The sequence below is a fragment of the Pseudorca crassidens genome, unplaced genomic scaffold (assembly GCF_039906515.1).
Source record: "Pseudorca crassidens isolate mPseCra1 unplaced genomic scaffold, mPseCra1.hap1 Scaffold_115, whole genome shotgun sequence".
In the NCBI taxonomy this organism is placed as follows: Eukaryota; Metazoa; Chordata; class Mammalia; order Artiodactyla; family Delphinidae; genus Pseudorca; species Pseudorca crassidens.
In genome coordinates this window covers 74,214-146,302 of record NW_027136028.1, presented here as the reverse complement: position 1 = coordinate 146,302, position 72,089 = coordinate 74,214, and the positions used below count along the sequence as shown (strand labels likewise).

Here is a 72,089-nt window from a genome sequence, read left to right as displayed (position 1 = left end):
GCGGAAGATGAACAGGAATAGCGAGAACCAATGAGAGACTAGCTGGAGGTGTCTGGACGGGCAAATTTAACTCTCATTTCCCACCAGGAAGAGGAATTAACCAAAGGCTCAGCGTGCCGTGCCGGAACCAGATTAGGGCCTGAAGCCATCCTGCGGTGTTGCGGCCAGGTCACAAGAAAGCGAGTTGAAGAAAGGAGCTCAGGGGCACTGTAATTCACAAACCTGCAGAGTTATAAATGACAGCTATCGTCCAAAAATATACTGAAGTAAGGCTGCCAAGAGGACTTGAAAGCGGGGCAGAATTGCAGGAAACCGATTTCAGGAGGTAGACTGGAATTGCATTGAAAGCATAGGAAAAGAGGCAGAACGTCCACAATGATGCACTTGGCCAAAAAGGGCGTATGCGTTTTTTCCTGAATATATTCAGGAAAAAACGCATACGCCCTTTTTGGCCAACCAAGCAAGCTTGCAAAGGAAATCTGCACTACAATGAAGTCTCACTTCCCCCCGGTCAAAAGGGCCATCTGAAAAAAGTGTAAAATCCAGAAAGGCAGGACAGGCCATGGAGAACTGGGAGCCTTGTTATGCTGATGGGCGGGATGTAAATTGCCAACAGACACTCGGGAGAAGTGTATGGTGTTTCCTGAAACATCTAAAAAACAAAGCAACAGAGCCTAGGGCACTTCCACTTATGGTCCTATAGCTTAGGGAAATTAAAATCAAAAAGACACAGCCACCCCAAAGTTTGGGACGCCTCTGTTTACAAGAACCTCGTTTACCGTACAAGTTCAACATCGCAGAAAGTGAAAAATGGATAAAGAAGTTGTGGTATTTACTTACAAAGCAATATCACTCAGCAATGAAATCTATGTCATCAGGCCCTTAGCAGCACAATGAGTGGATTCAGGTATGATGATTCTAACTGAAATAAGTCACACAGAAAAAGAAACATCATAAGATATCAGTAATACACGGAATGTAAACTTGGCTACACCAGAACTGAATTACAGAACAGAACAGGGTCTCAAATTTAGAAAACCAACTTATGCTTGCTTAAGGGGAAAGGTGAGTTGGGGTGCTGCATAAAACCAGAGATTGAAATGAACACAGATAAAGTTCCTTAAGCCAAATATGGAATAGACAAGAGCTACTCCTTGCTCAACGAAATGGACTCAACACCGCATATTAAATGCCTAAGAATGTACCTGACTAGTAAGTATCTTAAAACCTATGGATTGCTATGTCTCCGAAAGAGAATCAAGCATGTGTACAGGGGCATAAACGCAGCAGTGATAGGATTGGAGAGGTTCGGTGAGCAAATGAAGACCCTTTGAAGTCATATTGCATGGTACCCATTCCACGGGTTTCAACTACCCAGGTTTAAGGTATTCTTCCTTCAGCTAAAACATGCATGTGGAACCTAGAGTATGATCAACCATGTGATCGGGAGACGTGTTCAAATATGTCTCAGTTTTCGTACCCTGGTACTCGGGTGCAACATTCCAGACGCTTTACTAACACCCTCCCGACTTGGAGAGTCAGTCCCTTTAACCTCCTGTTTGGCCCAGTTTGCAATTTCTGCGGAAGATGAACAGGAATAGCGAGAACCAATGAGAGACTAGCTGGAGGTGTCTGGACGGGCAAATTTAACTCTCATTTCCCACCAGGAAGAGGAATTAACCAAAGGCTCAGCGTGCCGTGCCGGAACCAGATTAGGGCCTGAAGCCATCCTGCGGTGTTGCGGCCAGCTCAAAAGAAAGCGAGTTGAAGAAAGGAGCTCAGGGGCACTGTAATTCACAAACCTGCAGAGTTATAAATGACAGCTATCGTCCAAAAATATACTGAAGTAAGGCTGCCAAGAGGACTTGAAAGCGGGGCAGAATTGTAGGAAACCGATTTCAGGAGGTAGACTGGAATTGCATTGAAAGCATAGGAAAAGAGGCAGAACGTCCACAATGATGCACTTGGCCAAAAAGGGCGTATGCGTTTTTTCCTGAATATATTCAGGAAAAAACGCATACGCCCTTTTTGGCCAACCAAGCAAGCTTGCAAAGGAAATCTGCACTACAATGAAGTCTCACTTCCCCCCGGTCAAAAGGGCCATCTGAAAAAAGTGTAAAATCCAGAAAGGCAGGACAGGCCATGGAGAACTGGGAGCCTTGTTATGCTGATGGGCGGGATGTAAATTGCCAACAGACACTCGGGAGAAGTGTATGGTGTTTCCTGAAACATCTAAAAAACAAAGCAACAGAGCCTAGGGCACTTCCACTTATGGTCCTATAGCTTAGGGAAATTAAAATCAAAAAGACACAGCCACCCCAAAGTTTGGGACGCCTCTGTTTACAAGAACCTCGTTTACAGTACAAGTTCAACATCGCAGAAAGTGAAAAATGGATAAAGAAGTTGTGGTATTTACTTACAAAGCAATATCACTCAGCAATGAAATCTATGTCATCAGGCCCTTAGCAGCACAATGAGTGGATTCAGGTATGATGATTCTAACTGAAATAAGTCACACAGAAAAAGAAACATCATAAGATATCAGTAATACACGGAATGTAAACTTGGCTACACAGGAACTGAATTACAGAACAGAACAGGGTCTCAAATTTAGAAAACCAACTTATGCTTTCTTAAGGGTAAAGGTGAGTTGGGGTGCTGCATAAAACCAGAGATTGAAATGAGCACAGATAAAGTTCCTTAAGCCAAATATGGAATAGACAAGAGCTACCTCTTGCTCAACGAAATGGACTCAACACCGCATATTAAATGCCTAAGAATGTACCTGACTAGTAAGTATCTTAAAACCTATGGATTGCTATGTCTCCGAAAGAGAATCAAGCATGTGTACAGGGGCATAAACGCAGCAGTGATAGGATTGGAGAGGTTCGGTGAGCAAATGAAGACCCTTTGAAGTCATATTGCATGGTACCCATTCCACGGGTTTCAACTACCCAGGTTTAAGGTATTCTTCCTTCAGCTAAAACATGCATGTGGAACCTAGAGTATGATCAACCATGTGATCGGGAGACGTGTTCAAATATATCTCAGTTTTCGTACCCTGGTACTCGGGTGCAACATTCCAGACGCTTTACTAACACCCTCCCGACTTGGAGAGTCAGTCCCTTTAACCTCCTGTTTGGCCCAGTTTGCAATTTCTGCGGAAGATGAACAGGAATAGCGAGAACCAATGAGAGACTAGCTGGAGGTGTCTGGACGGGCAAATTTAACTCTCATTTCCCACCAGGAAGAGGAATTAACCAAAGGCTCAGCGTGCCGTGCCGGAACCAGATTAGGGCCTGAAGCCATCCTGCGGTGTTGCGGCCAGCTCAAAAGAAAGCGAGTTGAAGAAAGGAGCTCAGGGGCACTGTAATTCACAAACCTGCAGAGTTATAAATGACAGCTATCGTACAAAAATATACTGAAGTAAGGCTGCCAAGAGGACTTGAAAGCGGGGCAGAATTGCAGGAAACCGATTTCAGGAGGCAGACTGGAATTGCATTGAAAGCATAGGAAAAGAGGCAGAACGTCCACAATGATGCACTTGGCCAAAAAGGGCGTATGCGTTTTTTCCTGAATATATTCAGGAAAAAACGCATACGCCCTTTTTGGCCAACCAAGCAAGCTTGCAAAGGAAATCTGCACTACAATGAAGTCTCACTTCCCCCCGGTCAAAAGGGCCATCTGAAAAAAGTGTAAAATCCAGAAAGGCAGGACAGGCCATGGAGAACTGGGAGCCTTGTTATGCTGATGGGCGGGATGTAAATTGCCAACAGACACTCGGGAGAAGTGTATGGTGTTTCCTGAAACATCTAAAAAACAAAGCAACAGAGCCTAGGGCACTTCCACTTATGGTCCTATAGCTTAGGGAAATTAAAATCAAAAAGACACAGCCACCCCAAAGTTTGGGACGCCTCTGTTTACAAGAACCTCGTTTACAGTACAAGTTCAACATCGCAGAAAGTGAAAAATGGATAAAGAAGTTGTGGTATTTACTTACAAAGCAATATCACTCAGCAATGAAATCTATGTCATCAGGCCCTTAGCAGCACAATGAGTGGATTCAGGTATGATGATTCTAACTGAAATAAGTCACACAGAAAAAGAAACACCATAAGATATCAGTAATACACGGAATGTAAACTTGGCTACACAGGAACTGAATTACAGAACAGAACAGGGTCTCAAATTTAGAAAACCAACTTATGCTTGCTTAAGGGTAAAGGTGAGTTGGGGTGCTGCATAAAACCAGAGATTGAAATGAACACAGATAAAGTTCCTTAAGCCAAATATGGAATAGACAAGAGCTACTCCTTGCTCAACGAAATGGACTCAACACCGCATATTAAATGCCTAAGAATGTACCTGACTAGTAAGTATCTTAAAACCTATGGATTGCTATGTCTCTGAAAGAGAATCAAGCATGTGTACAGGGGCATAAACGCAGCAGTGATAGGATTGGAGAGGTTCGGTGAGCAAATGAAGACCCTTTGAAGTCATATTGCATGGTACCCATTCCACGGGTTTCAACTACCCAGGTTTAAGGTATTCTTCCTTCAGCTAAAACATGCATGTGGAACCTAGAGTATGATCAACCATGTGATCGGGAGACGTGTTCAAATATGTCTCAGTTTTCGTACCCTGGTACTCGGGTGCAACATTCCAGACGCTTTACTAACACCCTCCCGACTTGGAGAGTCAGTCCCTTTAACCTCCTGTTTGGCCCAGTTTGCAATTTCTGCGGAAGATGAACAGGAATAGCGAGAACCAATGAGAGACTAGCTGGAGGTGTCTGGACGGGCAAATTTAACTCTCATTTCCCACCAGGAAGAGGAATTAACCAAAGGCTCAGCGTGCCGTGCCGGAACCAGATTAGGGCCTGAAGCCATCCTGCGGTGTTGCGGCCAGCTCAAAAGAAAGCGAGTTGAAGAAAGGAGCTCAGGGGCACTGTAATTCACAAACCTGCAGAGTTATAAATGACAGCTATCGTCCAAAAATATACTGAAGTAAGGCTGCCAAGAGGACTTGAAAGCGGGGCAGAATTGCAGGAAACCGATTTCAGGAGGTAGACTGGAATTGCATTGAAAGCATAGGAAAAGAGGCAGAACGTCCACAATGATGCACTTGGCCAAAAAGGGCGTATGCGTTTTTTCCTGAATATATTCAGGAAAAAACGCATACGCCCTTTTTGGCCAACCAAGCAAGCTTGCAAAGGAAATCTGCACTACAATGAAGTCTCACTTCCCCCCGGTCAAAAGGACCATCTGAAAAAAGTGTAAAATCCAGAAAGGCAGGACAGGCCATGGAGAACTGGGAGCCTTGTTATGCTGATGGGCGGGATGTAAATTGCCAACAGACACTCGGGAGAAGTGTATGGTGTTTCCTGAAACATCTAAAAAACAAAGCAACAGAGCCTAGGGCACTTCCACTTATGGTCCTATAGCTTAGGGAAATTAAAATCAAAAAGACACAGCCACCCCAAAGTTTGGGACACCTCTGTTTACAAGAACCTCGTTTACAGTACAAGTTCAACATCGCAGAAAGTGAAAAATGGATAAAGAAGTTGTGGTATTTACTTACAAAGCAATATCACTCAGCAATGAAATCTATGTCATCAGGCCCTTAGCAGCACAATGAGTGGATTCAGGTATGATGATTCTAACTGAAATAAGTCACACAGAAAAAGAAACACCATAAGATATCAGTAATACACGGAATGTAAACTTGGCTACACAGGAACTGAATTACAGAACAGAACAGGGTCTCAAATTTAGAAAACCAACTTATGCTTGCTTAAGGGTAAAGGTGAGTTGGGGTGCTGCATAAAACCAGAGATTGAAATGAACACAGATAAAGTTCCTTAAGCCAAATATGGAATAGACAAGAGCTACTCCTTGCTCAACGAAATGGACTCAACACCGCATATTAAATGCCTAAGAATGTACCTGACTAGTAAGTATCTTAAAACCTATGGATTGCTATGTCTCCGAAAGAGAATCAAGCATGTGTACAGGGGCATAAACGCAGCAGTGATAGGATTGGAGAGGTTCGGTGAGCAAATGAAGACCCTTTGAAGTCATATTGCATGGTACCCATTCCACAGGTTTCAACTACCCAGGTTTAAGGTATTCTTCCTTCAGCTAAAACATGCATGTGGAACCTAGAGTATGATCAACCATGTGATCGGGAGACGTGTTCAAATATGTCTCAGTTTTCGTACCCTGGTACTCGGGTGCAACATTCCAGACGCTTTACTAACACTCTCCCGACTTGGAGAGTCAGTCCCTTTAACCTCCTGTTTGGCCCAGTTTGCAATTTCTGCGGAAGATGAACAGGAATAGCGAGAACCAATGAGAGACTAGCTGGAGGTGTCTGGACGGGCAAATTTAACTCTCATTTCCCACCAGGAAGAGGAATTAACCAAAGGCTCAGCGTGCCGTGCCGGAACCAGATTAGGGCCTGAAGCCATCCTGCGGTGTTGCGGCCAGGTCACAAGAAAGCGAGTTGAAGAAAGGAGCTCAGGGGCACTGTAATTCACAAACCTGCAGACTTATAAATGACAGCTATCGTCCAAAAATATACTGAAGTAAGGCTGCCAAGAGGACTTGAAAGCGGGGCAGAATTGCAGGAAACCGATTTCAGGAGGTAGACTGGAATTGCATTGAAAGCATAGGAAAAGAGGCAGAACGTCCACAATGATGCACTTGGCCAAAAAGGGCGTATGCGTTTTTTCCTGAATATATTCAGGAAAAAACGCATACGCCCTTTTTGGCCAACCAAGCAAGCTTGCAAAGGAAATCTGCACTACAATGAAGTCTCACTTCCCCCCGGTCAAAAGGGCCATCTGAAAAAAGTGTAAAATCCAGAAAGGCGGGACAGCCCATGGAGAACTGGGAGCCTTGTTATGCTGATGGGCGGGATGTAAATTGCCAACAGACACTCGGGAGAAGTGTATGGTGTTTCCTGAAACATCTAAAAAACAAAGCAACAGAGCCTAGGGCACTTCCACTTATGGTCCTATAGCTTAGGGAAATTAAAATCAAAAAGACACAGCCACCCCAAAGTTTGGGACGCCTCTGTTTACAAGAACCTCGTTTACAGTACAAGTTCAACATCGCAGAAAGTGAAAAATGGATAAAGAAGTTGTGGTATTTACTTACAAAGCAATATCACTCAGCAATGAAATCTATGTCATCAGGCCCTTAGCAGCACAATGAGTGGATTCAGGTATGATGATTCTAACTGAAATAAGTCACACAGAAAAAGAAACATCATAAGATATCAGTAATACACGGAATGTAAACTTGGCTACACAGGAACTGAATTACAGAACAGAACACGGTCTCAAATTTAGAAAACCAACTTATGCTTGCTTAAGGGGAAAGGTGAGTTGGGGTGCTGCATAAAACCAGAGATTGAAATGAGCACAGATAAAGTTCCTTAAGCCAAATATGGAATAGACAAGAGCTACTCCTTGCTCAACGAAATGGACTCAACACCCCATATTAAGCGCCTAAGAATGTACCTGACTAGTAAGTATCTTAAAACCTATGGATTGCTATATCTCCAAAAGAGAATCAAGCGTGTGTCCAGGGGCATAAATGCAGCAGTGATAGGATTGGAGAGGTTCGGTGAGCAAACAAAGACCCTTTGAAGTCATATTGCATGGTACCCATTTCACGGGTCTCAACTCTCCAGGTTTCAGGGATTCTTCCTTCAGCTAAAACATGCATGTGGAACCTAGAGTATGATCAACCATGTGATCGGGAAACGTGTTCAAATATGTCTCAGTTTTCGTACCTGGTACTCGGGTGCAACATTCCAGACGCTTTACTAACACCCTCCCGACTTGGAGAGTCAGTCCCTTTAACCTCCTGTTTGGCCCAGTTTGCAATTTCTGCGGAAGATGAACAGGAATAGCGAGAACCAATGAGAGACTAGCTGGAGGTGTCTGGACGGGCAAATTTAACTCTCATTTCCCACCAGGAAGAGGAATTAACCAAAGGCTCAGCGTGCCCTGCCGGAACCAGATTAGGGCCTGAAGCCATCCTGCGGTGTTGCGGCCAGCTCAAAAGAAAGCGAGTTGAAGAAAGGAGCTCAGGGGCACTGTAATTCACAAACCTGCAGACTTATAAATGACAGCTATCGTCCAAAAATATACTGAAGTAAGGCTGCCAAGAGGACTTGAAAGCGGGGCAGAATTGCAGGAAACCGATTTCAGGAGGTAGACTGGAATTGCATTGAAAGCATAGGAAAAGAGGCAGAACGTCCACAATGATGCACTTGGCCAAAAAGGGCGTATGCGTTTTTTCCTGAATATATTCAGGAAAAAACGCATACGCCCTTTTTGGCCAACCAAGCAAGCTTGCAAAGGAAATCTGCACTACAATGAAGTCTCACTTCCCCCCGGTCAAAAGGGCCATCTGAAAAAAGTGTAAAATCCAGAAAGGCGGGACATCCCATGGAGAACTGGGAGCCTTGTTATGCTGATGGGCGGGATGTAAATTGCCAACAGACACTCGGGAGAAGTGTATGGTGTTTCCTGAAACATCTAAAAAACAAAGCAACAGAGCCTAGGGCACTTCCACTTATGGTCCTATAGCTTAGGGAAATTAAAATCAAAAAGACACAGCCACCCCAAAGTTTGGGACGCCTCTGTTTACAAGAACCTCGTTTACAGTACAAGTTCAACATCGCAGAAAGTGAAAAATGGATAAAGAAGTTGTGGTATTTACTTACAAAGCAATATCACTCAGCAATGAAATCTATGTCATCAGGCCCTTAGCAGCACAATGAGTGGATTCAGGTATGATGATTCTAACTGAAATAAGTCACACAGAAAAAGAAACATCATAAGATATCAGTAATACACGGAATGTAAACTTGGCTACACAGGAACTGAATTACAGAACAGAACACGGTCTCAAATTTAGAAAACCAACTTATGCTTGCTTAAGGGGAAAGGTGAGTTGGGGTGCTGCATAAAACCAGAGATTGAAATGAGCACAGATAAAGTTCCTTAAGCCAAATATGGAATAGACAAGAGCTACTCCTTGCTCAACGAAATGGACTCAACACCCCATATTAAGCGCCTAAGAATGTACCTGACTAGTAAGTATCTTAAAACCTATGGATTGCTATATCTCCAAAAGAGAATCAAGCGTGTGTCCAGGGGCATAAATGCAGCAGTGATAGGATTGGAGAGGTTCGGTGAGCAAACAAAGACCCTTTGAAGTCATATTGCATGGTACCCATTTCACGGGTCTCAACTCTCCAGGTTTCAGGGATTCTTCCTTCAGCTAAAACATGCATGTGGAACCTAGAGTATGATCAACCATGTGATCGGGAAACGTGTTCAAATATGTCTCAGTTTTCGTACCTGGTACTCGGGTGCAACATTCCAGACGCTTTACTAACACCCTCCCGACTTGGAGAGTCAGTCCCTTTAACCTCCTGTTTGGCCCAGTTTGCAATTTCTGCGGAAGATGAACAGGAATAGCGAGAACCAATGAGAGACTAGCTGGAGGTGTCTGGACGGGCAAATTTAACTCTCATTTCCCACCAGGAAGAGGAATTAACCAAAGGCTCAGCGTGCCCTGCCGGAACCAGATTAGGGCCTGAAGCCATCCTGCGGTGTTGCGGCCAGCTCAAAAGAAAGCGAGTTGAAGAAAGGAGCTCAGGGGCACTGTAATTCACAAACCTGCAGACTTATAAATGACAGCTATCGTCCAAAAATATACTGAAGTAAGGCTGCCAAGAGGACTTGAAAGCGGGGCAGAATTGCAGGAAACCGATTTCAGGAGGTAGACTGGAATTGCATTGAAAGCATAGGAAAAGAGGCAGAACGTCCACAATGATGCACTTGGCCAAAAAGGGCGTATGCGTTTTTTCCTGAATATATTCAGGAAAAAACGCATACGCCCTTTTTGGCCAACCAAGCAAGCTTGCAAAGGAAATCTGCACTACAATGAAGTCTCACTTCCCCCCGGTCAAAAGGGCCATCTGAAAAAAGTGTAAAATCCAGAAAGGCAGGACAGGCCATGGAGAACTGGGAGCCTTGTTATGCTGATGGGCGGGATGAAAATTGCCAGCAGACACTCGGGAGAAGTGTATGGTGTTTCCTGAAACATCTAAAAAACAAAGCAACAGAGCCTAGGGCACTTCCACTTATGGTCCTATAGCTTAGGGAAATTAAAATCAAAAAGACACAGCCACCCCAAACATTGGGATGCCTCTGTTTACAAGAACCTCGTTTACAGTACAAGTTCAACATCGCAGAAAGTGAAAAATGGATAAAGAAGTTGTGGTATTTACTTACAAAGCAATATCACTCAGCAATGAAATCTATGTCATCAGGCCCTTAGCAGCACAATGAGTGGATTCAGGTATGATGATTCTAACTGAAATAAGTCACACAGAAAAAGAAACATCATAAGATATCAGTAATACACGGAATGTAAACTTGGCTACACAGGAACTGAATTACAGAACAGAACAGGGTCTCAAATTTAGAAAACCAACTTATGCTTGCTTAAGGGGAAAGGTGAGTTGGGGTGCTGCATAAAACCAGAGATTGAAATGAGCACAGATAAAGTTCCTTAAGCCAAATATGGAATAGACAAGAGCTACTCCTTGCTCAACGAAATGGACTCAACACCGCATATTAAACGCCTAAGAATGTACCTGACTAGTAAGTATCTTAAAACCTATGGATTACTATGTCTCCGAAAGAGAATCAAGCATGTGTACAGGGGCATAAACGCAGCAGTGATAGGATTGGAGAGGTTCGGTGAGCAAATGAAGACCCTCTGAAGTCATATTGCATGGTACCCATTCCACGGGTTTCAACTACCCAGGTTTAAGGTATTCTTCCTTCAGCTAAAACATGCATGTGGAACCTAGAGTATGATCAACCATGTGATCGGGAGACGTGTTCAAATATGTCTCAGTTTTCGTACCCTGGTACTCGGGTGCAACATTCCAGACGCTTTACTAACACCCTCCCGACTTGGAGAGTCAGTCCCTTTAACCTCCTGTTTGGCCCAGTTTGCAATTTCTGCGGAAGATGAACAGGAATAGCGAGAACCAATGAGAGACTAGCTGGAGGTGTCTGGACGGGCAAATTTAACTCTCATTTCCCACCAGGAAGAGGAATTAACCAAAGGCTCAGCGTGCCCTGCCGGAACCAGATTAGGGCCTGAAGACATCCTGCGGTGTTGCGGCAAGCTCAAAAGAAAGCGAGTTGAAGAAAGGAGCTCAGGGGCACTGTAATTCACAAAACTGCAGAGTTATAAATGACAGCTATCGTCCAAAAATATACTGAAGTAAGGCTGCCAAGAGGACTTGAAAGCGGGGCAGAATTGCAGGAAACCGATTTCAGGAGGTAGACTGGAATTGCATTGAAAGCATAGGAAAAGAGGCAGAACGTCCACAATGATGCACTTGGCCAAAAAGGGCGTATGTGTTTTTTCCTGAATATATTCTGGGAAAAACGCATACGCCCTTTTTGGCCAACCAAGCAAGCTTGCAAAGGAAATCTGCACTACAATGAAGTCTCACTTCCCCCCGGTCAAAAGGGCCATCTGAAAAAAGTGTAAAATCCAGAAAGGCAGGACAGGCCATGGAGAACTGGGAGCCTTGTTATGCTGACGGGCGGGATGTAAATAGCCAACAGACACTCGGGAGAAGTGTATGGTGTTTCCTGAAACATCTAAAAAACAAAGCAACAGAGCCTAGGGCACTTCCACTTATGGTCCTATAGCTTAGGGAAATTAAAATCAAAAGACACAGCCACCCCAAAGTTTGGAACGCCTCTGTTTACAAGAACCTCGTTTACAGTACAAGTTCAACATCGCAGAAAGTGAAAAATGGATAAAGAAGTTGTGGTATTTACTTACAAAGCAATATCACTCAGCAATGAAATCTATGTCATCAGGCCCTTAGCAGCACAATGAGTGGATTCAGGTATGATGATTCTAACTGAAATAAGTCACACAGAAAAAGAAACATCATAAGATATCAGTAATACACGGAATGTAAACTTGGCTACACAGGAACTGAATTACAGAACAGAACAGGGTCTCAAATTTAGAAAACCAACTTATGCTTGCTTAAGGGTAAAGGTGAGTTGGGGTGCTGCATAAAACCAGAGATTGAAATGAGCACAGATAAAGTTCCTTAAGCCAAATATGGAATAGACAAGAGCTACTCCTTGCTCAACGAAATGGACTCAACACCCCATATTAAGCGCCTAAGAATGTACCTGACTAGTAAGTATCTTAAAACCTATGGATTGCTATATCTCCAAAAGAGAATCAAGCGTGTGTCCAGGGGCATAAATGCAGCAGTGATAGGATTGGAGAGGTTCGGTGAGCAAACAAAGACCCTTTGAAGTCATATTGCATGGTACCCATTCCACGGGTCTCAACTCTCCAGGTTTCAGGGATTCTTCCTTCAGCTAAAACATGCATGTGGAACCTAGAGTATGATCAACCATGTGATCGGGAAACGTGTTCAAATATGTCTCAGTTCTCGTACCCTGGTACTGGGGTGCAACATTCCAGACGCTTTACTAACACCCTCCCGACTTGGAGAGTCAGTCCCTTTAACCTCCTGTTTGGCCCAGTTTGCAATTTCTGCGGAAGATGAACAGGAATAGCGAGAACCAATGAGAGACTAGCTGGAGGTGTCTGGACGGGCAAATTTAACTCTCATTTCCCACCAGGAAGAGGAATTAACCAAAGGCTCAGCGTGCCGTGCCGGAACCAGATTAGGGCCTGAAGCCATCCTGCGGTGTTGCGGCCAGCTCAAAAGAAAGCGAGTTGAAGAAAGGAGCTCAGGGGCACTGTAATTCACAAACCTGCAGACTTATAAATGACAGCTATCGTCCAAAAATATACTGAAGTAAGGCTGCCAAGAGGACTTGAAAGCGGGGCAGAATTGCAGGAAACCGATTTCAGGAGGTAGACTGGAATTGCATTGAAAGCATAGGAAAAGAGGCAGAACGTCCACAATGATGCACTTGGCCAAAAAGGGCGTATGCGTTTTTTCCTGAATATATTCAGGAAAAAACGCATACGCCCTTTTTGGCCAACCAAGCAAGCTTGCAAAGGAAATCTGCACTACAATGAAGTCTCACATCCCCCCGGTCAAAAGGGCCATCTGAAAAAAGTGTAAAATCCAGAAAGGCAGGACAGGCCATGGAGAACTGGGAGCCTTGTTATGCTGATGGGCGGGATGTAAATTGCCAGCAGACACTCGGGAGAAGTGTATGGTGTTTCCTGAAACATCTAAAAAACAAAGCAACAGAGCCTAGGGCACTTCCACTTATGGTCCTATAGCTTAGGGAAATTAAAATCAAAAAGACACAGCCACCCCAAACATTGGGACGCCTCTGTTTACAAGAACCTCGTTTACAGTACAAGTTCAACATCGCAGAAAGTGAAAAATGGATAAAGAAGTTGTGGTATTTACTTACAAAGCAATATCACTCAGCAATGAAATCTATGTCATCAGGCCCTTAGCAGCACAATGAGTGGATTCAGGTATGATGATTCTAACTGAAATAAGTCACACAGAAAAAGAAACATCATAAGATATCAGTAATACACGGAATGTAAACTTGGCTACACAGGAACTGAATTACAGAACAGAACAGGGTCTCAAATTTAGAAAACCAACTTATGCTTGCTTAAGGGGAAAGGTGAGTTGGTGTGCTGCATAAAACCAGAGATTGAAATGAGCACAGATAAAGTTCCTTAAGTCAAATATGGAATAGACAAGAGCTACTTCTTGCTCAACGAAATGGACTCAACACCCCATATTAAATGCCTAAGAATGTACCTGACTAGTAAGTATCTTAAAACCTATGGATTGCTACGTCTCCGAAAGGGAATCAAGCCTGTGTACAGGGGCATAAACGCAGCAGTGATAGGATTGGAGAGGTTCGGTAAGCAAATGAAGACACTTTGAAGTCATATTGCATGGTACCCATTCCACGGGTCTCAACTCTCCAGGTTTCAGGGATTCTTCCTTCAGCTAAAACATGCATGTGGAACCCAGAGTATGATCAACCATGTGATCGGGAGACTTGTTCCAAAATGTCTCAGTTCTCGTCCCCTGGTACTCAGGTGCAACATTCCAGACGCTTTACTAACACTCTCCCGACTTGGAGAGTCAGTGCCTTTAACCTCCTGTTTGGCCCAGTTTGCAATTTCTGCGGAAGATGAACAGGAATAGGGAGAACCAATGAGAGACTAGCTGGAGGTGTCTGGACGGGCAAATTTAACTCTCATTTCCCACCAGGAAGAGGAATTAACCAAAGGCTCAGCATGTCGTGCCGGGACCAGATTAGGGCCTGAAGCCATCCTGCGGTGTTGTGGCCAGCTCACAAGAAAGCGAGTTGAAGAAAGGAGCTCAGGGGCACTGTAATTCACAAACCTGCAGACTTATAAATGACAGCTATCGTCCAAAAATATACTGAAGTAAGGTTGCCAAGAGGACTTGAAAGCGGGGAAGAATTGCAGGAAACCGATTTCAGGAGGTAGACTGGAATTGCATTGAAAGCATAGGAAAGCAGGGAGAACGACCACAATGATGCACTTCGCCAAAAAGGGCGTATGCGTTTTTTCCTGACATACGCCCTTTTTGGCCAACCAAGCAAGCTTGCAAAGGAAATTTGCACTACAATGAAGTCTCACTTCCCCCCGGTCAAAAGGGCCATCTGAGAAAAGTGTAAAATCCAGAAAGGCAGGACAGGCCATGGAGAACTGGGAGCCTTGTTATGCTGATGGGCGGGATGTAAATTGCCACAGCCACTCGGGAGAAGTGTATGGTGTTTCCTGAAACATCTAAAAAACAAAGCAACAGAGCCTAGGGCACTTCCACTTATGGTCCTATAGCTTAGGGAAATTAAAATCAAAAAGACACAGCCACCCCACAGTTTGGGACAGCTCTGTTTACAAGAACCTCGTTTACGGTACAAGTTCAGTATCGCAGAAAGTGAAAAATGGATAAAGAAGTTGTGGTACTTATGTACAATGCAAAATCACTCAGCCATGAAATCTATGTCATCAGGCCCGTAGCAGCATAATGAGTGGATTCAGGTATGATGATTCTAACTGAAATATGTCACACAGAAAAAGAAACATCATAAGATATCACTAATACACGGAATGTGAACTTGGCTACACATGAACTGAATTACAAAACAGAACAGGGTCTCAAGTTTAGAAAACCAACTTATGCTTCCTTAAGGGGGAAAGTGAGTTGGGGTGCTGCATAAAACCAGAGTTTGAAATTAGCACAGATACCATTCAATAAGCCAAATATGTAATAGACAAGACCTACCCCTTGCTCAACAAAATGGACTCAACAATGAGGTATCACCTCACACCTGATAGAATGGGCATCATGAGAAAATCTACAAACAAAAATGCTGGAAAGGGTGTGGAGAAAAGGAACCCTCTTCCACTATTGTTGGGAATATAAATTGATACAGTCACTACGGAGAACAATATGGAGTTTCTTAAGAAACTAACAATAGAATTACCATATGATACAGCAATCCCAGTACTGGACATATACCCAGACAAAACCATAAATCAAAACGAGACATTCACCGCAATGTTCATTGCATCACTATTTACAATATCGAGGTAATGGAAGCAACCTAAATGCCCACAGACAGACGAATGCATAAAGCTGTGGTACATATATAAAATGGAATATTACTAAGCCATGAAAAGGAATGAAATTGGGTCATTTGTAGAGACGTCGATGGATCTAGAGACTGTCATACAGAGTGAAGTAAGTCAGAAAGAGAAAAACAAATCTTGTATATTCATGCATATATGTGGAACCTAGAAAAACTGTACAGATTAACCATTTTGCAAGGCATAAATAGAGCAACAGATGTAGACAACAAATGTATGGACAACAAGGGGGGAAAGCTGTTGGGGGGGTGGTGGTGGGAGGAGTTGAGAGACTGGGATTGGCATGTATACATTTATATGTATAAAATAGATAACCAATAAGAACCTGCTGTATAAAAATATAAAATAAAATTCAAAATTAAAAAGAAATAAAATTTAAAAAATAAAACAGAAAAAACAATTATTCCCTTCACATACATGTATTTATATGAATAAATTATTTCCATGCTTATATCTGTAAATACAAAAAAGAGGAATAAAATCTACCTTGAACCAAAAACGAAAAAGAGAAAAAAAAAACACAGAACCCACCAGTTCCACAGAGGAAAACCGTATCAGGGCACTTGCTCCAGTTGTAAACAATTCTGAAGTTGGCCAGTGGTGGGGAATCGTCTCCCATTCAGCCAGCAGCCCCCACGCAACAAGCGTCCTCATTGCAAAGCTGGGGCACCGTGCCGAGGCATCTGTGAGTAAACGGGAGGTGAGCCCCAGGCCAGTTGCTGCTGAACTATTCCCACCCGTCCCAGGTAAAACACCTGAATATATACAAGGACTTGAAAGCCTAGAGGAAGGGCCATAGAGCCACACGAGTGACAGCATGCCGGCCGACTTGGTGCCTGCAGGCCAGCCAGGATGGTCCTGGCCCTGGGTGCTCTTCTGGAAGATTTCCATTTCCCTGACTGAGATACCCGTCCTGTCCCTGCCCCCACTGCTTTTTTCCTTCCTCACCTCTGCCCAGGGAGAAATTCCAGCAGCAGGTATGGGTGACACATCCTCTTCTTTAGCAGGTGGCAGCCTGGCAACTGCTGCAGAAAGTCCAGCAGAGCCCCACTCACACTGGGCCACCCACAAAGCCGTGGCCTCTCACTCCCTCCCACCAGCCCAGCCCCGAGACTGCTGACAGGGCAGAGAAAATGGCGTCAGGCACGGCTGCAGGGGCTCTTGCTGCCTGGAGTGGTATTTATATTGATCTCAACCCAGGCACACCTGGGGAGGGCTGGCCCGCACGGTAAGGCTGCCCAGGTCAGCCAATCATCACCCCTCAGGGGCTCACAGTTGCAGAAAATGGAACTTGCTGAACCGGCCAGGTCCAAGGAACAGGTGTGGGCTCCTGAGAGTCAGGATAGACAAGGGGCTGCAGCTTTGGCTTGTTTTCTAATCATTTTATCTGGCCCATGAGTGGGAGACAACTTCAAGAAAACCCTCTCCTTATGAGAGGAACCCAGGAGTCAGGGAGAGGAGGGGTGGGTGGTGGTTGGAGACAGAGGCCTGGTGCCCCGGGTGCAGTGGAAGTCTCTGGAAGACCAGGTGGAGGGAGGCCGCACAGAGTGATGCCCAGGGTCACAGACCTGTCGCAGCTGCTGTTTGTTAGTTCAAGTCCTGCTCTGAGGTGCTCTGTGCCAGCTCTGAGCGACAGGTGAGCTGGGGGTGCTCTGCAATGAGGGCTATGTGCACGGTTCCTGTGTGCCCAGCCCTGCCATGGTACCTGCAAGGGTAGCTCTGTATCCTGGGAAGGGCCTGACCACGAGAGCCCCGTGGGCTGGGGTGGGGGTGGGGTACCTGCCCAGGTGAGCTCCATATTCTGGGATTGGTCTGACCACGAGAGCCCCATGGGCTGCTGGGGACCTGGTAAAGGATGTCAGGACAGTCAGTGAAGCCACCGAGGATATACCTCCAGTTGCTCCTAATTCCTACACCCTGCTGGTCATTCTACCAACCACCAGGACATGGTATTCTGTATTAGTCTTCAATGATGCCTTCTTTTGTATTCCATTAGTCCCAGAGTCACAAGAAATTTTGGCTTGTGAGTGGCAGGACTCAACATACAACTAAAACAATACTTCCGGGCCGTCTTGCCCCAAGGGTGCAAAAATTCCCACACCATCTTTGGGGAAAGCTTAGCTAAAGACCTAAAAGTTCTACCTCTGGAAAAGGAAACCCTCCTTCAGTACGCAGACGACATTCTGATCGCCAGCCCTACTAAGGAGGCCTCTGAACTACCAAGCCAATAAAGGATAGAAGTTGTCCAAGAAAAAGCTCAAATATCACAGACTGCGGTGACCTGCCTGGGCTTCATTCTCACAGAAGGTCGGAGAAGCCCATCTCAGGAAAGGGAAGAAACCATTTGCAGCCTTACCCCTTTCTAAAACTAGAAGACAGCTTAGGGGTTCCTGGGGAGGCCAGGGTTTGCTGCTTCTGGATCCCTAACTACAGTCTACTAGCTGGGCCTCTATATGAAACACTGAAAGGAAAAGATGATGATCCTTTTGAATAGAATCCAGAAGTGGCCTTTCAAGAATGGAAAGAGCAGTCAATTCAGACCCTTGCCCTGGAACTCCCTAATTTAGCTAAACCCTTTGACCTTTACATTCCCGGTGAAAGGTGAATCGCCATTGGAGAATTAGTGCAAAAACTGGGACCACTTGAAATGGAACAATGCAAGAATGCCATCCAGGTAGGATAAACTACGGTCACCAAGGGGCTTGGCCCACTGCCGCATCTGGCCAAGATACTGGCGGTATCTAAAAACCTGGAAATCAGCAGCCCAAAAGGCCACCTCCTTCCTAAGGGAAAAGGACCCCACGTGGTGATCCTAACCACCAACGATGCCCTGAAGTTGCAGGGTTCGCTCCGTGGGCACACCGACCTCGAGTGAGGAGGCCCTCCAACTCCAACATCCAGAGAGATAACCGGGGGCAACAGGGCACCATGACGACTCGTGTGAACATCACTTGACCTGGAGTTTCTCTCATAAAACAATAAGAGTGTGTCCCAAAAGAGTAGACTACTGCTTGCAGGACTTACTGCACCCAGAGGGGAGCTAATAATCTTGGTGGGGGAACCGTATATCACACTGTCACCATAGAAAAGCCTACAGACACCGTGATGATGGTGGCCAATAAGACTGGCTGGACTCCTGTTTACTTCAAAAGGCTGTTGACTCAGTGGTCATCATGGTCCTTGATCACCACTGACCCTGGACTGTCTGGGAGTTGAGCGGGCAGGGCTCTGACACCTGGTGCTGTTTGTACGTTAATTCAGGGGCCTAATTGAAGAAAGCGCAGACTACTGGTCAGAGCATCTAGGCTGGCAGAAATGGTCAGCCTAAGGTGGCCGAACAAATGTGGGGCGGGGTGAAACCGGCCCCCACAGCGTCTCTGCACATCTCTTTCCTGGACCCTTAAAGGTCATTAGAATCTATAACACTTCCAATGCTGGTGCTCAGGTGGACGAGCAGGGAGGCAGGGGGCCTGGGGACAATCAACGTCACCTGGAGGCTGCTGGGGAGAAGTTCTGACCCTCGCCCCCGGGTATTAGGGCTCCCAACTCAGCACTCAGCAGTTACAGAAGAAGTGTCTGCACCCTCAGCACTCCAAGAATGAGGAACGGGACAAAAGGCAGAGGAGGGGTTTGTCCCCAGCAAAGCCCATTAAAAATCCCTGGGAGATAAAAGTAGAATCTGGGCAATAAAGTCAAGTCTAACCTTTTTTATCCTTTGTGCTTTGTCTAATTTCACGTGCTCCTAGGGTCCCGCATGCAGAGGTTCCACACCCGGCACTTCAGACCAGATTTCCTAGTGCAGAATGGCTGGGTCGACACCTCAGCTCCTGGGGCCCAGTGCAGACTCCGCGATATAGAGCCTGAGCTGCAGCCAACCTGGCCCTCGAGAGCTCCGCCCCCTCCCTCCCACTGACTCTGACAGGATCTCTACACAGCAGCCCAGCCCACAGCCCACGGGGTAGTGCATGCTCTCACCTCTCCATTCTCTGATCAAAATATAAAGTTTCCTTTGCTTGTGAACCAAACTCAGTCTCGATCTGTTGGCCCCAATGACACTGGGCAGGGGGACACTTGTTGGGGTCCACTCTGGAGGATCAGTAACAGAAATTGAGACTATTGTAACCTCAATGAACAGATGTGTGAGCCAAACTGTAGTTAACATAGAACAGTGTATAAGGCTCGGGTAAAATAAAATGTTTCTAACACTTCCATTTGATATTTCCATCACTTTATTATAAGCAAGTTCAGTGAAAAGGTTTGTCTTATTTGTCAGGTCAATATTAGAGAAACGAAGTGATTTCTTTCCAAGGATGTACATCTAATAATCTTGGTTAAAGCTTCAATCTTGTTTTAAATGCTTTTCCATTGAAAATGATACCTCTCTTTCAGCTCCCCCATTTCTGAGAAGTATAAAATCTTATAATTTATTATTACCAAAGGGGAAAGGTGGGAGGAGGGATAAATTAACAGTTTGGGATTAACACATACACACTGCTATGTATAAAATAGATCATCAACAAGGAACTACTGTATAGCACAGGGAACTACACTCAACATTTTGCAATAACCTATAAGGGGAAATAATCTGAAAAAGAATAGATATTTTTATTGACATCATCTATCAATGACAGTTAAAGTGTAACCTAAGGGAAGCTGGTGGTGAGTGCTTCTGACCCTGAAGACTTCAATCATCTAAAGTTTGGACTCTGCCTACTTCCCAAGGCCCTTAATGAACATATGTGTAGCCGTAGCTTAAAAAATTCCCCAGTTTGGGTTTCGGGGAGACACTGATTTTGAAAAAGCCCTGGTGTTCTCCTTACATGAATGGGACTCTTCCTACTGCTAAAACATGTCTGTCACACCCAGAGGATGGTATACCGTCTGATCGGGAAGAGTTTGGAAAAGGCATCTCCTCTCCTCATCTCCTGGTGCTCGGGTTCACCCCTCCAGCGTCTTTACTAACAGTCTCCCCACTTGGAGATGTCAGCACTGTCAACATCCTGTTGCGTACAGTTTGGAATTTGTCCAGAGGATGAAGCGGAAGGATGAGGAACAATGAGAGACAAGTCCTAGGTGTTCAGACAGGCACATGTCACTCTAATTTCCAATCAGGAAGACGAATTGACCAAAGGCTAGGGTTGCCCATGGAAACAGTATAGGGCTTGAGGAAATCCCGCTGCTTTGTGGCCAGTTCCCATAAACACAAGTTGAACAATGGAACTCAGGGGCAGTAAAATTCACAAAACTGCAGAGTTGAAAATATCCATCACTGAAAAATGTCTTGAGGAAAGTCAGAGAAAAGGACTTGTAAGCAAGGGAGAATGGCAGGAAAGGGATTTGAGGAGGTAGAAAGGACTCGCCATTAAGCACAAGAAAAGGAGCTGAACATTGCCAACATTGCAGTTGGCCAAAAAGGGTGTATGCGTTTTTTTCTGTATATATTCAAGAAAAGGGCATACACTTTTTTAGCCAACCAAACAGGTGGGCACTGGAAGTCAATACTACAAAAGATATCACTTCGCATCAGTCAGAAGAGCCATCCTCATAAAGCGTAAACAACAGAAATGCAGGACAGGGCAAGGAGAAGAGGGAGCCCTGTGAGACTTATAGTGGAAATGTATATTGCCAACGGCCATTCTGGAGAAGTGTATTGTGTTTACTAAAGCATCTAAAAAATGAGCTACAGAGCATAGGGCACTTGCACTCATGGGCGTATATCTTGAGAAAAACAAAAATCGAGAGGACACAGGCACCCCAATGTTTACCCCCTCTCTGTTTAAAAGATCCTCAACTAGGATATAACTTAAATGTCTCTGGAGGGAAAAAATGGGTAGAGATGTGGTACTTAGGTAGAGTGGAATATTATTCAGCCTGGAAATCAATGAAATATGGCCAGTTGTAACAACTCCGGAGGAGTTACGTATGATCTTTCTAAGTGACATAATTCAAAAAGAAAAAGACACATATCATAAGATATCACTTAAAGGTGGAATCCAAAATGGCTACACATGAAATAAATTACAAAACAAAAACATAGTCAAATATGTAGAAAACACGCATAAGGCTGCTAAACGGGAAAGGTGGGGAGGGGTGAGGCATCACCCAGGAGGTTGAAATTAGCAAAGATACCATTCCAAATACCAAACTGATAATCAACAAGGCCTACACGGTAGCTAAAAGAACTGCACTCAGCACACTCAAGTCACCGGAAAAGAATATATACGACTGGTAAGAATCTGAAAAAGAATTTACTGATGTCTCTCTGTACGTGAATCAAGTGGATGTACAGCAGCAAGAAACAGAGCTTTGAAAATCAGCTGTAACCAATATAGTAATAAATTGAAAAAAATAAACGACAGAGAGACAGAGAAAACCTCTTACAACTTTTCCTCAGGGCCGGTGATGCAACATGGATTGAACACATCTAGACCCACAGCAGGATGAGACATAAGGCTGGAAACTGTTTGCGCTAAGAGAAATGTGAGGTTGGGTGAGGAAATGCACACCCTTTAAAGTAATACTACCTGGTACCCATTCAATGGGTCCCAAATATGCAGGTTCAAGGGATCTTCCTACAGCTAAAACATGCATGGAAAACCCAGAGGACTGTACACCATGTGATCGGGAGATGTGTCTAAAATGCAGCTCATTTATCCTCTCCTGGTGCTCCTGTTCACCATTCCAGCCACGTTACTTAGAATCTCCCCACTTGGAGAATCAGCACATTTCAACTTCTGTTTCACACATTTTGCAAATTGTGAGGAGGATGAACGGGGAACCAATGAGAGAATAGTTGTAGGGGTTTGGACGGGCACATATCACTCTAATTTCCCATTAAGAATAAGAATTGAAAAAAGGCTCAGCCCGCCTCGCCCGAGCCAAAATAGGGCCTGAAGCAATCCTGCGGGTTTGAGGCCAGCTCACAAAAGAGCAACTTAAAAAATGGAGCTCAGGGTCACTGCAATTCACAAACCTGCAGAGTTATAAATGAAAACTAACGTCCAAAAATATGTTGAGGTAAGGCAAAGAAGAGGATCTGAATGCAAGACAGAATTGCAAGAAACAGATTTCAAGAGATAGATTGGACTCGTCTTTAAAGCACATGAAAAGCGGCAGAATTTCGACAATGATGCAGTTGGCCCAAAAGGGCGTATGCGTTTTTTCCTGATTATATCCAGGAAAAAACGCATACGCACTTTATGGGCAACGAAGCAAGCAAGCAATGCAAATGTGCACAACAAAGAAGTCTCATTTCCCACTGGTCAAAAGGGCCATCCTAAAAAATTGTAAAAACCAGAAATGCAGGACAGGCCATGGAGAACAGGGAGCCTTTATACGCTGATGGGCAGTGTGTGAACTGCCGAGAGCCACTCTGGAGAAGTGTATGGTGGTTCCTAAATCATCTAAAAAACAGAGCTACAGAGCATAGGACACTTCCAATCATGGGAGTATATCTAGGGAAATCTAAAAATTAACAAGACACAAGCACACCACAGTTTAGGGCTACTCTGTTTACAAGAACCTCAACTTCAGTATACCTTAAATATCCCAGGAAAGAGAACAATGGATAAAGAAGATGTGGTACTTATGTACAATGGAATATCTCTTCACCATGAAATCAATGTAATAAGGCTAGTAGAAGGATAAAGAGTGGATTTAGGTCCGATAATACTACTTGAAATAAGTCAAACAGAAAAAGAAACATATCATAAGATATCACTTATAGAGGGAGGGTAAATATGGCTGCACAAGAAATGAATTACAGAACAGAACAGTGTCTCACATTTAGAAAACACACTTATTTCAGCTTAAGGGGAAAGGAGAGGTGGGGTGATGCATAAAACCAGAGTTTGAAATTAGCACAGATACCGTTCAATAAACCAAATAGATATTAGACAAGATCTACACCTTGCTCAATGAACTGGCCTCAACACACCCTATACACCGCAGAGAAATATATCTGAGTAATAAGAATCTTAAAACCCATGTATTGATATATCTCCATAAGGGAATCAAGTGTGTGCAGAGTGGCACAAACACAGCAGTGAAAATGAGCTAAACCCCATTATAGAAATAAATTTTAAAAACAAAACGCAGAAACAATGAAAGAGAGAAAAATTCTTACAAAATTCGCTCAGGGGCTGTGATGCAACCTGGATTGACCACATATAAACCCACAGCTGGATAAGACATAAGGCTGGACACTTGGGGCTGAGAGGATTGATGAGCTTTGGTGAGCAACTGCCAAAAGTTTAATGCAATACTTCATGCTACTCATTCCAAGGGTCCCAACACTCCAGGTTGAAGGGAATCTTCCTACAGCTAAACCATGCTTGGGAAACCCAGCGACTGGTATACCATATGATCGGGAAAGGTTTCTAAAACGCACCTCATTTTTCCTCTCCTGGGGCTCCGGATCGACATTCCAGCCGCTTTACCAAAAATATCCCCACATGGAGAGTCAATGCCTTTAAGTTCTGGTATCGCACAGTCTGCAGTTAGTGCGGAGGATGAATGGGAATAGGGGGAACCAGTGAGAAACTAGCTGTAGCGGTTTCAATGGGCACATGTCACTCTAAATTCACATCAGTAAGAAGAATAAACCAAAGGCACAGCAAGGTGCCCCAGAAGAAGAATAGGGCCTGAAGGAATCCTGTGGTTATGAGGCAAGATCACAAAAATAAGAGCTGAAAAATGGAGCTAAGGGCCACTGCAATTCAAAAACCTGCAGAGTTATAAAGGCCAACTATTTTCAAAAAATATATTGAGGTAAGGCTATGAAGAGGCACTGAAAGCAAGGCAGAATTGCAGGAAAACGATTTCAGGAGGTAGACAGGAATTGCATTTAAAGCATAGGAAAAGAGGCAGAACGTCCACAATGATGCACTTGGCCAAAAAGGGCGTATGCGTTTTTTCCTGAATATATTCAGGAAAAAACGCATACGCCCTTTTTGGCCAACCAAGCAAGCTTGCAAAGGAAATCTGCACTACAATGAAGTCTCACTTCTCCCCGGTCAAAAGGGCCATCTGAAAAAAGTGTAAAATCCAGAAAGGCAGGACAGGCCATGGAGAACTGGGAGCCTTGTTATGCTGATGGGCGGGATGTGTATGGTGTTTCCTGAAACATCTAAAAAACAAAGCAACAGAGCCTAGGGCACTTCCACTTATGGTCCTATAGCTTAGGGAAATTAAAATCAAAAAGACACAGCCACCCCAAAATTTGGGACGCCTCTGTTTACAAGAACCTCGTTAACCGTACAAGTTCAATATCACAGAAAGTGAAAAATGGATAAAGAACTTGTGGTACTTACGTACAATGCAGTATCACTCAGCAATGAAATCTATGTCATCAGGCCCGCAGCAGCATAATGAGTGGATACAGGTACGATGATTCTAACTGAAATAAGACACACAGAAAAAGAAACATCATAAGATATCAGTAATACACGGAATGTAAACTTGGCTACACAGGAACTGAATTACAGAACAGAACAGGGTCTCAAATTTAGAAAACCAACTTATGCTTGCTTAAGGGGAAAGGTGAGTTGGGGTGCTGCATAAAACCAGAGATTGAAATGAGCACAGATAAAGTTCCTTAAGCCAAATATGGAATAGACAAGAGCTACTCCTTGCTCAACGAAATGGACTCAACACCGCATATTAAACGCCTAAGAATGTACCTGACTAGTAAGTATCTTAAAACCTATGGATTGCTATGTCTCCGAAAGAGAATCAAGCATGTGTACAGGGGCATAAACGCAGCAGTGATAGGATTGGAGAGGTTCGGTGAGCAAATGAAGACCCTTTGAAGTCATATTGCATGGTACCCATTCCACGGGTTTCAACTACCCAGGTTTAAGGTATTCTTCCTTCAGCTAAAACATGCATGTGGAACCTAGAGTATGATCAACCATGTGATCGGGAGACGTGTTCAAATATGTCTCAGTTTTCGTACCCTGGTACTCGGGTGCAACATTCCAGACGCTTTACTAACACCCTCCCGACTTGGAGAGTCAGTCCCTTTAACCTCCTGTTTGGCCCAGTTTGCAATTTCTGCGGAAGATGAACAGGAATAGCGAGAACCAATGAGAGACTAGCTGGAGGTGTCTGGACGGGCAAATTTAACTCTCATTTCCCACCAGGAAGAGGAATTAACCAAAGGCTCAGCGTGCCGTGCCGGAACCAGATTAGGGCCTGAAGCCATCCTGCGGTGTTGCGGCCAGCTCAAAAGAAAGCGAGTTGAAGAAAGGAGCTCAGGGGCACTGTAATTCACAAACCTGCAGAGTTATAAATGACAGCTATCGTCCAAAAATATACTGAAGTAAGGCTGCCAAGAGGACTTGAAAGCGGGGCAGAATTGCAGGAAACCGATTTCAGGAGGTAGACTGGAATTGCAGTGAAAGCATAGGAAAAGAGGCAGAACGTCCACAATGATGCACTTGGCCAAAAAGGGCGTATGCGTTTTTTCCTGAATATATTCAGGAAAAAACGCATACGCCCTTTTTGGCCAACCAAGCAAGCTTGCAAAGGAAATCTGCACTACAATGAAGTCTCACTTCCCCCCGGTCAAAAGGGCCATCTGAAAAAAGTGTAAAATCCAGAAAGGCAGGACAGGCCATGGAGAACTGGGAGCCTTGTTATGCTGATGGGCGGGATGTAAATTGCCAACAGACACTCGGGAGAAGTGTATGGTGTTTCCTGAAACATCTAAAAAACAAAGCAACAGAGCCTAGGGCACTTCCACTTATGGTCCTATAGCTTAGGGAAATTAAAATCAAAAAGACACAGCCACCCCAAAGTTTGGGACGCCTCTGTTTACAAGAACCTCGTTTACCGTACAAGTTCAACATCGCAGAAAGTGAAAAATGGATAAAGAAGTTGTGGTATTTACTTACAAAGCAATATCACTCAGCAATGAAATCTATGTCATCAGGCCCTTAGCAGCACAATGAGTGGATTTAGGTATGATGATTCTAACTGAAATAAGTCACACAGAAAAAGAAACATCATAAGATATCAGTAATACACGGAATGTAAACTTGGCTACACAAGAACTGAATTACAGAACAGAACAGGGTCTCAAATTTAGAAAACCAACTTATGCTTGCTTAAGGAGAAAGGTGAGTTGGGGTGCTGCATAAAACCAGAGATTGAAATGAGCACAGATAAAGTTCCTTAAGCCAAATATGGAATAGACAAGAGCTACTCCTTGCTCAACGAAATGGACTCAACACCGCATATTAAATGCCTAAGAATGTACCTGACTAGTAAGTATCTTAAAACCTATGGATTGCTATGTCTCCGAAAGAGAATCAAGCATGTGTACAGGGGCATAAACGCAGCAGTGATAGGATTGGAGAGGTTCGGTGAGCAAATGAAGACCCTTTGAAGTCATATTGCATGGTACCCATTCCACGGGTTTCAACTACCCAGGTTTAAGGTATTCTTCCTTCAGCTAAAACATGCATGTGGAACCTAGAGTATGATCAACCATGTGATCGGGAGACGTGTTCAAATATGTCTCAGTTTTCGTACCCTGGTACTCGGGTGCAACATTCCAGACGTTTTACTAACACCCTCCCGACTTGGAGAGTCAGTCCCTTTAACCTCCTGTTTGGCCCAGTTTGCAATTTCTGCGGAAGATGAACAGGAATAGCGAGAACCAATGAGAGACTAGCTGGAAGGTGTCTGGACGGGCAAATTTAACTCTCATTTCCCACCAGGAAGAGGAATTAACCAAAGGCTCAGCGTGCCGTGCCGGAACCAGATTAGGGCCTGAAGCCATCCTGCGGTGTTGCGGCCAGCTCAAAAGAAAGCGAGTTGAAGAAAGGAGCTCAGGGGCACTGTAATTCACAAACCTGCAGAGTTATAAATGACAGCTATCGTCCAAAAATATACTGAAGTAAGGCTGCCAAGAGGACTTGAAAGCGGGGCAGAATTGCAGGAAACCGATTTCAGGAGGCAGACTGGAATTGCATTGAAAGCATAGGAAAAGAGGCAGAACGTCCACCATGATGCACTTGGCCAAAAAGGGCGTATGCGTTTTTTCCTGAATATATTCAGGAAAAAACGCATACGCCCTTTTTGGCCAACCAAGCAAGCTTGCAAAGGAAATCTGCACTACAATGAAGTCTCACTTCCCCCCGGTCAAAAGGGCCATCTGAAAAAAGTGTAAAATCCAGAAAGGCAGGACAGGCCATGGAGAACTGGGAGCCTTGTTATGCTGATGGGCGGGATGTAAATTGCCAACAGACACTCGGGAGAAGTGTATGGTGTTTCCTGAAACATCTAAAAAACAAAGCAACAGAGCCTAGGGCACTTCCACTTATGGTCCTATAGCTTAGGGAAATTAAAATCAAAAAGACACAGCCACCCCAAAGTTTGGGACGCCTCTGTTTACAAGAACCTCGTTTACCGTACAAGTTCAACATCGCAGAAAGTGAAAAATGGATAAAGAAGTTGTGGTATTTACTTACAAAGCAATATCACTCAGCAATGAAATCTATGTCATCAGGCCCTTAGCAGCACAATGAGTGGATTCAGGTATGATGATTCTAACTGAAATAAGTCACACAGAAAAAGAAACATCATAAGATATCAGTAATACACGGAATGTAAACTTGGCTACACAGGAACTGAATTACAGAACAGAACAGGGTCTCAAATTTAGAAAACCAACTTATGCTTGCTTAAGGGGAAAGGTGAGTTGGGGTGCTGCATAAAACCAGAGATTGAAATGAGCACAGATAAAGTTCCTTAAGCCAAATATGGAATAGACAAGAGCTACTCCTTGCTCAACGAAATGGACTCAACACCGCATATTAAACGCCTAAGAATGTACCTGACTAGTAAGTATCTTAAAACCTATGGATTGCTATGTCTCCGAAAGAGAATCAAGCATGTGTACAGGGGCATAAACGCAGCAGTGATAGGATTGGAGAGGTTCGGTGAGCAAATGAAGACCCTTTGAAGTCATATTGCATGGTACCCATTCCACGGGTTTCAACTACCCAGGTTTAAGGTATTCTTCCTTCAGGTAAAACATGCATGTGGAACCTAGAGTATGATCAACCATGTGATCGGGAGACGTGTTCAAATATGTCTCAGTTTTCGTACCCTGGTACTCGGGTGCAACATTCCAGACGCTTTACTAACACCCTCCCGACTTGGAGAGTCAGTCCCTTTAATCTCCTGTTTGGCCCAGTTTGCAATTTCTGCGGAAGATGAACAGGAATAGCGAGAACCAATGAGAGACTAGCTGGAGGTGTCTGGACGGGCAAATTTAACTCTCATTTCCCACCAGGAAGAGGAATTAACCAAAGGCTCAGCGTGCCGTGCCGGAACCAGATTAGGGCCTGAAGCCATCCTGCGGTGTTGCGGCCAGCTCAAAAGAAAGCGAGTTGAAGAAAGGAGCTCAGGGGCACTGTAATTCACAAACCTGCAGAGTTATAAATGACAGCTATCGTCCAAAAATATACTGAAGTAAGGCTGCCAAGAGGACTTGAAAGCGGGGCAGAATTGCAGGAAACCGATTTCAGGAGGTAGACTGGAATTGCAGTGAAAGCATAGGAAAAGAGGCAGAACGTCCACAATGATGCACTTGGCCAAAAAGGGCGTATGCGTTTTTTCCTGAATATATTCAGGAAAAAACGCATACGCCCTTTTTGGGCAACCAAGCAAGCTTGCAAAGGAAATCTGCACTACAATGAAGTCTCACTTCCCCCCGGTCAAAAGGGCCATCTGAAAAAAGTGTAAAATCCAGAAAGGCAGGACAGGCCATGGAGAACTGGGAGCCTTGTTATGCTGATGGGCGGGATGTAAATTGCCAACAGACACTCGGGAGAAGTGTATGGTGTTTCCTGAAACATCTAAAAAACAAAGCAACAGAGCCTAGGGCACTTCCACTTATGGTCCTATAGCTTAGGGAAATTAAAATCAAAAAGACACAGCCACCCCAAAGTTTGGGACGCCTCTGTTTACAAGAACCTCGTTTACCGTACAAGTTCAACATCGCAGAAAGTGAAAAATGGATAAAGAAGTTGTGGTATTTACTTACAAAGCAATATCACTCAGCAATGAAATCTATGTCATCAGGCCCTTAGCAGCACAATGAGTGGATTTAGGTATGATGATTCTAACTGAAATAAGTCACACAGAAAAAGAAACATCATAAGATATCAGTAATACACGGAATGTAAACTTGGCTACACAAGAACTGAATTACAGAACAGAACAGGGTCTCAAATTTAGAAAACCAACTTATGCTTGCTTAAGGGGAAAGGTGAGTTGGGGTGCTGCATAAAACCAGAGATTGAAATGAGCACAGATAAAGTTCCTTAAGCCAAATATGGAATAGACAAGAGCTACTCCTTGCTCAACGAAATGGACTCAACACCGCATATTAAATGCCTAAGAATGTACCTGACTAGTAAGTATCTTAAAACCTATGGATTGCTATGTCTCCGAAAGAGAATCAAGCATGTGTACAGGGGCATAAACGCAGCAGTGATAGGATTGGAGAGGTTCGGTGAGCAAATGAAGACCCTTTGAAGTCATATTGCATGGTACCCATTCCACGGGTTTCAACTACCCAGGTTTAAGGTATTCTTCCTTCAGCTAAAACATGCATGTGGAACCTAGAGTATGATCAACCATGTGATCGGGAGACGTGTTCAAATATGTCTCAGTTTTCGTACCCTGGTACTCGGGTGCAACATTCCAGACGTTTTACTAACACCCTCCCGACTTGGAGAGTCAGTCCCTTTAACCTCCTGTTTGGCCCAGTTTGCAATTTCTGCGGAAGATGAACAGGAATAGCGAGAACCAATGAGAGACTAGCTGGAAGGTGTCTGGACGGGCAAATTTAACTCTCATTTCCCACCAGGAAGAGGAATTAACCAAAGGCTCAGCGTGCCGTGCCGGAACCAGATTAGGGCCTGAAGCCATCCTGCGGTGTTGCGGCCAGCTCAAAAGAAAGCGAGTTGAAGAAAGGAGCTCAGGGGCACTGTAATTCACAAACCTGCAGAGTTATAAATGACAGCTATCGTCCAAAAATATACTGAAGTAAGGCTGCCAAGAGGACTTGAAAGTGGGGCAGAATTGCAGGAAACCGATTTCAGGAGGCAGACTGGAATTGCATTGAAAGCATAGGAAAAGAGGCAGAACGTCCACCATGATGCACTTGGCCAAAAAGGGCGTATGCGTTTTTTCCTGAATATATTCAGGAAAAAACGCATACGCCCTTTTTGGCCAACCAAGCAAGCTTGCAAAGGAAATCTGCACTACAATGAAGTCTCACTTCCCCCCGGTCAAAAGGGCCATCTGAAAAAAGTGTAAAATCCAGAAAGGCAGGACAGGCCATGGAGAACTGGGAGCCTTGTTATGCTGATGGGCGGGATGTAAATTGCCAACAGACACTCGGGAGAAGTGTATGGTGTTTCCTGAAACATCTAAAAAACAAAGCAACAGAGCCTAGGGCACTTCCACTTATGGTCCTATAGCTTAGGGAAATTAAAATCAAAAAGACACAGCCACCCCAAAGTTTGGGACGCCTCTGTTTACAAGAACCTCGTTTAGCGTACAAGTTCAACATCGCAGAAAGTGAAAAATGGATAAAGAAGTTGTGGTATTTACTTACAAAGCAATATCACTCAGCAATGAAATCTATGTCATCAGGCCCTTAGCAGCACAATGAGTGGATTCAGGTATGATGATTCTAACTGAAATAAGTCACACAGAAAAAGAAACATCATAAGATATCAGTAATACACGGAATGTAAACTTGGCTACACAAGAACTGAATTACAGAACAGAACAGGGTCTCAAATTTAGAAAACCAACTTATGCTTGCTTAAGGGGAAAGGTGAGTTGGGGTGCTGCATAAAACCAGAGATTGAAATGAGCACAGATAAAGTTCCTTAAGCCAAATATGGAATAGACAAGAGCTACTCCTTGCTCAACGAAATGGACTCAACACCGCATATTAAATGCCTAAGAATGTACCTGACTAGTAAGTATCTTAAAACCTATGGATTGCTATGTCTCCGAAAGAGAATCAAGCATGTGTACAGGGGCATAAACGCAGCAGTGATAGGATTGGAGAGGTTCGGTGAGCAAATGAAGACCCTTTGAAGTCATATTGCATGGTACCCATTCCACGGGTTTCAACTACCCAGGTTTAAGGTATTCTTCCTTCAGCTAAAACATGCATGTGGAACCTAGAGTATGATCAACCATGTGATCGGGAGACGTGTTCAAATATGTCTCAGTTTTCGTACCCTGGTACTCGGGTGCAACATTCCAGACGCTTTACTAACACCCTCCCGACTTGGAGAGTCAGTCCCTTTAACCTCCTGTTTGGCCCAGTTTGCAATTTCTGCGGAAGATGAACAGGAATAGCGAGAACCAATGAGAGACTAGCTGGAGGTGTCTGGACGGGCAAATTTAACTCTCATTTCCCACCAGGAAGAGGAATTAACCAAAGGCTCAGCGTGCCGTGCCGGAACCAGATTAGGGCCTGAAGCCATCCTGCGGTGTTGCGGCCAGCTCAAAAGAAAGCGAGTTGAAGAAAGGAGCTCAGGGGCACTGTAATTCACAAACCTGCAGAGTTATAAATGACAGCTATCGTCCAAAAATATACTGAAGTAAGGCTGCCAAGAGGACTTGAAAGCGGGGCAGAATTGCAGGAAACCGATTTCAGGAGGTAGACTGGAATTGCATTGAAAGCATAGGAAAAGAGGCAGAACGTCCACAATGATGCACTTGGCCAAAAAGGGCGTATGCGTTTTTTCCTGAATATATTCAGGAAAAAACGCATACGCCCTTTTTGGCCAACCAAGCAAGCTTGCAAAGGAAATCTGCACTACAATGAAGTCTCACTTCCCCCCGGTCAAAAGGGCCATCTGAAAAAAGTGTAAAATCCAGAAAGGCAGGACAGGCCATGGAGAACTGGGAGCCTTGTTATGCTGATGGGCGGGATGTAAATTGCCAACAGACACTCGGGAGAAGTGTATGGTGTTTCCTGAAACATCTAAAAAACAAAGCAACAGAGCCTAGGGCACTTCCACTTATGGTCCTATAGCTTAGGGAAATTAAAATCAAAAAGACACAGCCACCCCAAAGTTTGGGACGCCTCTGTTTACAAGAACCTCGTTTACAGTACAAGTTCAACATCGCAGAAAGTGAAAAATGGATAAAGAAGTTGTGGTATTTACTTACAAAGCAATATCACTCAGCAATGACATCTATGTCATCAGGCCCTTAGCAGCACAATGAGTGGATTCAGGTATGATGATTCTAACTGAAATAAGTCACACAGAAAAAGAAACATCATAAGATATCAGTAATACACGGAATGTAAACTTGGCTACACAGGAACTGAATTACAGAACAGAACAGGGTCTCAAATTTAGAAAACCAACTTATGCTTGCTTAAGGGTAAAGGTGAGTTGGGGTGCTGCATAAAACCAGAGATTGAAATGAGCACAGATAAAGTTCCTTAAGCCAAATATGGAATAGACAAGAGCTACTCCTTGCTCAACGAAATGGACTCAACACCGCATATTAAATGCCTAAGAATGTACCTGACTAGTAAGTATCTTAAAACCTATGGATTGCTATGTCTCCGAAAGAGAATCAAGCATGTGTACAGGGGCATAAACGCAGCAGTGATAGGATTGGAGAGGTTCGGTGAGCAAATGAAGACCCTTTGAAGTCATATTGCATGGTACCCATTCCACGGGTTTCAACTACCCAGGTTTAAGGTATTCTTCCTTCAGCTAAAACATGCATGTGGAACCTAGAGTATGATCAACCATGTGATCGGGAGACGTGTTCAAATATGTCTCAGTTTTCGTACCCTGGTACTCGGGTGCAACATTCCAGACGTTTTACTAACACCCTCCCGACTTGGAGAGTCAGTCCCTTTAACCTCCTGTTTGGCCCAGTTTGCAATTTCTGCGGAAGATGAACAGGAATAGCGAGAACCAATGAGAGACTAGCTGGAAGGTGTCTGGACGGGCAAATTTAACTCTCATTTCCCACCAGGAAGAGGAATTAACCAAAGGCTCAGCGTGCCGTGCCGGAACCAGATTAGGGCCTGAAGCCATCCTGCGGTGTTGCGGCCAGCTCAAAAGAAAGCGAGTTGAAGAAAGGAGCTCAGGGGCACTGTAATTCACAAACCTGCAGAGTTATAAATGACAGCTATCGTCCAAAAATATACTGAAGTAAGGCTGCCAAGAGGACTTGAAAGTGGGGCAGAATTGCAGGAAACCGATTTCAGGAGGCAGACTGGAATTGCATTGAAAGCATAGGAAAAGAGGCAGAACGTCCACCATGATGCACTTGGCCAAAAAGGGCGTATGCGTTTTTTCCTGAATATATTCAGGAAAAAACGCATACGCCCTTTTTGGCCAACCAAGCAAGCTTGCAAAGGAAATCTGCACTACAATGAAGTCTCACTTCCCCCCGGTCAAAAGGGCCATCTGAAAAAAGTGTAAAATCCAGAAAGGCAGGACAGGCCATGGAGAACTGGGAGCCTTGTTATGCTGATGGGCGGGATGTAAATTGCCAACAGACACTCGGGAGAAGTGTATGGTGTTTCCTGAAACATCTAAAAAACAAAGCAACAGAGCCTAGGGCACTTCCACTTATGGTCCTATAGCTTAGGGAAATTAAAATCAAAAAGACACAGCCACCCCAAAGTTTGGGACGCCTCTGTTTACAAGAACCTCGTTTAGCGTACAAGTTCAACATCGCAGAAAGTGAAAAATGGATAAAGAAGTTGTGGTATTTACTTACAAAGCAATATCACTCAGCAATGAAATCTATGTCATCAGGCCCTTAGCAGCACAATGAGTGGATTCAGGTATGATGATTCTAACTGAAATAAGTCACACAGAAAAAGAAACATCATAAGATATCAGTAATACACGGAATGTAAACTTGGCTACACAAGAACTGAATTACAGAACAGAACAGGGTCTCAAATTTAGAAAACCAACTTATGCTTGCTTAAGGGGAAAGGTGAGTTGGGGTGCTGCATAAAACCAGAGATTGAAATGAGCACAGATAAAGTTCCTTAAGCCAAATATGGAATAGACAAGAGCTACTCCTTGCTCAACGAAATGGACTCAACACCGCATATTAAATGCCTAAGAATGTACCTGACTAGTAAGTATCTTAAAACCTATGGATTGCTATGTCTCCGAAAGAGAATCAAGCATGTGTACAGGGGCATAAACGCAGCAGTGATAGGATTGGAGAGGTTCGGTGAGCAAATGAAGACCCTTTGAAGTCATATTGCATGGTACCCATTCCACGGGTTTCAACTACCCAGGTTTAAGGTATTCTTCCTTCAGCTAAAACATGCATGTGGAACCTAGAGTATGATCAACCATGTGATCGGGAGACGTGTTCAAATATGTCTCAGTTTTCGTACCCTGGTACTCGGGTGCAACATTCCAGACGCTTTACTAACACCCTCCCGACTTGGAGAGTCAGTCCCTTTAACCTCCTGTTTGGCCCAGTTTGCAATTTCTGCGGAAGATGAACAGGAATAGCGAGAACCAATGAGAGACTAGCTGGAGGTGTCTGGACGGGCAAATTTAACTCTCATTTCCCACCAGGAAGAGGAATTAACCAAAGGCTCAGCGTGCCGTGCCGGAACCAGATTAGGGCCTGAAGCCATCCTGCGGTGTTGCGGCCAGCTCAAAAGAAAGCGAGTTGAAGAAAGGAGCTCAGGGGCACTGTAATTCACAAACCTGCAGAGTTATAAATGACAGCTATCGTCCAAAAATATACTGAAGTAAGGCTGCCAAGAGGACTTGAAAGCGGGGCAGAATTGCAGGAAACCGATTTCAGGAGGTAGACTGGAATTGCATTGAAAGCATAGGAAAAGAGGCAGAACGTCCACAATGATGCACTTGGCCAAAAAGGGCGTATGCGTTTTTTCCTGAATATATTCAGGAAAAAACGCATACGCCCTTTTTGGCCAACCAAGCAAGCTTGCAAAGGAAATCTGCACTACAATGAAGTCTCACTTCCCCCCGGTCAAAAGGGCCATCTGAAAAAAGTGTAAAATCCAGAAAGGCAGGACAGGCCATGGAGAACTGGGAGCCTTGTTATGCTGATGGGCGGGATGTAAATTGCCAACAGACACTCGGGAGAAGTGTATGGTGTTTCCTGAAACATCTAAAAAACAAAGCAACAGAGCCTAGGGCACTTCCACTTATGGTCCTATAGCTTAGGGAAATTAAAATCAAAAAGACACAGCCACCCCAAAGTTTGGGACGCCTCTGTTTACAAGAACCTCGTTTACAGTACAAGTTCAACATCGCAGAAAGTGAAAAATGGATAAAGAAGTTGTGGTATTTACTTACAAAGCAATATCACTCAGCAATGACATCTATGTCATCAGGCCCTTAGCAGCACAATGAGTGGATTCAGGTATGATGATTCTAACTGAAATAAGTCACACAGAAAAAGAAACATCATAAGATATCAGTAATACACGGAATGTAAACTTGGCTACACAGGAACTGAATTACAGAACAGAACAGGGTCTCAAATTTAGAAAACCAACTTATGCTTGCTTAAGGGTAAAGGTGAGTTGGGGTGCTGCATAAAACCAGAGATTGAAATGAGCACAGATAAAGTTCCTTAAGCCAAATATGGAATAGACAAGAGCTACTCCTTGCTCAACGAAATGGACTCAACACCGCATATTAAACGCCTAAGAATGTACCTGACTAGTAAGTATCTTAAAACCTATGGATTGCTATGTCTCCGAAAGAGAATCAAGCATGTGTACAGGGGCATAAACGCAGCAGTGATAGGATTGGAGAGGTTCGGTGAGCAAATGAAGACCCTTTGAAGTCATATTGCATGGTACCCATTCCACGGGTTTCAACTACCCAGGTTTAAGGTATTCTTCCTTCAGGTAAAACATGCATGTGGAACCTAGAGTATGATCAACCATGTGATCGGGAGACGTGTTCAAATATGTCTCAGTTTTCGTACCCTGGTACTCGGGTGCAACATTCCAGACGCTTTACTAACACCCTCCCGACTTGGAGAGTCAGTCCCTTTAACCTCCTGTTTGGCCCAGTTTGCAATTTCTGCGGAAGATGAACAGGAATAGCGAGAACCAATGAGAGACTAGCTGGAGGTGTCTGGACGGGCAAATTTAACTCTCATTTCCCACCAGGAAGAGGAATTAACCAAAGGCTCAGCGTGCCGTGCCGGAACCAGATTAGGGCCTGAAGCCATCCTGCGGTGTTGCGGCCAGCTCAAAAGAAAGCGAGTTGAAGAAAGGAGCTCAGGGGCACTGTAATTCACAAACCTGCAGAGTTATAAATGACAGCTATCGTCCAAAAATATACTGAAGTAAGGCTGCCAAGAGGACTTGAAAGCGGGGCAGAATTGCAGGAAACCGATTTCAGGAGGTAGACTGGAATTGCAGTGAAAGCATAGGAAAAGAGGCAGAACGTCCACAATGATGCACTTGGCCAAAAAGGGCGTATGCGTTTTTTCCTGAATATATTCAGGAAAAAACGCATACGCCCTTTTTGGCCAACCAAGCAAGCTTGCAAAGGAAATCTGCACTACAATGAAGTCTCACTTCCCCCCGGTCAAAAGGGCCATCTGAAAAAAGTGTAAAATCCAGAAAGGCAGGACAGGCCATGGAGAACTGGGAGCCTTGTTATGCTGATGGGCGGGATGTAAATTGCCAACAGACACTCGGGAGAAGTGTATGGTGTTTCCTGAAACATCTAAAAAACAAAGCAACAGAGCCTAGGGCACTTCCACTTATGGTCCTATAGCTTAGGGAAATTAAAATCAAAAAGACACAGCCACCCCAAAGTTTGGGACGCCTCTGTTTACAAGAACCTCGTTTACCGTACAAGTTCAACATCGCAGAAAGTGAAAAATGGATAAAGAAGTTGTGGTATTTACTTACAAAGCAATATCACTCAGCAATGAAATCTATGTCATCAGGCCCTTAGCAGCACAATGAGTGGATTCAGGTATGATGATTCTAACTGAAATAAGTCACACAGAAAAAGAAACATCATAAGATATCAGTAATACACGGAATGTAAACTTGGCTACACAAGAACTGAATTACAGAACAGAACAGGGTCTCAAATTTAGAAAACCAACTTATGCTTGCTTAAGGGGAAAGGTGAGTTGGGGTGCTGCATAAAACCAGAGATTGAAATGAGCACAGATAAAGTTCCTTAAGCCAAATATGGAATAGACAAGAGCTACTCCTTGCTCAACGAAATGGACTCAACACCGCATATTAAATGCCTAAGAATGTACCTGACTAGTAAGTATCTTAAAACCTATGGATTGCTATGTCTCCGAAAGAGAATCAAGCATGTGTACAGGGGCATAAACGCAGCAGTGATAGGATTGGAGAGGTTCGGTGAGCAAATGAAGACCCTTTGAAGTCATATTGCATGGTACCCATTCCACGGGTTTCAACTACCCAGGTTTAAGGTATTCTTCCTTCAGCTAAAACATGCATGTGGAACCTAGAGTATGATCAACCATGTGATCGGGAGATGTGTTCAAATATGTCTCAGTTTTCGTACCCTGGTACTCGGGTGCAACATTCCAGACGTTTTACTAACACCCTCCCGACTTGGAGAGTCAGTCCCTTTAACCTCCTGTTTGGCCCAGTTTGCAATTTCTGCGGAAGATGAACAGGAATAGCGAGAACCAATGAGAGACTAGCTGGAAGGTGTCTGGACGGGCAAATTTAACTCTCATTTCCCACCAGGAAGAGGAATTAACCAAAGGCTCAGCGTGCCGTGCCGGAACCAGATTAGGGCCTGAAGCCATCCTGCGGTGTTGCGGCCAGCTCAAAAGAAAGCGAGTTGAAGAAAGGAGCTCAGGGGCACTGTAATTCACAAACCTGCAGAGTTATAAATGACAGCTATCGTCCAAAAATATACTGAAGTAAGGCTGCCAAGAGGACTTGAAAGCGGGGCAGAATTGCAGGAAACCGATTTCAGGAGGCAGACTGGAATTGCATTGAAAGCATAGGAAAAGAGGCAGAACGTCCACCATGATGCACTTGGCCAAAAAGGGCGTATGCGTTTTTTCCTGAATATATTCAGGAAAAAACGCATACGCCCTTTTTGGCCAACCAAGCAAGCTTGCAAAGGAAATCTGCACTACAATGAAGTCTCACTTCCCCCCGGTCAAAAGGGCCATCTGAAAAAAGTGTAAAATCCAGAAAGGCAGGACAGGCCATGGAGAACTGGGAGCCTTGTTATGCTGATGGGCGGGATGTAAATTGCCAACAGACACTCGGGAGAAGTGTATGGTGTTTCCTGAAACATCTAAAAAACAAAGCAACAGAGCCTAGGGCACTTCCACTTATGGTCCTATAGCTTAGGGAAATTAAAATCAAAAAGACACAGCCACCCCAAAGTTTGGGACGCCTCTGTTTACAAGAACCTCGTTTACCGTACAAGTTCAACATCGCAGAAAGTGAAAAATGGATAAAGAAGTTGTGGTATTTACTTACAAAGCAATATCACTCAGCAATGAAATCTATGTCATCAGGCCCATAGCAGCACAATGAGTGGATTCAGGTATGATGATTCTAACTGAAATAAGTCACACAGAAAAAGAAACATCATAAGATATCAGTAATACATGGAATGTAAACTTGGCTACACAGGAACTGAATTACAGAACAGAACAGGGTCTCAAATTTAGAAAACCAACTTATGCTTGCTTAAGGGGAAAGGTGAGTTGGGGTGCTGCATAAAACCAGAGATTGAAATGAGCACAGATAAAGTTCCTTAAGCCAAATATGGAATAGACAAGAGCTACTCCTTGCTCAACGAAATGGACTCAACACCGCATATTAAATGCCTAAGAATGTACCTGACTAGTAAGTATCTTAAAACCTATGGATTGCTATGTCTCCGAAAGAGAATCAAGCATGTGTACAGGGGCATAAACGCAGCAGTGATAGGATTGGAGAGGTTCGGTGAGCAAATGAAGACCCTTTGAAGTCATATTGCATGGTACCCATTCCACGGGTTTCAACTACCCAGGTTTAAGGTATTCTTCCTTCAGCTAAAACATGCATGTGGAACCTAGAGTATGATCAACCATGTGATCGGGAGACGTGTTCAAATATGTCTCAGTTTTCGTACCCTGGTACTCGGGTGCAACATTCCAGACGCTTTACTAACATCCTCCCGACTTGGAGAGTCAGTCCCTTTAACCTCCTGTTTGGCCCAGTTTGCAATTTCTGCGGAAGATGAACAGGAATAGCGAGAACCAATGAGAGACTAGCTGGAAGGTGTCTGGACGGGCAAATTTAACTCTCATTTCCCACCAGGAAGAGGAATTAACCAAAGGCTCAGCGTGCCGTGCCGGAACCAGATTAGGGCCTGAAGCCATCCTGCGGTGTTGCGGCCAGCTCAAAAGAAAGCGAGTTGAAGAAAGGAGCTCAGGGGCACTGTAATTCACAAACCTGCAGAGTTATAAATGACAGCTATCGTCCAAAAATATACTGAAGTAAGGCTGCCAAGAGGACTTGAAAGCGGGGCAGAATTGCAGGAAACCGATTTCAGGAGGTAGACTGGAATTGCAGTGAAAGCATAGGAAAAGAGGCAGAACGTCCACAATGATGCACTTGGCCAAAAAGGGCGTATGCGTTTTTTCCTGAATATATTCAGGAAAAAACGCATACGCCCTTTTTGGCCAACCAAGCAAGCTTGCAAAGGAAATCTGCACTACAATGAAGTCTCACTTCCCCCCGGTCAAAAGGGCCATCTGAAAAAAGTGTAAAATCCAGAAAGGCAGGACAGGCCATGGAGAACTGGGAGCCTTGTTATGCTGATGGGCGGGATGTAAATTGCCAACAGACACTCGGGAGAAGTGTATGGTGTTTCCTGAAACATCTAAAAAACAAAGCAACAGAGCCTAGGGCACTTCCACTTATGGTCCTATAGCTTAGGGAAATTAAAATCAAAAAGACACAGCCACCCCAAAGTTTGGGACGCCTCTGTTTACAAGAACCTCGTTTACCGTACAAGTTCAACATCGCAGAAAGTGAAAAATGGATAAAGAAGTTGTGGTATTTACTTACAAAGCAATATCACTCAGCAATGAAATCTATGTCATCAGGCCCTTAGCAGCACAATGAGTGGATTCAGGTATGATGATTCTAACTGAAATAAGTCACACAGAAAAAGAAACATCATAAGATATCAGTAATACACGGAATGTAAACTTGGCTACACAAGAACTGAATTACAGAACAGAACAGGGTCTCAAATTTAGAAAACCAACTTATGCTTGCTTAAGGGGAAAGGTGAGTTGGGGTGCTGCATAAAACCAGAGATTGAAATGAGCACAGATAAAGTTCCTTAAGCCAAATATGGAATAGACAAGAGCTACTCCTTGCTCAACGAAATGGACTCAACACCGCATATTAAATGCCTAAGAATGTACCTGACTAGTAAGTATCTTAAAACCTATGGATTGCTATGTCTCCGAAAGAGAATCAAGCATGTGTACAGGGGCATAAACGCAGCAGTGATAGGATTGGAGAGGTTCGGTGAGCAAATGAAGACCCTTTGAAGTCATATTGCATGGTACCCATTCCACGGGTTTCAACTACCCAGGTTTAAGGTATTCTTCCTTCAGCTAAAACATGCATGTGGAACCTAGAGTATGATCAACCATGTGATCGGGAGATGTGTTCAAATATGTCTCAGTTTTCGTACCCTGGTACTCGGGTGCAACATTCCAGACGTTTTACTAACACCCTCCCGACTTGGAGAGTCAGTCCCTTTAACCTCCTGTTTGGCCCAGTTTGCAATTTCTGCGGAAGATGAACAGGAATAGCGAGAACCAATGAGAGACTAGCTGGAAGGTGTCTGGACGGGCAAATTTAACTCTCATTTCCCACCAGGAAGAGGAATTAACCAAAGGCTCAGCGTGCCGTGCCGGAACCAGATTAGGGCCTGAAGCCATCCTGCGGTGTTGCGGCCAGCTCAAAAGAAAGCGAGTTGAAGAAAGGAGCTCAGGGGCACTGTAATTCACAAACCTGCAGAGTTATAAATGACAGCTATCGTCCAAAAATATACTGAAGTAAGGCTGCCAAGAGGACTTGAAAGCGGGGCAGAATTGCAGGAAACCGATTTCAGGAGGCAGACTGGAATTGCATTGAAAGCATAGGAAAAGAGGCAGAACGTCCACCATGATGCACTTGGCCAAAAAGGGCGTATGCGTTTTTTCCTGAATATATTCAGGAAAAAACGCATACGCCCTTTTTGGCCAACCAAGCAAGCTTGCAAAGGAAATCTGCACTACAATGAAGTCTCACTTCCCCCCGGTCAAAAGGGCCATCTGAAAAAAGTGTAAAATCCAGAAAGGCAGGACAGGCCATGGAGAACTGGGAGCCTTGTTATGCTGATGGGCGGGATGTAAATTGCCAACAGACACTCGGGAGAAGTGTATGGTGTTTCCTGAAACATCTAAAAAACAAAGCAACAGAGCCTAGGGCACTTCCACTTATGGTCCTATAGCTTAGGGAAATTAAAATCAAAAAGACACAGCCACCCCAAAGTTTGGGACGCCTCTGTTTACAAGAACCTCGTTTACCGTACAAGTTCAACATCGCAGAAAGTGAAAAATGGATAAAGAAGTTGTGGTATTTACTTACAAAGCAATATCACTCAGCAATGAAATCTATGTCATCAGGCCCATAGCAGCACAATGAGTGGATTCAGGTATGATGATTCTAACTGAAATAAGTCACACAGAAAAAGAAACATCATAAGATATCAGTAATACATGGAATGTAAACTTGGCTACACAGGAACTGAATTACAGAACAGAACAGGGTCTCAAATTTAGAAAACCAACTTATGCTTGCTTAAGGGGAAAGGTGAGTTGGGGTGCTGCATAAAACCAGAGATTGAAATGAGCACAGATAAAGTTCCTTAAGCCAAATATGGAATAGACAAGAGCTACTCCTTGCTCAACGAAATGGACTCAACACCGCATATTAAATGCCTAAAAATGTACCTGACTAGTAAGTATCTTAAAACCTATGGATTGCTATGTCTCCGAAAGAGAATCAAGCATGTGTACAGGGGCATAAACGCAGCAGTGATAGGATTGGAGAGGTTCGGTGAGCAAATGAAGACCCTTTGAAGTCATATTGCATGGTACCCATTCCACGGGTTTCAACTACCCAGGTTTAAGGTATTCTTCCTTCAGCTAAAACATGCATGTGGAACCTAGAGTATGATCAACCATGTGATCGGGAGACGTGTTCAAATATGTCTCAGTTTTCGTACCCTGGTACTCGGGTGCAACATTCCAGACGCTTTACTAACATCCTCCCGACTTGGAGAGTCAGTCCCTTTAACCTCCTGTTTGGCCCAGTTTGCAATTTCTGCGGAAGATGAACAGGAATAGCGAGAACCAATGAGAGACTAGCTGGAAGGTGTCTGGACGGGCAAATTTAACTCTCATTTCCCACCAGGAAGAGGAATTAACCAAAGGCTCAGCGTGCCGTGCCGGAACCAGATTAGGGCCTGAAGCCATCCTGCGGTGTTGCGGCCAGCTCAAAAGAAAGCGAGTTGAAGAAAGGAGCTCAGGGGCACTGTAATTCACAAACCTGCAGAGTTATAAATGACAGCTATCGTCCAAAAATATACTGAAGTAAGGCTGCCAAGAGGACTTGAAAGCGGGGCAGAATTGCAGGAAACCGATTTCAGGAGGCAGACTGGAATTGCATTGAAAGCATAGGAAAAGAGGCAGAACGTCCACCATGATGCACTTGGCCAAAAAGGGCGTATGCGTTTTTTCCTGAATATATTCAGGATAAAACGCATACGCCCTTTTTGGCCAACCAAGCAAGCTTGCAAAGGAAATCTGCACTACAATGAAGTCTCACTTCCCCCCGGTCAAAAGGGCCATCTGAAAAAAGTGTAAAATCCAGAAAGGCAGGACAGGCCATGGAGAACTGGGAGCCTTGTTATGCTGATGGGCGGGATGTAAATTGCCAACAGACACTCGGGAGAAGTGTATGGTGTTTCCTGAAACATCTAAAAAACAAAGCAACAGAGCCTAGGGCACTTCCACTTATGGTCCTATAGCTTAGGGAAATTAAAATCAAAAAGACACAGCCACCCCAAAGTTTGGGACGCCTCTGTTTACAAGAACCTCGTTTACCGTACAAGTTCAACATCGCAGAAAGTGAAAAATGGATAAAGAAGTTGTGGTATTTACTTACAAAGCAATATCACTCAGCAATGAAATCTATGTCATCAGGCCCTTAGCAGCACAATGAGTGGATTCAGGTATGATGATTCTAACTGAAATAAGTCACACAGAAAAAGAAACATCATAAGATATCAGTAATACACGGAATGTAAACTTGGCTACACAAGAACTGAATTACAGAACAGAACAGGGTCTCAAATTTAGAAAACCAACTTATGCTTGCTTAAGGGGAAAGGTGAGTTGGGGTGCTGCATAAAACCAGAGATTGAAATGAGCACAGATAAAGTTCCTTAAGCCAAATATGGAATAGACAAGAGCTACTCCTTGCTCAACGAAATGGACTCAACACCGCATATTAAATGCCTAAGAATGTACCTGACTAGTAAGTATCTTAAAACCTATGGATTGCTATGTCTCCGAAAGAGAATCAAGCATGTGTACAGGGGCATAAACGCAGCAGTGATAGGATTGGAGAGGTTCGGTGAGCAAATGAAGACCCTTTGAAGTCATATTGCATGGTACCCATTCCACGGGTTTCAACTACCCAGGTTTAAGGTATTCTTCCTTCAGCTAAAACATGCATGTGGAACCTAGAGTATGATCAACCATGTGATCGGGAGATGTGTTCAAATATGTCTCAGTTTTCGTACCCTGGTACTCGGGTGCAACATTCCAGACGTTTTACTAACACCCTCCTGACTTGGAGAGTCAGTCCCTTTAACCTCCTGTTTGGCCCAGTTTGCAATTTCTGCGGAAGATGAACAGGAATAGCGAGAACCAATGAGAGACTAGCTGGAAGGTGTCTGGACGGGCAAATTTAACTCTCATTTCCCACCAGGAAGAGGAATTAACCAAAGGCTCAGCGTGCCGTGCCGGAACCAGATTAGGGCCTGAAGCCATCCTGCGGTGTTGCGGCCAGCTCAAAAGAAAGCGAGTTGAAGAAAGGAGCTCAGGGGCACTGTAATTCACAAACCTGCAGAGTTATAAATGACAGCTATCGTCCAAAAATATACTGAAGTAAGGCTGCCAAGAGGACTTGAAAGCGGGGCAGAATTGCAGGAAACCGATTTCAGGAGGCAGACTGGAATTGCATTGAAAGCATAGGAAAAGAGGCAGAACGTCCACCATGATGCACTTGGCCAAAAAGGGCGTATGCGTTTTTTCCTGAATATATTCAGGAAAAAACGCATACGCCCTTTTTGGCCAACCAAGCAAGCTTGCAAAGGAAATCTGCACTACAATGAAGTCTCACTTCCCCCCGGTCAAAAGGGCCATCTGAAAAAAGTGTAAAATCCAGAAAGGCAGGACAGGCCATGGAGAACTGGGAGCCTTGTTATGCTGATGGGCGGGATGTAAATTGCCAACAGACACTCGGGAGAAGTGTATGGTGTTTCCTGAAACATCTAAAAAACAAAGCAACAGAGCCTAGGGCACTTCCACTTATGGTCCTATAGCTTAGGGAAATTAAAATCAAAAAGACACAGCCACCCCAAAGTTTGGGACGCCTCTGTTTACAAGAACCTCGTTTACCGTACAAGTTCAACATCGCAGAAAGTGAAAAATGGATAAAGAAGTTGTGGTATTTACTTACAAAGCAATATCACTCAGCAATGAAATCTATGTCATCAGGCCCTTAGCAGCACAATGAGTGGATTCAGGTATGATGATTCTAACTGAAATAAGTCACACAGAAAAAGAAACATCATAAGATATCAGTAATACATGGAATGTAAACTTGGCTACACAGGAACTGAATTACAGAACAGAACAGGGTCTCAAATTTAGAAAACCAACTTATGCTTGCTTAAGGGGAAAGGTGAGTTGGGGTGCTGCATAAAACCAGAGATTGAAATGAGCACAGATAAAGTTCCTTAAGCCAAATATGGAATAGACAAGAGCTACTCCTTGCTCAACGAAATGGACTCAACACCGCATATTAAATGCCTAAGAATGTACCTGACTAGTAAGTATCTTAAAACCTATGGATTGCTATGTCTCCGAAAGAGAATCAAGCATGTGTACAGGGGCATAAACGCAGCAGTGATAGGATTGGAGAGGTTCGGTGAGCAAATGAAGACCCTTTGAAGTCATATTGCATGGTACCCATTCCACGGGTTTCAACTACCCAGGTTTAAGGTATTCTTCCTTCAGCTAAAACATGCATGTGGAACCTAGAGTATGATCAACCATGTGATCGGGAGACGTGTTCAAATATGTCTCAGTTTTCGTACCCTGGTACTCGGGTGCAACATTCCAGACGCTTTACTAACATCCTCCCGACTTGGAGAGTCAGTCCCTTTAACCTCCTGTTTGGCCCAGTTTGCAATTTCTGCGGAAGATGAACAGGAATAGCGAGAACCAATGAGAGACTAGCTGGAAGGTGTCTGGACGGGCAAATTTAACTCTCATTTCCCACCAGGAAGAGGAATTAACCAAAGGCTCAGCGTGCCGTGCCGGAACCAGATTAGGGCCTGAAGCCATCCTGCGGTGTTGCGGCCAGCTCAAAAGAAAGCGAGTTGAAGAAAGGAGCTCAGGGGCACTGTAATTCACAAACCTGCAGAGTTATAAATGACAGCTATCGTCCAAAAATATACTGAAGTAAGGCTGCCAAGAGGACTTGAAAGCGGGGCAGAATTGCAGGAAACCGATTTCAGGAGGCAGACTGGAATTGCATTGAAAGCATAGGAAAAGAGGCAGAACGTCCACCATGATGCACTTGGCCAAAAAGGGCGTATGCGTTTTTTCCTGAATATATTCAGGATAAAACGCATACGCCCTTTTTGGCCAACCAAGCAAGCTTGCAAAGGAAATCTGCACTACAATGAAGTCTCACTTCCCCCCGGTCAAAAGGGCCATCTGAAAAAAGTGTAAAATCCAGAAAGGCAGGACAGGCCATGGAGAACTGGGAGCCTTGTTATGCTGATGGGCGGGATGTAAATTGCCAACAGACACTCGGGAGAAGTGTATGGTGTTTCCTGAAACATCTAAAAAACAAAGCAACAGAGCCTAGGGCACTTCCACTTATGGTCCTATAGCTTAGGGAAATTAAAATCAAAAAGACACAGCCACCCCAAAGTTTGGGACGCCTCTGTTTACAAGAACCTCGTTTACCGTACAAGTTCAACATCGCAGAAAGTGAAAAATGGATAAAGAAGTTGTGGTATTTACTTACAAAGCAATATCACTCAGCAATGAAATCTATGTCATCAGGCCCTTAGCAGCACAATGAGTGGATTCAGGTATGATGATTCTAACTGAAATAAGTCACACAGAAAAAGAAACATCATAAGATATCAGTAATACACGGAATGTAAACTTGGCTACACAGGAACTGAATTACAGAACAGAACAGGGTCTCAAATTTAGAAAACCAACTTATGCTTGCTTAAGGGGAAAGGTGAGTTGGGGTGCTGCATAAAACCAGAGATTGAAATGAGCACAGATAAAGTTCCTTAAGCCAAATATGGAATAGACAAGAGCTACTCCTTGCTCAACGAAATGGACTCAACACCGCATATTAAATGCCTAAGAATGTACCTGACTAGTAAGTATCTTAAAACCTATGGATTGCTATGTCTCCGAAAGAGAATCAAGCATGTGTACAGGGGCATAAACGCAGCAGTGATAGGATTGGAGAGGTTCGGTGAGCAAATGAAGACCCTTTGAAGTCATATTGCATGGTACCCATTCCACGGGTTTCAACTACCCAGGTTTAAGGTATTCTTCCTTCAGCTAAAACATGCATGTGGAACCTAGAGTATGATCAACCATGTGATCGGGAGACGTGTTCAAATATGTCTCAGTTTTCGTACCCTGGTACTCGGGTACAACATTCCAGACGTTTTACTAACACCCTCCCGACTTGGAGAGTCAGTCCCTTTAACCTCCTGTTTGGCCCAGTTTGCAATTTCTGCGGAAGATGAACAGGAATAGCGAGAACCAATGAGAGACTAGCTGGAGGTGTCTGGACGGGCAAATTTAACTCTCATTTCCCACCAGGAAGAGGAATTAACCAAAGGCTCAGCGTGCCGTGCCGGAACCAGATTAGGGCCTGAAGCCATCCTGCGGTGTTGCGGCCAGCTCAAAAGAAAGCGAGTTGAAGAAAGGAGCTCAGGGGCACTGTAATTCACAAACCTGCAGAGTTATAAATGACAGCTATCGTCCAAAAATATACTGAAGTAAGGCTGCCAAGAGGACTTGAAAGCGGGGCAGAATTGCAGGAAACCGATTTCAGGAGGCAGACTGGAATTGCATTGAAAGCATAGGAAAAGAGGCAGAACGTCCACCATGATGCACTTGGCCAAAAAGGGCGTATGCGTTTTTTCCTGAATATATTCAGGAAAAAACGCATACGCCCTTTTTGGCCAACCAAGCAAGCTTGCAAAGGAAATCTGCACTACAATGAAGTCTCACTTCCCCCCGGTCAAAAGGGCCATCTGAAAAAAGTGTAAAATCCAGAAAGGCAGGACAGGCCATCGAGAACTGGGAGCCTTGTTATGCTGATGGGCGGGATGTAAATTGCCAACAGACACTCGGGAGAAGTGTATGGTGTTTCCTGAAACATCTAAAAAACAAAGCAACAGAGCCTAGGGCACTTCCACTTATGGTCCTATAGCTTAGGGAAATTAAAATCAAAAAGACACAGCCACCCCAAAGTTTGGGACGCCTCTGTTTACAAGAACCTCGTTTACCGTACAAGTTCAACATCGCAGAAAGTGAAAAATGGATAAAGAAGTTGTGGTATTTACTTACAAAGCAATATCACTCAGCAATGAAATCTATGTCATCAGGCCCTTAGCAGCACAATGAGTGGATTCAGGTATGATGATTCTAACTGAAATAAGTCACACAGAAAAAGAAACATCATAAGATATCTGTAATACACGGAATGTAAACTTGGCTACACAGGAACTGAATTACAGAACAGAACAGGGTCTCAAATTTAGAAAACCAACTTATGCTTGCTTAAGGGGAAAGGTGAGTTGGGGTGCTGCATAAAACCAGAGATTGAAATGAGCACAGATAAAGTTCCTTAAGCCAAATATGGAATAGACAAGAGCTACTCCTTGCTCAACGAAATGGACTCAACACCGCATATTAAATGCCTAAGAATGTACCTGACTAGTAAGTATCTTAAAACCTATGGATTGCTATGTCTCCGAAAGAGAATCAAGCATGTGTACAGGGGCATAAACGCAGCAGTGATAGGATTGGAGAGGTTCGGTGAGCAAATGAAGACCCTTTGAAGTCATATTGCATGGTACCCATTCCACGGGTTTCAACTACCCAGGTTTAAGGTATTCTTCCTTCAGCTAAAACATGCATGTGGAACCTAGAGTATGATCAACCATGTGATCGGGAGACGTGTTCAAATATGTCTCAGTTTTCGTACCCTGGTACTCGGGTGCAACATTCCAGACGCTTTACTAACATCCTCCCGACTTGGAGAGTCAGTCCCTTTAACCTCCTGTTTGGCCCAGTTTGCAATTTCTGCGGAAGATGAACAGGAATAGCGAGAACCAATGAGAGACTAGCTGGAAGGTGTCTGGACGGGCAAATTTAACTCTCATTTCCCACCAGGAAGAGGAATTAACCAAAGGCTCAGCGTGCCGTGCCGGAACCAGATTAGGGCCTGAAGCCATCCTGCGGTGTTGCGGCCAGCTCAAAAGAAAGCGAGTTGAAGAAAGGAGCTCAGGGGCACTGTAATTCACAAACCTGCAGAGTTATAAATGACAGCTATCGTCCAAAAATATACTGAAGTAAGGCTGCCAAGAGGACTTGAAAGCGGGGCAGAATTGCAGGAAACCGATTTCAGGAGGCAGACTGGAATTGCATTGAAAGCATAGGAAAAGAGGCAGAACGTCCACCATGATGCACTTGGCCAAAAAGGGCGTATGCGTTTTTTCCTGAATATATTCAGGATAAAACGCATACGCCCTTTTTGGCCAACCAAGCAATCTTGCAAAGGAAATCTGCACTACAATGAAGTCTCACTTCCCCCCGGTCAAAAGGGCCATCTGAAAAAAGTGTAAAATCCAGAAAGGCAGGACAGGCCATGGAGAACTGGGAGCCTTGTTATGCTGATGGGCGGGATGTAAATTGCCAACAGACACTCAGGAGAAGTGTATGGTGTTTCCTGAAACATCTAAAAAACAAAGCAACAGAGCCTAGGGCACTTCCACTTATGGTCCTATAGCTTAGGGAAATTAAAATCAAAAAGACACAGCCACCCCAAAGTTTGGGACGCCTCTGTTTACAAGAACCTCGTTTACCGTACAAGTTCAACATCGCAGAAAGTGAAAAATGGATAAAGAAGTTGTGGTATTTACTTACAAAGCAATATCACTCAGCAATGAAATCTATGTCATCAGGCCCTTAGCAGCACAATGAGTGGATTCAGGTATGATGATTCTAACTGAAATAAGTCACACAGAAAAAGAAACATCATAAGATATCTGTAATACACGGAATGTAAACTTGGCTACACAGGAACTGAATTACAGAACAGAACAGGGTCTCAAATTTAGAAAACCAACTTATGCTTGCTTAAGGGGAAAGGTGAGTTGGGGTGCTGCATAAAACCAGAGATTGAAATGAGCACAGATAAAGTTCCTTAAGCCAAATATGGAATAGACAAGAGCTACTCCTTGCTCAACGAAATGGACTCAACACCGCATATTAAATGCCTAAGAATGTACCTGACTAGTAAGTATCTTAAAACCTATGGATTGCTATGTCTCCGAAAGAGAATCAAGCATGTGTACAGGGGCATAAACGCAGCAGTGATAGGATTGGAGAGGTTCGGTGAGCAAATGAAGACCCTTTGAAGTCATATTGCATGGTACCCATTCCACGGGTTTCAACTACCCAGGTTTAAGGTATTCTTCCTTCAGCTAAAACATGCATGTGGAACCTAGAGTATGATCAACCATGTGATCGGGAGACGTGTTCAAATATGTCTCAGTTTTCGTACCCTGGTACTCGGGTGCAACATTCCAGACGCTTTACTAACACCCTCCCGACTTGGAGAGTCAGTCCCTTTAACCTCCTGTTTGGCCCAGTTTGCAATTTCTGCGGAAGATGAACAGGAATAGCGAGAACCAATGAGAGACTAGCTGGAGGTGTCTGGACGGGCAAATTTAACTCTCATTTCCCACCAGGAAGAGGAATTAACCAAAGGCTCAGCGTGCCGTGCCGGAACCAGATTAGGGCCTGAAGCCATCCTGCGGTGTTGCGGCCAGCTCAAAAGAAAGCGAGTTGAAGAAAGGAGCTCAGGGGCACTGTAATTCACAAACCTGCAGAGTTATAAATGACAGCTATCGTCCAAAAATATACTGAAGTAAGGCTGCCAAGAGGACTTGAAAGCGGGGCAGAATTGCAGGAAACCGATTTCAGGAGGTAGACTGGAATTGCATTGAAAGCATAGGAAAAGAGGCAGAACGTCCACAATGATGCACTTGGCCAAAAAGGGCGTATGCGTTTTTTCCTGAATATATTCAGGAAAAAACGCATACGCCCTTTTTGGCCAACCAAGCAAGCTTGCAAAGGAAATCTGCACTACAATGAAGTCTCACTTCCCCCCGGTCAAAAGGGCCATCTGAAAAAAGTGTAAAATCCAGAAAGGCAGGACAGGCCATGGAGAACTGGGAGCCTTGTTATGCTGATGGGCGGGATGTAAATTGCCAACAGACACTCGGGAGAAGTGTATGGTGTTTCCTGAAACATCTAAAAAACAAAGCAACAGAGCCTAGGGCACTTCCACTTATGGTCCTATAGCTTAGGGAAATTAAAATCAAAAAGACACAGCCACCCCAAAGTTTGGGACGCCTCTGTTTACAAGAACCTCGTTTACCGTACAAGTTCAACATCGCAGAAAGTGAAAAATGGATAAAGAAGTTGTGGTATTTACTTACAAAGCAATATCACTCAGCAATGAAATCTAGGTCATCAGGCCCTTAGCAGCACAATGAGTGGATTCAGGTATGATGATTCTAACTGAAATAAGTCACACAGAAAAAGAAACATCATAAGATATCTGTAATACACGGAATGTAAACTTGGCTACACAGGAACTGAATTACAGAACAGAACAGGGTCTCAAATTTAGAAAACCAACTTATGCTTGCTTAAGGGGAAAGGTGAGTTGGGGTGCTGCATAAAACCAGAGATTGAAATGAGCACAGATAAAGTTCCTTAAGCCAAATATGGAATAGACAAGAGCTACTCCTTGCTCAACGAAATGGACTCAACACCGCATATTAAACGCCTAAGAATGTACCTGACTAGTAAGTATCTTAAAACCTATGGATTGCTATGTCTCCGAAAGAGAATCAAGCATGTGTACAGGGGCATAAACGCAGCAGTGATAGGATTGGAGAGGTTCGGTGAGCAAATGAAGACCCTTTGAAGTCATATTGCATGGTACCCATTCCACGGGTTTCAACTACCCAGGTTTAAGGTATTCTTCCTTCAGCTAAAACATGCATGTGGAACCTAGAGTATGATCAACCATGTGATCGGGAGACGTGTTCAAATATGTCTCAGTTTTCGTACCCTGGTACTCGGGTGCAACATTCCAGACGCTTTACTAACACCCTCCCGACTTGGAGAGTCAGTCCCTTTAACCTCCTGTTTGGCCCAGTTTGCAATTTCTGCGGAAGATGAACAGGAATAGCGAGAACCAATGAGAGACTAGCTGGAGGTGTCTGGACGGGCAAATTTAACTCTCATTTCCCACCAGGAAGAGGAATTAACCAAAGGCTCAGCGTGCCGTGCCGGAACCAGATTAGGGCCTGAAGCCATCCTGCGGTGTTGCGGCCAGCTCAAAAGAAAGCGAGTTGAAGAAAGGAGCTCAGGGGCACTGTAATTCACAAACCTGCAGAGTTATAAATGACAGCTATCGTCCAAAAATATACTGAAGTAAGGCTGCCAAGAGGACTTGAAAGCGGGGCAGAATTGCAGGAAACCGATTTCAGGAGGTAGACTGGAATTGCATTGAAAGCATAGGAAAAGAGGCAGAACGTCCACAATGATGCACTTGGCCAAAAAGGGCGTATGCGTTTTTTCCTGAATATATTCAGGAAAAAACGCATACGCCCTTTTTGGCCAACCAAGCAAGCTTGCAAAGGAAATCTGCACTACAATGAAGTCTCACTTCCCCCCGGTCAAAAGGGCCATCTGAAAAAAGTGTAAAATCCAGAAAGGCAGGACAGTCCATGGAGAACTGGGAGCCTTGTTATGCTGATGGGCGGGATGTAAATTGCCAACAGACACTCGGGAGAAGTGTATGGTGTTTCCTGAAACACCTAAAAAACAAAGCAACAGAGCCTAGGGCACTTCCACTTATGGTCCTATAGCTTAGGGAAATTAAAATCAAAAAGACACAGCCACCCCAAAGTTTGGGACGCCTCTGTTTACAAGAACCTCGTTTACCGTACAAGTTCAACATCGCAGAAAGTGAAAAATGGATAAAGAAGTTGTGGTATTTACTTACAAAGCAATATCACTCAGCAATGAAATCTAGGTCATCAGGCCCTTAGCAGCACAATGAGTGGATTCAGGTATGATGATTCTAACTGAAATAAGTCACACAGAAAAAGAAACATCATAAGATATCAGTAATACACGGAATGTAAACTTGGCTACACAGGAACTGAATTACAGAACAGAACAGGGTCTCAAATTTAGAAAACCAACTTATGCTTGCTTAAGGGTAAAGGTGAGTTGGGGTGCTGCATAAAACCAGAGATTGAAATGAGCACAGATAAAGTTCCTTAAGCCAAATATGGAATAGACAAGAGCTACTCCTTGCTCAACGAAATGGACTCAACACCGCATATTAAACGCCTAAGAATGTACCTGACTAGTAAGTATCTTAAAACCTATGGATTGCTATGTCTCCGAAAGAGAATCAAGCATGTGTACAGGGGCATAAACGCAGCAGTGATAGGATTGGAGAGGTTCGGTGAGCAAATGAAGACCCTTTGAAGTCATATTGCATGGTACCCATTCCACGGGTTTCAACTACCCAGGTTTAAGGTATTCTTCCTTCAGCTAAAACATGCATGTGGAACCTAGAGTATGATCAACCATGTGATCGGGAGACGTGTTCAAATATGTCTCAGTTTTCGTACCCTGGTACTCGGGTGCAACATTCCAGACGCTTTACTAACACCCTCCCGACTTGGAGAGTCAGTCCCTTTAACCTCCTGTTTGGCCCAGTTTGCAATTTCTGCGGAAGATGAACAGGAATAGCGAGAACCAATGAGAGACTAGCTGGAGGTGTCTGGACGGGCAAATTTAACTCTCATTTCCCACCAGGAAGAGGAATTAACCAAAGGCTCAGCGTGCCGTGCCGGAACCAGATTAGGGCCTGAAGCCATCCTGCGGTGTTGCGGCCAGCTCAAAAGAAAGCGAGTTGAAGAAAGGAGCTCAGGGGCACTGTAATTCACAAACCTGCAGAGTTATAAATGACAGCTATCGTCCAAAAATATACTGAAGTAAGGCTGCCAAGAGGACTTGAAAGCGGGGCAGAATTGCAGGAAACCGATTTCAGGAGGTAGACTGGAATTGCAGTGAAAGCATAGGAAAAGAGGCAGAACGTCCACAATGATGCACTTGGCCAAAAAGGGCGTATGCGTTTTTTCCTGAATATATTCAGGAAAAAACGCATACGCCCTTTTTGGCCAACCAAGCAAGCTTGCAAAGGAAATCTGCACTACAATGAAGTCTCACTTCCCCCCGGTCAAAAGGGCCATCTGAAAAAAGTGTAAAATCCAGAAAGGCAGGACAGGCCATGGAGAACTGGGAGCCTTGTTATGCTGATGGGCGGGATGTAAATTGCCAACAGACACTCGGGAGAAGTGTATGGTGTTTCCTGAAACATCTAAAAAACAAAGCAACAGAGCCTAGGGCACTTCCACTTATGGTCCTATAGCTTAGGGAAATTAAAATCAAAAAGACACAGCCACCCCAAAGTTTGGGACGCCTCTGTTTACAAGAACCTCATTTACAGTACAAGTTCAACATCGCAGAAAGTGAAAAATGGATAAAGAAGTTGTGGTATTTACTTACAAAGCAATATCACTCAGCAATGAAATCTATGTCATCAGGCCCTTAGCAGCACAATGAGTGGATTCAGGTATGATGATTCTAACTGAAATAAGTCACACAGAAAAAGAAACATCATAAGATATCAGTAATACACGGAATGTAAACTTGGCTACACAGGAACTGAATTACAGAACAGAACAGGGTCTCAAATTTAGAAAACCAACTTATGCTTGCTTAAGGGGAAAGGTGAGTTGGGGTGCTGCATAAAACCAGAGATTGAAATGAGCACAGATAAAGTTCCTTAAGCCAAATATGGAATAGACAAGAGCTACTCCTTGCTCAACGAAATGGACTCAACACCGCATATTAAATGCCTAAGAATGTACCTGACTAGTAAGTATCTTAAAACCTATGGATTGCTATGTCTCCGAAAGAGAATCAAGCATGTGTACAGGGGCATAAACGCAGCAGTGATAGGATTGGAGAGGTTCGGTGAGCAAATGAAGACCCTCTGAAGTCATATTGCATGGTACCCATTCCACGGGTTTCAACTACCCAGGTTTAAGGTATTCTTCCTTCAGCTAAAACATGCATGTGGAACCTAGAGTATGATCAACCATGTGATCGGGAGACGTGTTCAAATATGTCTCAGTTTTCGTACCCTGGTACTCGGGTGCAACATTCCAGACGCTTTACTAACACCCTCCCGACTTGGAGAGTCAGTCCCTTTAACCTCCTGTTTGGCCCAGTTTGCAATTTCTGCGGAAGATGAACAGGAATAGCGAGAACCAATGAGAGACTAGCTGGAGGTGTCTGGACGGGCAAATTTAACTCTCATTTCCCACCAGGAAGAGGAATTAACCAAAGGCTCAGCGTGCCGTGCCGGAACCAGATTAGGGCCTGAAGCCATCCTGCGGTGTTGCGGCCAGCTCAAAAGAAAGCGAGTTGAAGAAAGGAGCTCAGGGGCACTGTAATTCACAAACCTGCAGAGTTATAAATGACAGCTATCGTCCAAAAATATACTGAAGTAAGGCTGCCAAGAGGACTTGAAAGCGGGGCAGAATTGCAGGAAACCGATTTCAGGAGGTAGACTGGAATTGCATTGAAAGCATAGGAAAAGAGGCAGAACGTCCACAATGATGCACTTGGCCAAAAAGGGCGTATGCGTTTTTTCCTGAATATATTCAGGAAAAAACGCATACGCCCTTTTTGGCCAACCAAGCAAGCTTGCAAAGGAAATCTGCACTACAATGAAGTCTCACTTCCCCCCGGTCAAAAGGGCCATCTGAAAAAAGTGTAAAATCCAGAAAGGCAGGACAGGCCATGGAGAACTGGGAGCCTTGTTATGCTGATGGGCGGGATGTAAATTGCCAACAGACACTCGGGAGAAGTGTATGGTGTTTCCTGAAACATCTAAAAAACAAAGCAACAGAGCCTAGGGCACTTCCACTTATGGTCCTATAGCTTAGGGAAATTAAAATCAAAAAGACACAGCCACCCCAAAGTTTGGGACGCCTCTGTTTACAAGAACCTCGTTTAGCGTACAAGTTCAACATCGCAGAAAGTGAAAAATGGATAAAGAAGTTGTGGTATTTACTTACAAAGCAATATCACTCAGCAATGAAATCTATGTCATCAGGCCCTTAGCAGCACAATGAGTGGATTCAGGTATGATGATTCTAACTGAAATAAGTCACACAGAAAAAGAAACATCATAAGATATCAGTAATACACGGAATGTAAACTTGGCTACACAGGAACTGAATTACAGAACAGAACAGGGTCTCAAATTTAGAAAACCAACTTATGCTTGCTTAAGGGGAAAGGTGAGTTGGGGTGCTGCATAAAACCAGAGATTGAAATGAGCACAGATAAAGTTCCTTAAGCCAAATATGGAATAGACAAGAGCTACTCCTTGCTCAACGAAATGGACTCAACACCGCATATTAAATGCCTAAGAATGTACCTGACTAGTAAGTATCTTAAAACCTATGGATTGCTATGTCTCCGAAAGAGAATCAAGCATGTGTACAGGGGCATAAACGCAGCAGTGATAGGATTGGAGAGGTTCGGTGAGCAAATGAAGACCCTTTGAAGTCATATTGCATGGTACCCATTCCACGGGTTTCAACTACCCAGGTTTAAGGTATTCTTCCTTCAGCTAAAACATGCATGTGGAACCTAGAGTATGATCAACCATGTGATCGGGAGACGTGTTCAAATATGTCTCAGTTTTCGTACCCTGGTACTCGGGTGCAACATTCCAGACGCTTTACTAACACCCTCCCGACTTGGAGAGTCAGTCCCTTTAACCTCCTGTTTGGCCCAGTTTGCAATTTCTGCGGAAGATGAACAGGAATAGCGAGAACCAATGAGAGACTAGCTGGAGGTGTCTGGACGGGCAAATTTAACTCTCATTTCCCACCAGGAAGAGGAATTAACCAAAGGCTCAGCGTGCCGTGCCGGAACCAGATTAGGGCCTGAAGCCATCCTGCGGTGTTGCGGCCAGCTCAAAAGAAAGCGAGTTGAAGAAAGGAGCTCAGGGGCACTGTAATTCACAAACCTGCAGAGTTATAAATGACAGCTATCGTCCAAAAATATACTGAAGTAAGGCTGCCAAGAGGACTTGAAAGCGGGGCAGAATTGCAGGAAACCGATTTCAGGAGGCAGACTGGAATTGCATTGAAAGCATAGGAAAAGAGGCAGAACGTCCACCATGATGCACTTGGCCAAAAAGGGCGTATGCGTTTTTTCCTGAATATATTCAGGAAAAAACGCATACGCCCTTTTTGGCCAACCAAGCAAGCTTGCAAAGGAAATCTGCACTACAATGAAGTCTCACTTCCCCCCGGTCAAAAGGGCCATCTGAAAAAAGTGTAAAATCCAGAAAGGCAGGACAGGCCATGGAGAACTGGGAGCCTTGTTATGCTGATGGGCGGGATGTAAATTGCCAACAGACACTCGGGAGAAGTGTATGGTGTTTCCTGAAACATCTAAAAAACAAAGCAACAGAGCCTAGGGCACTTCCACTTATGGTCCTATAGCTTAGGGAAATTAAAATCAAAAAGACACAGCCACCCCAAAGTTTGGGACGCCTCTGTTTACAAGAACCTCGTTTACCGTACAAGTTCAACATCGCAGAAAGTGAAAAATGGATAAAGAAGTTGTGGTATTTACTTACAAAGCAATATCACTCAGCAATGAAATCTATGTCATCAGGCCCTTAGCAGCACAATGAGTGGATTCAGGTATGATGATTCTAACTGAAATAAGTCACACAGAAAAAGAAACATCATAAGATATCAGTAATACACGGAATGTAAACTTGGCTACACAGGAACTGAATTACAGAACAGAACAGGGTCTCAAATTTAGAAAACCAACTTATGCTTGCTTAAGGGGAAAGGTGAGTTGGGGTGCTGCATAAAACCAGAGATTGAAATGAGCACAGATAAAGTTCCTTAAGCCAAATATGGAATAGACAAGAGCTACTCCTTGCTCAACGAAATGGACTCAACACCGCATATTAAATGCCTAAGAATGTACCTGACTAGTAAGTATCTTAAAACCTATGGATTGCTATGTCTCCGAAAGAGAATCAAGCATGTGTACAGGGGCATAAACGCAGCAGTGATAGGATTGGAGAGGTTCGGTGAGCAAATGAAGACCCTTTGAAGTCATATTGCATGGTACCCATTCCACGGGTTTCAACTACCCAGGTTTAAGGTATTCTTCCTTCAGCTAAAACATGCATGTGGAACCTAGAGTATGATCAACCATGTGATCGGGAGACGTGTTCAAATATGTCTCAGTTTTCGTACCCTGGTACTCGGGTGCAACATTCCAGACGCTTTACTAACACCCTCCCGACTTGGAGAGTCAGTCCCTTTAACCTCCTGTTTGGCCCAGTTTGCAATTTCTGCGGAAGATGAACAGGAATAGCGAGAACCAATGAGAGACTAGCTGGAAGGTGTCTGGACGGGCAAATTTAACTCTCATTTCCCACCAGGAAGAGGAATTAACCAAAGGCTCAGCGTGCCGTGCCGGAACCAGATTAGGGCCTGAAGCCATCCTGCGGTGTTGCGGCCAGCTCAAAAGAAAGCGAGTTGAAGAAAGGAGCTCAGGGGCACTGTAATTCACAAACCTGCAGAGTTATAAATGACAGCTATCGTCCAAAAATATACTGAAGTAAGGCTGCCAAGAGGACTTGAAAGCGGGGCAGAATTGCAGGAAACCGATTTCAGGAGGCAGACTGGAATTGCATTGAAAGCATAGGAAAAGAGGCAGAACGTCCACAATGATGCACTTGGCCAAAAAGGGCGTATGCGTTTTTTCCTGAATATATTCAGGAAAAAACGCATACGCCCTTTTTGGCCAACCAAGCAAGCTTGCAAAGGAAATCTGCACTACAATGAAGTCTCACTTCCCCCCGGTCAAAAGGGCCATCTGAAAAAAGTGTAAAATCCAGAAAGGCAGGACAGGCCATGGAGAACTGGGAGCCTTGTTATGCTGATGGGCGGGATGTAAATTGCCAACAGACACTCGGGAGAAGTGTATGGTGTTTCCTGAAACATCTAAAAAACAAAGCAACAGAGCCTAGGGCACTTCCACTTATGGTCCTATAGCTTAGGGAAATTAAAATCAAAAAGACACAGCCACCCCAAAGTTTGGGACGCCTCTGTTTACAAGAACCTCGTTTACCGTACAAGTTCAACATCGCAGAAAGTGAAAAATGGATAAAGAAGTTGTGGTATTTACTTACAAAGCAATATCACTCAGCAATGAAATCTATGTCATCAGGCCCTTAGCAGCACAATGAGTGGATTCAGGTATGATGATTCTAACTGAAATAAGTCACACAGAAAAAGAAACATCATAAGATATCAGTAATACACGGAATGTAAACTTGGCTACACAGGAACTGAATTACAGAACAGAACAGGGTCTCAAATTTAGAAAACCAACTTATGCTTGCTTAAGGGGAAAGGTGAGTTGGGGTGCTGCATAAAACCAGAGATTGAAATGAGCACAGATAAAGTTCCTTAAGCCAAATATGGAATAGACAAGAGCTACTCCTTGCTCAACGAAATGGACTCAACACCGCATATTAAATGCCTAAGAATGTACCTGACTAGTAAGTATCTTAAAACCTATGGATTGCTATGTCTCCGAAAGAGAATCAAGCATGTGTACAGGGGCATAAACGCAGCAGTGATAGGATTGGAGAGGTTCGGTGAGCAAATGAAGACCCTTTGAAGTCATATTGCATGGTACCCATTCCACGGGTTTCAACTACCCAGGTTTAAGGTATTCTTCCTTCAGCTAAAACATGCATGTGGAACCTAGAGTATGATCAACCATGTGATCGGGAGACGTGTTCAAATATGTCTCAGTTTTCGTACCCTGGTACTCGGGTGCAACATTCCAGACGCTTTACTAACACCCTCCCGACTTGGAGAGTCAGTCCCTTTAACCTCCTGTTTGGCCCAGTTTGCAATTTCTGCGGAAGATGAACAGGAATAGCGAGAACCAATGAGAGACTAGCTGGAGGTGTCTGGACGGGCAAATTTAACTCTCATTTCCCACCAGGAAGAGGAATTAACCAAAGGCTCAGCGTGCCGTGCCGGAACCAGATTAGGGCCTGAAGCCATCCTGCGGTGTTGCGGCCAGCTCAAAAGAAAGCGAGTTGAAGAAAGGAGCTCAGGGGCACTGTAATTCACAAACCTGCAGAGTTATAAATGACAGCTATCGTCCAAAAATATACTGAAGTAAGGCTGCCAAGAGGACTTGAAAGCGGGGCAGAATTGCAGGAAACCGATTTCAGGAGGCAGACTGGAATTGCATTGAAAGCATAGGAAAAGAGGCAGAACGTCCACCATGATGCACTTGGCCAAAAAGGGCGTATGCGTTTTTTCCTGAATATATTCAGGAAAAAACGCATACGCCCTTTTTGGCCAACCAAGCAAGCTTGCAAAGGAAATCTGCACTACAATGAAGTCTCACTTCCCCCCGGTCAAAAGGGCCATCTGAAAAAAGTGTAAAATCCAGAAAGGCAGGACAGGCCATGGAGAACTGGGAGCCTTGTTATGCTGATGGGCGGGATGTAAATTGCCAACAGACACTCGGGAGAAGTGTATGGTGTTTCCTGAAACATCTAAAAAACAAAGCAACAGAGCCTAGGGCACTTCCACTTATGGTCCTATAGCTTAGGGAAATTAAAATCAAAAAGACACAGCCACCCCAAAGTTTGGGACGCCTCTGTTTACAAGAACCTCGTTTACCGTACAAGTTCAACATCGCAGAAAGTGAAAAATGGATAAAGAAGTTGTGGTATTTACTTACAAAGCAATATCACTCAGCAATGAAATCTATGTCATCAGGCCCTTAGCAGCACAATGAGTGGATTCAGGTATGATGATTCTAACTGAAATAAGTCACACAGAAAAAGAAACATCATAAGATATCAGTAATACACGGAATGTAAACTTGGCTACACAGGAACTGAATTACAGAACAGAACAGGGTCTCAAATTTAGAAAACCAACTTATGCTTGCTTAAGGGGAAAGGTGAGTTGGGGTGCTGCATAAAACCAGAGATTGAAATGAGCACAGATAAAGTTCCTTAAGCCAAATATGGAATAGACAAGAGCTACTCCTTGCTCAACGAAATGGACTCAACACCGCATATTAAATGCCTAAGAATGTACCTGACTAGTAAGTATCTTAAAACCTATGGATTGCTATGTCTCCGAAAGAGAATCAAGCATGTGTACAGGGGCATAAACGCAGCAGTGATAGGATTGGAGAGGTTCAGTGAGCAAATGAAGACCCTTTGAAGTCATATTGCATGGTACCCATTCCACGGGTTTCAACTACCCAGGTTTAAGGTATTCTTCCTTCAGCTAAAACATGCATGTGGAACCTAGAGTATGATCAACCATGTGATCGGGAGACGTGTTCAAATATGTCTCAGTTTTCGTACCCTGGTACTCGGGTGCAACATTCCAGACGCTTTACTAACACCCTCCCGACTTGGAGAGTCAGTCCCTTTAACCTCCTGTTTGGCCCAGTTTGCAATTTCTGCGGAAGATGAACAGGAATAGCGAGAACCAATGAGAGACTAGCTGGAAGGTGTCTGGACGGGCAAATTTAACTCTCATTTCCCACCAGGAAGAGGAATTAACCAAAGGCTCAGCGTGCCGTGCCGGAACCAGATTAGGGCCTGAAGCCATCCTGCGGTGTTGCGGCCAGCTCAAAAGAAAGCGAGTTGAAGAAAGGAGCTCAGGGGCACTGTAATTCACAAACCTGCAGAGTTATAAATGACAGCTATCGTCCAAAAATATACTGAAGTAAGGCTGCCAAGAGGACTTGAAAGCGGGGCAGAATTGCAGGAAACCGATTTCAGGAGGCAGACTGGAATTGCATTGAAAGCATAGGAAAAGAGGCAGAACGTCCACAATGATGCACTTGGCCAAAAAGGGCGTATGCGTTTTTTCCTGAATATATTCAGGAAAAAACGCATACGCCCTTTTTGGCCAACCAAGCAAGCTTGCAAAGGAAATCTGCACTACAATGAAGTCTCACTTCCCCCCGGTCAAAAGGGCCATCTGAAAAAAGTGTAAAATCCAGAAAGGCAGGACAGGCCATGGAGAACTGGGAGCCTTGTTATGCTGATGGGCGGGATGTAAATTGCCAACAGACACTCGGGAGAAGTGTATGGTGTTTCCTGAAACATCTAAAAAACAAAGCAACAGAGCCTAGGGCACTTCCACTTATGGTCCTATAGCTTAGGGAAATTAAAATCAAAAAGACACAGCCACCCCAAAGTTTGGGACGCCTCTGTTTACAAGAACCTCGTTTACCGTACAAGTTCAACATCGCAGAAAGTGAAAAATGGATAAAGAAGTTGTGGTATTTACTTACAAAGCAATATCACTCAGCAATGAAATCTATGTCATCAGGCCCTTAGCAGCACAATGAGTGGATTCAGGTATGATGATTCTAACTGAAATAAGTCACACAGAAAAAGAAACATCATAAGATATCAGTAATACACGGAATGTAAACTTGGCTACACAAGAACTGAATTACAGAACAGAACAGGGTCTCAAATTTAGAAAACCAACTTATGCTTGCTTAAGGGGAAAGGTGAGTTGGGGTGCTGCATAAAACCAGAGATTGAAATGAGCACAGATAAAGTTCCTTAAGCCAAATATGGAATAGACAAGAGCTACTCCTTGCTCAACGAAATGGACTCAACACCGCATATTAAATGCCTAAGAATGTACCTGACTAGTAAGTATCTTAAAACCTATGGATTGCTATGTCTCCGAAAGAGAATCAAGCATGTGTACAGGGGCATAAACGCAGCAGTGATAGGATTGGAGAGGTTCGGTGAGCAAATGAAGACCCTTTGAAGTCATATCGCATGGTACCCATTCCACGGGTTTCAACTACCCAGGTTTAAGGTATTCTTCCTTCAGCTAAAACATGCATGTGGAACCTAGAGTATGATCAACCATGTGATCGGGAGACGTGTTCAAATATGTCTCAGTTTTCGTACCCTGGTACTCGGGTGCAACATTCCAGACGCTTTACTAACACCCTCCCGCCTTGGAGAGTCAGTCCCTTTAACCTCCTGTTTGGCCCAGTTTGCAATTTCTGCGGAAGATGAACAGGAATAGCGAGAACCAATGAGAGACTAGCTGGAAGGTGTCTGGACGGGCAAATTTAACTCTCATTTCCCACCAGGAAGAGGAATTAACCAAAGGCTCAGCGTGCCGTGCCGGAACCAGATTAGGGCCTGAAGCCATCCTGCGGTGTTGCGGCCAGCTCAAAAGAAAGCGAGTTGAAGAAAGGAGCTCAGGGGCACTGTAATTCACAAACCTGCAGAGTTATAAATGACAGCTATCGTCCAAAAATATACTGAAGTAAGGCTGCCAAGAGGACTTGAAAGCGGGGCAGAATTGCAGGAAACCGATTTCAGGAGGCAGACTGGAATTGCATTGAAAGCATAGGAAAAGAGGCAGAACGTCCACCATGATGCACTTGGCCAAAAAGGGCGTATGCGTTTTTTCCTGAATATATTCAGGAAAAAACGCATACGCCCTTTTTGGCCAACCAAGCAAGCTTGCAAAGGAAATCTGCACTACAATGAAGTCTCACTTCCCCCCGGTCAAAAGGGCCATCTGAAAAAAGTGTAAAATCCAGAAAGGCAGGACAGGCCATGGAGAACTGGGAGCCTTGTTATGCTGATGGGCGGGATGTAAATTGCCAACAGACACTCGGGAGAAGTGTATGGTGTTTCCTGAAACATCTAAAAAACAAAGCAACAGAGCCTAGGGCACTTCCACTTATGGTCCTATAGCTTAGGGAAATTAAAATCAAAAAGACACAGCCACCCCAAAGTTTGGGACGCCTCTGTTTACAAGAACCTCGTTTACCGTACAAGTTCAACATCGCAGAAAGTGAAAAATGGATAAAGAAGTTGTGGTATTTACTTACAAAGCAATATCACTCAGCAATGAAATCTATGTCATCAGGCCCTTAGCAGCACAATGAGTGGATTCAGGTATGATGATTCTAACTGAAATAAGTCACACAGAAAAAGAAACATCATAAGATATCTGTAATACACGGAATGTAAACTTGGCTACACAGGAACTGAATTACAGAACAGAACAGGGTCTCAAATTTAGAAAACCAACTTATGCTTGCTTAAGGGGAAAGGTGAGTTGGGGTGCTGCATAAAACCAGAGATTGAAATGAGCACAGATAAAGTTCCTTAAGCCAAATATGGAATAGACAAGAGCTACTCCTTGCTCAACGAAATGGACTCAACACCGCATATTAAATGCCTAAGAATGTACCTGACTAGTAAGTATCTTAAAACCTATGGATTGCTATGTCTCCGAAAGAGAATCAAGCATGTGTACAGGGGCATAAACGCAGCAGTGATAGGATTGGAGAGGTTCGGTGAGCAAATGAAGACCCTTTGAAGTCATATCGCATGGTACCCATTCCACGGGTTTCAACTACCCAGGTTTAAGGTATTCTTCCTTCAGCTAAAACATGCATGTGGAACCTAGAGTATGATCAACCATGTGATCGGGAGACGTGTTCAAATATGTCTCAGTTTTCGTACCCTGGTACTCGGGTGCAACATTCCAGACGCTTTACTAACACCCTCCCGACTTGGAGAGTCAGTCCCTTTAACCTCCTGTTTGGCCCAGTTTGCAATTTCTGCGGAAGATGAACAGGAATAGCGAGAACCAATGAGAGACTAGCTGGAAGGTGTCTGGACGGGCAAATTTAACTCTCATTTCCCACCAGGAAGAGGAATTAACCAAAGGCTCAGCGTGCCGTGCCGGAACCAGATTAGGGCCTGAAGCCATCCTGCGGTGTTGCGGCCAGCTCAAAAGAAAGCGAGTTGAAGAAAGGAGCTCAGGGGCACTGTAATTCACAAACCTGCAGAGTTATAAATGACAGCTATCGTCCAAAAATATACTGAAGTAAGGCTGCCAAGAGGACTTGAAAGCAGGGCAGAATTGCAGGAAACCGATTTCAGGAGGCAGACTGGAATTGCATTGAAAGCATAGGAAAAGAGGCAGAACGTCCACCATGATGCACTTGGCCAAAAAGGGCGTATGCGTTTTTTTCCTGAATATATTCAGGAAAAAACGCATACGCCCTTTTTGGCCAACCAAGCAAGCTTGCAAAGGAAATCTGCACTACAATGAAGTCTCACTTCCCCCCGGTCAAAAGGGCCATCTGAAAAAAGTGTAAAATCCAGAAAGGCAGGACAGGCCATGGAGAACTGGGAGCCTTGTTATGCTGATGGGCGGGATGTAAATTGCCAACAGACACTCGGGAGAAGTGTATGGTGTTTCCTGAAACATCTAAAAAACAAAGCAACAGAGCCTAGGGCACTTCCACTTATGGTCCTATAGCTTAGGGAAATTAAAATCAAAAAGACACAGCCACCCCAAAGTTTGGGACGCCTCTGTTTACAAGAACCTCGTTTACAGTACAAGTTCAACATCGCAGAAAGTGAAAAATGGATAAAGAAGTTGTGGTATTTACTTACAAATCAATATCACTCAGCAATGAAATCTATGTCATCAGGCCCTTAGCAGCACAATGAGTGGATTCAGGTATGATGATTCTAACTGAAATAAGTCACACAGAAAAAGAAACATCATAAGATATCAGTAATACACGGAATGTAAACTTGGCTACACAAGAACTGAATTACAGAACAGAACAGGGTCTCAAATTTAGAAAACCAACTTATGCTTGCTTAAGGGGAAAGGTGAGTTGGGGTGCTGCATAAAACCAGAGATTGAAATGAGCACAGATAAAGTTCCTTAAGCCAAATATGGAATAGACAAGAGCTACTCCTTGCTCAACGAAATGGACTCAACACCGCATATTAAATGCCTAAGAATGTACCTGACTAGTAAGTATCTTAAAACCTATGGATTGCTATGTCTCCGAAAGAGAATCAAGCATGTGTACAGGGGCATAAACACAGCAGTGATAGGATTGGAGAGGTTCGGTGAGCAAATGAAGACCCTTTGAAGTCATATTGCATGGTACCCATTCCACGGGTTTCAACTACCCAGGTTTAAGGTATTCTTCCTTCAGCTAAAACATGCATGTGGAACCTAGAGTCTGATCAACCATGTGATCGGGAGACGTGTTCAAATATGTCTCAGTTTTCGTACCCTGGTACTCGGGTGCAACATTCCAGACGCTTTACTAACACCCTCCCGACTTGGAGAGTCAGTCCCTTTAACCTCCTGTTTGGCCCAGTTTGCAATTTCTGCGGAAGATGAACAGGAATAGCGAGAACCAATGAGAGACTAGCTGGAAGGTGTCTGGACGGGCAAATTTAACTCTCATTTCCCACCAGGAAGAGGAATTAACCAAAGGCTCAGCGTGCCGTGCCGGAACCAGATTAGGGCCTGAAGCCATCCTGCGGTGTTGCGGCCAGCTCAAAAGAAAGCGAGTTGAAGAAAGGAGCTCAGGGGCACTGTAATTCACAAACCTGCAGAGTTATAAATGACAGCTATCGTCCAAAAATATACTGAAGTAAGGCTGCCAAGAGGACTTGAAAGCAGGGCAGAATTGCAGGAAACCGATTTCAGGAGGCAGACTGGAATTGCATTGAAAGCATAGGAAAAGAGGCAGAACGTCCACCATGATGCACTTGGCCAAAAAGGGCGTATGCGTTTTTTTCCTGAATATATTCAGGAAAAAACGCATACGCCCTTTTTGGCCAACCAAGCAAGCTTGCAAAGGAAATCTGCACTACAATGAAGTCTCACTTCCCCCCGGTCAAAAGGGCCATCTGAAAAAAGTGTAAAATCCAGAAAGGCAGGACAGGCCATCGAGAACTGGGAGCCTTGTTATGCTGATGGGCGGGATGTAAATTGCCAACAGACACTCGGGAGAAGTGTATGGTGTTTCCTGAAACATCTAAAAAACAAAGCAACAGAGCCTAGGGCACTTCCACTTATGGTCCTATAGCTTAGGGAAATTAAAATCAAAAAGACACAGCCACCCCAAAGTTTGGGACGCCTCTGTTTACAAGAACCTCGTTTACCGTACAAGTTCAACATCGCAGAAAGTGAAAAATGGATAAAGAAGTTGTGGTATTTACTTACAAAGCAATATCACTCAGCAATGAAATCTATGTCATCAGGCCCTTAGCAGCACAATGAGTGGATTCAGGTATGATGATTCTAACTGAAATAAGTCACACAGAAAAAGAAACATCATAAGATATCAGTAATACACGGAATGTAAACTTGGCTACACAGGAACTGAATTACAGAACAGAACAGGGTCTCAAATTTAGAAAACCAACTTATGCTTGCTTAAGGGGAAAGGTGAGTTGGGGTGCTGCATAAAACCAGAGATTGAAATGAGCACAGATAAAGTTCCTTAAGCCAAATATGGAATAGACAAGAGCTACTCCTTGCTCAACGAAATGGACTCAACACCGCATATTAAATGCCTAAGAATGTACCTGACTAGTAAGTATCTTAAAACCTATGGATTGCTATGTCTCCGAAAGAGAATCAAGCATGTGTACAGGGGCATAAACGCAGCAGTGATAGGATTGGAGAGGTTCGGTGAGCAAATGAAGACCCTTTGAAGTCATATTGCATGGTACCCATTCCACGGGTTTCAACTACCCAGGTTTAAGGTATTCTTCCTTCAGCTAAAACATGCATGTGGAACCTAGAGTATGATCAACCATGTGATCGGGAGACGTGTTCAAATATGTCTCAGTTTTCGTACCCTGGTACTCGGGTGCAACATTCCAGACGCTTTACTAACACCCTCCCGACTTGGAGAGTCAGTCCCTTTAACCTCCTGTTTGGCCCAGTTTGCAATTTCTGCGGAAGATGAACAGGAATAGCGAGAACCAATGAGAGACTAGCTGGAGGTGTCTGGACGGGCAAATTTAACTCTCATTTCCCACCAGGAAGAGGAATTAACCAAAGGCTCAGCGTGCCGTGCCGGAACCAGATTAGGGCCTGAAGCCATCCTGCGGTGTTGCGGCCAGCTCAAAAGAAAGCGAGTTGAAGAAAGGAGCTCAGGGGCACTGTAATTCACAAACCTGCAGAGTTATAAATGACAGCTATCGTCCAAAAATATACTGAAGTAAGGCTGCCAAGAGGACTTGAAAGCGGGGCAGAATTGCAGGAAACCGATTTCAGGAGGCAGACTGGAATTGCATTGAAAGCATAGGAAAAGAGGCAGAACGTCCACCATGATGCACTTGGCCAAAAAGGGCGTATGCGTTTTTTCCTGAATATATTCAGGAAAAAACGCATACGCCCTTTTTGGCCAACCAAGCAAGCTTGCAAAGGAAATCTGCACTACAATGAAGTCTCACTTCCCCCCGGTCAAAAGGGCCATCTGAAAAAAGTGTAAAATCCAGAAAGGCAGGACAGGCCATGGAGAACTGGGAGCCTTGTTATGCTGATGGGCGGGATGTAAATTGCCAACAGACACTCGGGAGAAGTGTATGGTGTTTCCTGAAACATCTAAAAAACAAAGCAACAGAGCCTAGGGCACTTCCACTTATGGTCCTATAGCTTAGGGAAATTAAAATCAAAAAGACACAGCCACCCCAAAGTTTGGGACGCCTCTGTTTACAAGAACCTCGTTTACCGTACAAGTTCAACATCGCAGAAAGTGAAAAATGGATAAAGAAGTTGTGGTATTTACTTACAAAGCAATATCACTCAGCAATGAAATCTATGTCATCAGGCCCTTAGCAGCACAATGAGTGGATTCAGGTATGATGATTCTAACTGAAATAAGTCACACAGAAAAAGAAACATCATAAGATATCAGTAATACACGGAATGTAAACTTGGCTACACAGGAACTGAATTACAGAACAGAACAGGGTCTCAAATTTAGAAAACCAACTTATGCTTGCTTAAGGGGAAAGGTGAGTTGGGGTGCTGCATAAAACCAGAGATTGAAATGAGCACAGATAAAGTTCCTTAAGCCAAATATGGAATAGACAAGAGCTACTCCTTGCTCAACGAAATGGACTCAACACCGCATATTAAATGCCTAAGAATGTACCTGACTAGTAAGTATCTTAAAACCTATGGATTGCTATGTCTCCGAAAGAGAATCAAGCATGTGTACAGGGGCATAAACGCAGCAGTGATAGGATTGGAGAGGTTCGGTGAGCAAATGAAGACCCTTTGAAGTCATATTGCATGGTACCCATTCCACGGGTTTCAACTACCCAGGTTTAAGGTATTCTTCCTTCAGCTAAAACATGCATGTGGAACCTAGAGTATGATCAACCATGTGATCGGGAGACGTGTTCAAATATGTCTCAGTTTTCGTACCCTGGTACTCGGGTGCAACATTCCAGACGCTTTACTAACACCCTCCCGACTTGGAGAGTCAGTCCCTTTAACCTCCTGTTTGGCCCAGTTTGCAATTTCTGCGGAAGATGAACAGGAATAGCGAGAACCAATGAGAGACTAGCTGGAAGGTGTCTGGACGGGCAAATTTAACTCTCATTTCCCACCAGGAAGAGGAATTAACCAAAGGCTCAGCGTGCCGTGCCGGAACCAGATTAGGGCCTGAAGCCATCCTGCGGTGTTGCGGCCAGCTCAAAAGAAAGCGAGTTGAAGAAAGGAGCTCAGGGGCACTGTAATTCACAAACCTGCAGAGTTATAAATGACAGCTATCGTCCAAAAATATACTGAAGTAAGGCTGCCAAGAGGACTTGAAAGCGGGGCAGAATTGCAGGAAACCGATTTCAGGAGGCAGACTGGAATTGCATTGAAAGCATAGGAAAAGAGGCAGAACGTCCACAATGATGCACTTGGCCAAAAAGGGCGTATGCGTTTTTTCCTGAATATATTCAGGAAAAAACGCATACGCCCTTTTTGGCCAACCAAGCAAGCTTGCAAAGGAAATCTGCACTACAATGAAGTCTCACTTCCCCCCGGTCAAAAGGGCCATCTGAAAAAAGTGTAAAATCCAGAAAGGCAGGACAGGCCATGGAGAACTGGGAGCCTTGTTATGCTGATGGGCGGGATGTAAATTGCCAACAGACACTCGGGAGAAGTGTATGGTGTTTCCTGAAACATCTAAAAAACAAAGCAACAGAGCCTAGGGCACTTCCACTTATGGTCCTATAGCTTAGGGAAATTAAAATCAAAAAGACACAGCCACCCCAAAGTTTGGGACGCCTCTGTTTACAAGAACCTCGTTTACCGTACAAGTTCAACATCGCAGAAAGTGAAAAATGGATAAAGAAGTTGTGGTATTTACTTACAAAGCAATATCACTCAGCAATGAAATCTATGTCATCAGGCCCTTAGCAGCACAATGAGTGGATTCAGGTATGATGATTCTAACTGAAATAAGTCACACAGAAAAAGAAACATCATAAGATATCAGTAATACACGGAATGTAAACTTGGCTACACAAGAACTGAATTACAGAACAGAACAGGGTCTCAAATTTAGAAAACCAACTTATGCTTGCTTAAGGGGAAAGGTGAGTTGGGGTGCTGCATAAAACCAGAGATTGAAATGAGCACAGATAAAGTTCCTTAAGCCAAATATGGAATAGACAAGAGCTACTCCTTGCTCAACGAAATGGACTCAACACCGCATATTAAATGCCTAAGAATGTACCTGACTAGTAAGTATCTTAAAACCTATGGATTGCTATGTCTCCGAAAGAGAATCAAGCATGTGTACAGGGGCATAAACGCAGCAGTGATAGGATTGGAGAGGTTCGGTGAGCAAATGAAGACCCTTTGAAGTCATATCGCATGGTACCCATTCCACGGGTTTCAACTACCCAGGTTTAAGGTATTCTTCCTTCAGCTAAAACATGCATGTGGAACCTAGAGTATGATCAACCATGTGATCGGGAGACGTGTTCAAATATGTCTCAGTTTTCGTACCCTGGTACTCGGGTGCAACATTCCAGACGCTTTACTAACACCCTCCCGCCTTGGAGAGTCAGTCCCTTTAACCTCCTGTTTGGCCCAGTTTGCAATTTCTGCGGAAGATGAACAGGAATAGCGAGAACCAATGAGAGACTAGCTGGAAGGTGTCTGGACGGGCAAATTTAACTCTCATTTCCCACCAGGAAGAGGAATTAACCAAAGGCTCAGCGTGCCGTGCCGGAACCAGATTAGGGCCTGAAGCCATCCTGCGGTGTTGCGGCCAGCTCAAAAGAAAGCGAGTTGAAGAAAGGAGCTCAGGGGCACTGTAATTCACAAACCTGCAGAGTTATAAATGACAGCTATCGTCCAAAAATATACTGAAGTAAGGCTGCCAAGAGGACTTGAAAGCGGGGCAGAATTGCAGGAAACCGATTTCAGGAGGCAGACTGGAATTGCATTGAAAGCATAGGAAAAGAGGCAGAACGTCCACCATGATGCACTTGGCCAAAAAGGGCGTATGCGTTTTTTCCTGAATATATTCAGGAAAAAACGCATACGCCCTTTTTGGCCAACCAAGCAAGCTTGCAAAGGAAATCTG

The 72,089-nt window shown here is 44.1% G+C and overlaps 1 long non-coding RNA gene across 4 annotated transcripts; it reads right to left on the bottom strand.

The window, feature by feature from the left end:
• Positions 1–15,081: 15,081 nt before the first annotated feature.
• LOC137217990 (uncharacterized) lies at positions 15,082–36,183 on the bottom strand. Of its 4 annotated transcripts, none has more exons than XR_010940354.1 (3): positions 36,092–36,183; positions 32,927–33,012; positions 15,082–15,119 (listed from the first exon to the last, which is right to left on the bottom strand). It is a non-coding gene; the product is annotated as an uncharacterized lncRNA (long non-coding RNA). The 4 variants fall into 4 exon arrangements; XR_010940353.1 differs by having other exon boundaries at positions 15,083–15,119; positions 36,088–36,170; XR_010940352.1 differs by lacking the exon at positions 15,082–15,119 and adding an exon at positions 19,679–19,799 and having other exon boundaries at positions 32,931–33,012.
• Positions 36,184–72,089: the final 35,906 nt, after the last annotated feature.